The sequence below is a fragment of the Ursus americanus genome, chromosome 3, assembly GCF_024610735.1.
Source record: "Ursus americanus isolate L20-20 chromosome 3, mUrsAme1.1.p, whole genome shotgun sequence".
Taxonomy (NCBI): domain Eukaryota; kingdom Metazoa; phylum Chordata; class Mammalia; order Carnivora; family Ursidae; genus Ursus; species Ursus americanus.
In genome coordinates this window covers 64,768,283-64,840,371 of record NC_142129.1, presented here as the reverse complement: position 1 = coordinate 64,840,371, position 72,089 = coordinate 64,768,283, and the positions used below count along the sequence as shown (strand labels likewise).

General features: G+C 39.6%; 1 long non-coding RNA gene across 2 annotated transcripts; it reads right to left on the bottom strand.

The window, feature by feature from the left end:
- Window positions 1–52,526: 52,526 nt before the first annotated feature.
- On the bottom strand, window positions 52,527–66,374 carry LOC123789252 (uncharacterized). 2 transcript variants are annotated; one of them, XR_015724006.1, is made up of 5 exons: window positions 66,099–66,374; window positions 59,587–59,792; window positions 57,657–59,483; window positions 57,001–57,174; window positions 52,527–56,651 (listed from the first exon to the last, which is right to left on the bottom strand). It is a non-coding gene; the product is annotated as an uncharacterized LOC123789252 (long non-coding RNA). The 2 variants fall into 2 exon arrangements; XR_015724005.1 differs by having other exon boundaries at window positions 57,657–59,792.
- Between the last annotated feature and the right edge of the window lie 5,715 nt (window positions 66,375–72,089).

Here is a 72,089-nt window from a genome sequence, read left to right as displayed (position 1 = left end):
CTCCGTAGCATGGTTCCTTTAACAAAAATAAGTTTTCTTCACCTTCATTCTTTCTTAAATATTTTATTCTGTTATGAAACAGCAAAAAAGATGAATCTATATAATTAAGTTACCTAAATATATTGCTTTGGCTTTTTGTCTGTTTTCTTGTTTTGCTTTGTTTGGGCCATGGATGAGGGCAAAAACAAATGCCACTCCAGCTGAATAATTTGAGAATTTAATAAAGGACTAATTAGAAAGATGTAGGCAGGTTGTACAGAAGCCAGCAATGGAATGTGGGTCCCCAGCCTGGCACCCCTGGAAGCCACTGCTACCCCGGGCCTGAAGGACCAAGATGAGAAGGTGAGGGTCTCTGTGTGTGGAGGACCACCTGGCAGCTGTTGTCTTCAGCAGGAGGACGTAACCAACACAGGGTAGTCAGATATGCCAGGGAGAGGGGTGGCTGGAAAGGCCAGGAGATAAATATCTCAATCTCACTCACCTCCTACTGGGCAAACCCAACTGGAAACAGAGGGCTTGGAGCCCTTGATGCTATCTATACCAGTAAGCAGCACAGACAGGACACCAGAGCAGGTGGGAAAAGCTGATGGATGCATCTGGAGGTAGAAAAGGAAGATGTCTGGGGCGCCTAGGTGGCTTAGTTGGTTAAGTGTCTGTCTTCAGCCCAGGTCATGATCCTGGGGTCCTGGGATGGAGCCCATGTCGGGCTCCCTGCTCAGCAAGGAGCCTGCTTCTCCCTCTTCCTTTGCCCCTCCACCTTCCACTCTTGCTCTCTCTTTTGCTCTGCTCTCTCTCTCAAATAAGTATTTTTTTAAAAAAAGGAAGGGAAGATGTCCAATGGATTATGTATGCCATTATTCTGAATCCAAAAACAAGACTAATACACTGAAATTCAGATAGAGAATATTATAAAGTAAAAATGAGTCTTCCTTGGACACTCCATTCTATTCCCTTAGAATACAGTTTCATATGTACCCACCCAAACAAACAAACAAAAATAACATTTTAATTTGAGCACATATTGAAATCTCCTGTTTTAACACCAAGCCATTATGATTTTTTAAGTTATAGTTTAAAAGAAATTAAGAAGGACATTGGGATTTGTGAAAAACAGAGTACGGACTTTTGGTGGACCAGAAATTGTCCAGATCCTTAAGAAAGAAAGCACACAGAGAGCCACAGTGGTAAGCCAGGGCGCCAAGGAATCATGGAGGCTGCAGGAAAAAGGTGCTAAGCACAGAATAGGGAATTGACGGCTGCGGAACACAGACTTCTCATCAGCAACCCTGGGTGCCTTGAGGTAAGGGAACAAAATCTAAAAATTCTTAAGGAAAAAAATATTTAGCCAAACTATCCTTTAACAATAAGAATGAATTTGTCAAAGAAGAAAAAGCAACCAAATCCTGTTAATACAAACCTTTATGAAAATCAGCACAACAGAACCATCACAAGATAGCTATTCTACTGGAAAGCAGACAGCCGAAAGAGTTGCTATGTTAAATTGCTGTGTTCTGAGAAGTAGTCACTGTTCCAGTTCTCAGAAGGTATGGGGAGCTTAGGCAGCATTAGTCAGGGGACAGGATTTAGGGCCTGTTAAGAGTGGAGCTAAAGCTTTGGCAGCTCTTGACTAATCCAAACTGACTAGTTTGGATTTCGTAGGAGTGGTGAGGAGGAAGAGGCGAGGACCAGATCTTGCTAGAGTCAGTGGAATAAATTCAGCCATTCAAGCTTCTTTCGCGAATTAAGGACATTTTCAAACATATAGGACCTCAGAAAGTTTACCATCCACATTCTTTGAAAGAATTCTATAGGATATTATTTCAGCAAAAAGAAAAATAAATCTGAGAAAGAGTTATGAGTAAGAAATACAGCAACAAAGTAATCATTTGAAACAACATTGCTGAGAATTGAAATCAGTGTGTGTGTTAAACCATCTGGAAATAAAACTTCATAAGATGTCAACATGAGAGTTACTTGGGGGAGAAAGAAAGAGTGTAAAAGGGAGTAAATGCATGCTAAATTTCTTGTCTTGTTGAAATGAGGGGAGAACATAGATCTATTTGGTTCTAGACTTTTGAAAAAGAAAATGTAAGTTTCTTATATGAACTAAAAATGTGCATAAGCTAAACAAAAAAGATTAGATGAATGTACAACTATCAAAACAGAAAAGGGGAAATGGTGCAAAACAAAATCTAACCAAAAGAAGCAAGAAAGCCTTAAATCTTTTTTTAGCGGAGAGCCTGGATGGCTCAGTCTGTTAAGTGACCAACTCTTGGTTTCAGCTCAGGTCATGGTCTCAAGGTCCTGGGATCAAGATCCCCATTGAGTTTGGTGCTCAGCCAGGAGTCTGCTTGAGGATTCTCCATCTCCCTCTGTCCCTCCCCCCACTTGTGCACACGTGTGCACTTGCTCTCTCTCTTTCTCTCAAATGGGTGAATAAATCTTTAAAAAAATGTTTAAAACATTTTAGCAAATAAAAAACAGAAAAAACTATGGTAAGAATAAATCAAAACCTATTCATATTTATGATAAATGTGAACAGTTTAATCAGAGCTATAAAAGACAGAGACCATCAAGTTGGTAAAAAAGAAAATCCAGGGGCGCCTGGGTGGCTCAGTTGTTAAGCGTCTGCCTTCGGCTCAGGTCATGATCCCAGGGTCCTGAGACTGAGCCCTGCATCGGGCTCCCTGCTCAATGGGAAGCCTGCTTCTCCCTCTTCCACTCCCTCTCTTGCTGTGTCTCTCTCTGTCAAATAAATAAAATTTACAGAGAAAAAAAAGAAAAGAAAAGGAAAGGGAAGAAAATCCAGCTACTATTATTTACCAGAATCAAACCTGAAAAAAATAATGTAGAATTGTTGAAAGTAAAGAGACACTAAAAATTACCTGCCAAAGTACTAACACAATGATTTTAAAGTAATATTACCACCAGACAAAACAGAATTCAAGGTGAAAATTTCCAGGGGATCAAGAAGGATACTTAATATTGATAAAAGGAGTAATCCACTAAAAAGATATAACAGTAGCAAACCTTTATAAATATGAGCTATGTGCAAAATGCATAAAGCAAAAGCTAACAGAAATATTTAAAAGCATTAAACATGTACACATCTTTAATAATCATGACAGACATAATACTCTTCTGGTAAACAACAGATTAGTCAAAAAGTAAACAAGGGTACGAAGAATTAAAAAACATAGTTAGGAATCTTCCTCAAATAGGCATACAGACAATTAAGACAAGTAGACACACACAATTAAGAATCTTCATAAAATAGACATACTTTTTAAAAATATATGTGGAACATTCAGAAAATTGAGCAACATAACACAACTGAACTCAAAAAATTCTGAAATATCTATCTCATGTAAGCCATAATCATATACGACACTGTCATAATAATAAAAAACCAACATGTTGCCAGAAAACCCATATGGAAGAAAAGTTTGAGACAGACTCCAAATAATTCTTGGGATAAAGGAAAAAATAAAGAGATAGCTTACAAAATACTTTGAACTGAATAACCATGCGGGTCACAGGTTTCCAAGACTATCCCCACGTTTGGAGATTTGATAGAAGGACTCAGGAGATAGTTTCACCGCGGCTAAGATTTACTACAACAATCTAGTAAAGATCCACAGTGGGTCGTAAGGGAAAAAAGATATAGGAGGCGATCTGGAGGAATCTGTGTGTAGGTTTCCTTAAGCCCTCTCTCTCCCATGTGGGGTCAGAGTGTGCACTCTTCTCCCAGTAACAAAAATGCAGCAATAAGTATGAGATGTTTCTGCTCAGGGAGGTCCATTAAAGACTCAGCACCCAAGGTTTGATTGGGGTCTGATCACACAGGCACCCTCTACCTAGCACATTGCAAAATTCCAGACTCCAACAAAGAAAACAAATGTCTAGCATAAAACCCTTATTTGTACAGTTTAGACACAGTGAGCTACCCTTATCGTAGAGGGAAAGTTTTCATATCAGCGAAGAAATGAGTTTACCAGTCAAGTTGCCAGATGCCAGCCAAGGACCAAGCTTGCAAGCAGGCCTTTTCAAGCATAACAGTCTCAAGCCTGCTCTGTGAACTAGTTTTTGCAAAACATGTACGACCTCTGTATCAAAACCTGGGTATGGAACCAGAGAAATTCTCAGGAAGAAATTTATAACCATAAGTGAATTTCCCCCCAAATAAAAGGGGCTGAAATTTAATGAAAAAGACCTCACCAAAAGACAACGAAAAGAACAACAAAGTGAGTCCAATGAAAGCAGAATGAAGGAATTAAGATTAAGCCAGATATTAATAAAACAAAGACTATCAGAATAAACACAAAATAATATGCTTGATCAATAACATAAATCCTAGTTCTTAAAAAGAAAAAAAAATTGAAGATAAAACTTCAGAAATCTATAATTAAGAAAAAAGAAGAAGGTAAAACTTGACGTGGACAGGAAAATAGCTCTAGGTACACAGGAGTTTGAACATTTTTAAGATAATACTGTATAAAAATCTGTACCAATGAACGCAAAAATATCTGTGAAAGGATATGTTTGGATATTACAAATTATAAATATTGAAATTAGTTAAAATAAGCCAGTAACTGTGCGAGAATTTACAGCTGAACTCATTAACTACCCTCCACACACGGACACTCAAGACTGTCGTGTTATCAACTAAGTACCAACTAAGTAGAGTATCAACTAAAACTCCAGGAATAAAGGAGTGAAATTTTTCATCTTTTACACACTGTTTCAAAACTAGGAAAACGGGTCAGGTGAATGATCCAACACAATTAACAAGTTTGGTCTTACCCCGAAAGAAACGACACAACTCATTCAATAATACCAACCTAACTCTAAAGACTCCCCCCCAAAACTGTTAGAACCTAACAAATGAGTTCAGTGAGGTTGCAGGACACAAAATCAACATACACAAATCAGTTGTGTTTGTATACACTAACAATGAAGTATCTGAGAAAGAAATTAAAGAACAATCCCATTTATAACAGCATCAAAAAAAATAAAATATTAGGAAGAAATTTGACCAACTAGGTGAACAATCTATACATGAAAAACTAATAAGACACCAATGAAAAAAAACTGAAGAAGACACAAATAAATGGAAAGATATTCCATGCTCATGGATTGGAAAAATTAATATTGTTAAAATGTCCATATTACCCAAGGTGATCCACAGATTCAAGGCAATCCCTATCCAAATTCTAATAGTATTTTTTACAGAAACAGAAAAATAATCCTAAAATTTGTTTAAAACCACAAAGACTTCAGAAGAGACAAAACAATCTGGAGAAAGAAAAACAAAGCTGGGGGCGCCTGGGTGGCACAGCGGTTGGGCGTCTGCCTTCGGCTCAGGGCGTGATCCTGGCGTTATGGGATCGAGCCCCACATCAGGCTCCTCCGCTAGGAGCCTGCTTCTTCCTCTCCCACTCCCCCTGCTTGTGTTCCCTGTCTCGCCGGCTGTCTCTATCTCCGTCAAATAAAATAAAATCTTTAAAAAAATTTTAAAAAAAAGAAAAACAAAGCTGGAGGCATCATGCTTCCTGATTCCTGTAACTATATTACAAAGTTATAGTCATCAAAACAGTATGATAGTGGGACAAAAACAGACACATAGACCAACAGAACTGAATACAGAGCCCAGAAATAAATCCATACATATACAGTCAACTAATATTTGACAAGGAAACTAAGAATACTCAATAAGGAAACAATAGTTCCTTCAACAAACTGTGCTGGGAAAATTGGATGTTCACATGCAAAAGAATAAAACTGGATCCCTATCTTACACAGCTCACAAAAATTACTTGTAAAGATTTAAATACAATACCCAAAATTGGAAAACTCCTAGAAGAAAACATAGGGAAAAATCTCCTTGACATTGGTCTTGGCAATGATTTTCTTTCTTCCTTTTTTTTTTTTGGATATGACACCAAAAGCACAAGCAACAAAAGCAAAAATCAACAAGTGGGACTACGTCAAACCAAAACTTGTCTGCATTGCAAAGGAAACCATCAATAAAATGAAAAAGCAACTTACAGAATGGGAGAAAATATTTGCAAGTCATACGTCTGATAAGGGGTTAATATTCAAAATATATAAGGAATTCATAGAGATACACAGGAAAAAAACTGATTTAAAAATGGGCAGAGGACCTAAATAGACGTTTTATGAAACAAGGCATACACATGGCCAACAGACACATGAAAAGATGTTCCACATCACTAACCATCAGGGAAATGCAAATCAAAACCACAATGAGATATCACCGCTCACCTATCAGAATGGCTATCATCAAAAAGACAAGAGACAACAAGTATTGGCAAAGATGTAAAGAAAAGGGAACCCTTGTGTACTGTTGGTAGAAATGTAAATTGGTGCAGCCACTATGGAAAACAGCTTAAAGTTCCTCAAAAAATTAAAAAGTGAACTATCATATGATCCAAAAATCCCATTTCCCAAAGGAAATGAAATCAGGATCTCAAAGAGATATTAGCACTCCCATGTTCATTGCAGCATTATTCACAGTAGCTAAGATATGGAAACAACCTAAGTGTTCCTTTACAGAAGAATGGATGAAGAAAATGTGCGAGATGGAAATAATGGACTATTATTCATCCATCAGACACCAGACACCAAATCAGCTGGCACTGTGATCTTGGACACTCTCAGCCTCCAGAACTGTGAGAAATAAAATTTTGTTGTTTAAGCCAATCTGTGGAATTCTGTTATAACAGCCTGAACAGACCATTGCAATGGGAATACAATCACAAATATCCCAACTGTTGGCGTCTCTAAAGGACAACACTCAGCTCCTCAACAGACACATTTAAAAATTAAAGAAAACAGAAAGGTAGTTATAGGTGAAAAGAGACATAAGAGAGACGTCAACCAGTTCAGTCTTATATAAACAAATAAACTTTAAAAAAATTATGAAACAATCACAGAAGTTTGAACAATGGACATTTGATGACAATAAAGAATTATTGTTAATATTTAGATGTGATCATTGTATTTAGTTATGGTTAAACAATATATGAACCACAGTCCTCAACCTCAAGAGGGTCACAGCTCATAGGGGGGGATACACTGTTGGAAAAAATGACTGAAATGCAAGAAGGCAATGCCAGTGAGAAGTGAAAAGTATCCTAGGAATACAGAAAGGGTAGCACTTGGGAGGTATAAGAGAGGTGAGTCTTGAAAAACAACAAGTTTGCCAGGGGAATCAGGAAGGAAGAGCGCTTGGAAGCAAGGAATAAATGTGAACAGAGACAAGTGATGTGGGAAACAAAGGCAAAAGAAAAAATTAAATTTCCTTACAACTTACAGTCCATTGACAAGTCCTTGAAACAGGCAGGGTGACTTTCCTCTAGGAACTCAGCTGCTTCGATGTTAAGACTTTGCTAAGGGCGAAAGGCATCTTAGCTTAAACCCCCAGGATCCTATGAGCCTACTTTAACATGTAAAAATTCCTTTGGAAACTTCCTTTATCTCTATCCCCCAAGATGCATGTTGGCAATCATCCCCGAAGCATATGGCCCACCGATATACCTCTGAAGGGTCTCATGACTAAGGTTTTACTAGACAGTAATAAATGACCTTTTCTTGACAATAGCTAGTCCCCGTCAAGGTCCTGGAAACCTTGCTTCCAAAATTCCTTAGAGAATTCTGCTATTCCCAACACACTCCCAACTTGAAAGTATATAAAGTCACCTGTCACAACCCCAGAGCAGCTCTTTCTGCCCACGGGTCCCGTCCCTGTGCTTTAATAAAACCACCTTTTGCACCAACGATGTCTCAAGAATTCTTCCCTGGCCGTCCGTTCCAAGTCCCACCACTCCAAACCACATCACAAGTAGGTGTAAAAGAGCAGGATGTGCTCTAAGAAGTGCAAATATTTGAGTCTGATCACAGCACAGAACAAGTAAGAAGAGACAAGTCTGGAGAGAGGCTCGCATGAGATCACAGAGGATCTTTCTTGCTTCCATACTAGCACTATTGGAATAGCTGGTTGATTTTTAATTATTTTCAGATGTGGAGAAATGTCACTGAAGAGTTACAAGTAGATTCCTCTTCCTAGAGATGAAGAGTTCAGTGTAGCTTGGGGAAAAAATTGCTTTGTTTTAGAAATAAAACCAAAATGGGGCGCCTGGGTGGCTCAGTCGTTAAGTGTCTGCCTTCAGCTCAGGGCGTGATCCTGCGGTCCTGGGATCGAGTCCCGCATCGGGCTCCTCTGCTGGGAGCCTGCTTCTTCCTCTCCCACTCCCCCTGCTTGAGTTCCCTCTCTCACTGGCTGTCTCTATCTCTGTCGAATAAATAAATAAAATCTTAAAAAAAAAAAAAAGAAAGAAAAAAGAAATAAAACCAAAATGGGTCTTTGATCATAGAAATATTAAGGAATCACCAAACTGGACAAAGTCATGTGAAAGAATAGTGTTATGAAAGAAAAAGCTTCTTAGACTGAGTTTTACAGGGGAAGTCAGGAACCAGCCACCACATGAAGAAAAACGACCGCCGCGGCTTAGCTCTCCACACCACGGAGATACAACACGATGTGAGGTTTTTGTGGACTTTGGATATGGTGCATCTTTGAGAAAACTTCACAAGCTGGCCATTGAATATTTACATCTGCTCTTGCAATATTTGAGCCACTAAGAATTTTCACAATAACCATTGTTTTAATAATTTTGGCAATCTAAGTGATCTTTTGAAACACTTGAAATAAATACATAAAGTGACTCTATGGGTATAGTATAATAAGATTGTGCTTTACCTTTTTCTTGGTACTCGAAGGCATGAGAACAGTTAAGTTTGGTAAAAAAAAACATATATATGTATATATATATGTCTGAATATATATATTCATATATATATAGTCTTCAGACATTTTCTTAACCTTTAGATACAGCTGCTAACACTTTAATAATAAGAAATTGACTTCCTTTCCTTCCTTTCCTCTCTCCCTCGTCCCTCCCTTTTTTCTTCCCCTGTTTCTTAAGTAGAGTGTATATGCTTATATACCATGGCTATGAAGTCACCATTAACCCGCATTTAGAGGTTGCAAACTAAGAAGTTGTGTTCTAACAAAGCAAATTAAATACACCTTTAGCAGAACTATGTCATTTCAGGAGGGAGTTAAGATGGCGGAGGAGTAGGGGACCCCTTTTTCAGCCGGTCCCCTGAGTCAAGCTGGATAGGTACCAGACCAGCCTATATAACCACGGAATCAGCCTGAGACGCAGGATGATGCATCTGGATCTCTACAAATGAACACCTCCAGCGCTGAGTATTGAGGTATGAAGAGGGGAGCTGTAAACCGTGCACGGATATCGGAAGATAAACGGAAGGGGGAGGGAGCCGCCGCGTTTGGGCTCCGGGAAGCGGCAGCCACCTGCACGGGGGAGCAGGCGGACTCACAGAGGGCACCCGCGAGAGAGCGGACTGAGACCGGTGAGCCGTGAACGCGCGCCACCAGGCATCTCCCGGAACACCGGAATCCCGGTGTGCTCACGGGATCCAGACTGAGACCGGGAACTCCCGGAGCGCGCGCGGGGCGGCTGGCGGCTGGCGGGCCACCTGCACGGGGGAGCGGGCGGACTCGTGGTCGGCACCCGCGAAACAGCAGACTGAGACCCTGAACCGGGTGCGCGCGCCACCAGGCTTCTCACGGAACTCCGGAATCCCGGTGTGCTCACCGGAACTAGACTGAGACCGGGAGATCCAGGAGCGCGCGGGGCGGCCGGTGGCTGGCGGCATTAGAAACACAAAGGACAGAGACGCGCCGGCCCTGGAAGTGAGGGCAGGGACGCCGGGTGTGGGGCGCACATCCTGGGACGCTGCAGGGTTGAGCAGCACCAACAGTAACAGAGTTAAAGTGGCCAGAACATCAGTGGAGAATGGGCCGCAATCCCTCTGTTCTGCGACAATGCAGCCTCTGCTGCTCTGACCCTCAGAAGAGGCATAGCCGGCCGCCAGGGAAAACCGCCAGAGAACAAAAGCCTGGAAATACCGGCTCAGAGAGTGCCCATCCCCATCCTCCCTTACAGGGGACACGGAGACTCTAACCAAACAGGGTTGCCTGAGTATCGGCGCGGCAGGCCCCTCCCCCAGAACACGGAAGGCAGGCTGAAAAATCAAGAAGCCCACAACCCGAGGCGCCTGGGTGGCGCAGTCATTGAGCGCCTGTCTCCGGCTTAGGGCGTGATCCCAGCGATCCGGAAAGGAGTCCCTCATCGGGCTCCTCCGCTGGGAGCCTGCTTCTTCCTCTCTCACTCCCCTGCTTCTGTTCCGTTCTTGCTGACTGTCTGTCTCCCTCTCTCAGATAAGTAAATAAATAAAATCTTTAAAGAAGAAGCCCACATCTCTAAGATCCCTATAAAACAAGGGGCACGGCCTGGGACCCAGTCAATAATTTTGGGCTCTGGAAACCCCGCAACCTCCCCTCATTAAAATGACAAGAAGGAGAAGCCCCCCCCCAGCAAAGAAAAGACAGTGAGTCTGTGGCCTCTGCCACAGAAGTAACGGATATGGATGTAACCAAATTATCAGAAATGGAATTCAGAGTAACAATGGTCAAGATAATGAGTAGACTTGAAAAAAGTATTCAGGAAAATATTACTGAGAATATAGAATCCCTAAGGGCGGAAATGAGAGCGAATTTGACAGAAATTAAAAATTCTATGAGCCAAATGCAGGCAAAACTAGAGGCTCTGACGGCCAGGGTCACGGAAGCGGAGGAAAGGGTTAGTGAATTGGAGGATGGGTTAATAGAGGAAAAAATAAAAATAGAAGATGGTCTTAAAAAAATCCACGCCGACGAATGTTGGCTACGGGAGATTACTGACTCAACGAAACGATCCAATGTTAGAATCATCGGCATCCCCGAGGGGGTGGAGAAAAACAGAGGTCTAGAAGAGATATTTGAACAAATTGTAGCTGAAAACTTCCCTAATCTAGCAAGGGAAACAAAAATTCGTGTCCAAGAGGCAGAGAGGACCCCTCCCAAGCTCAACCATGACAGACCTACACCACGTCACGTCATAGTGCAATTCGCAAATATGAGATCCAAGGATACAGTATTGAAAGCGGCCAGGGCAAAGAAATTTCTCATGTACCAAGGCAAAGGCATCAGAATTACGTCAGACCTGTCTACACAAACCTGGAATGAGAGAAAGCGTTGGGGGAGCATTTTTAAAGCTCTTTCAGAGAAAAACATGCAGCAAAGGATCCTTTATCCAGCAAGGCTGTCATTCAGAATTGATGGAGAAATAAAGACATTTCAGAATCGACAGTCACTAGCCAATTTCGTAACCACGAAACCAGCCCTACAGGAGGTATTACGGGGGGTTCTATAAAAGTAAAAAGGCCCCAAGAGTGATACAAAACAGAAAGTCACAGCCAATACAAACAAAGACTTTACTGACAACATGGCAGAATTAAAAGCATATCTCTCAGTACTCAGCCTTAACATTAATGGTTTAAATTCTTGCTTTAAACGCCACAGGGTTGCAGATTGGATAAAAAGAAATGACCCATCCATTTGCTGTCTACAAGAGACTCATTTCGAGCCCAAAGATGCATTCAGACTGAGAGTAAGGGGATGGAGTACCATCTTTCACGCAAATGGACCTCAAAAGAAAGCTGGGGTAGCAATTCTCATATCAGATAAACTGGATTTTAAACTACAGACTATAGTTAGAGATGCAGAAGGGCACTATATTATTCTTAAAGGAAGTATTCAACAAGTGGATATGACAATTATAAATATATATGCCCCCAACAGGGGAGCAGCAAGATACACAAGCCAACTCTTAACCAGAATAAAGAGACATATAGATAAAAATACATTAATAGTAGGGGACCTCAACACTCCACTCTCAGAAATAGACAGAACACCCTGGCAAAAACTAAGCAAAGAATCAAAGGCTTTGAATGCCATACTCGACGAGTTGGACCTCTTAGATATATATAGAACACTACACCCCAGAACGAAAGAATACTCATTCTATTCTAATGCCCATGGAACATTTTCAAGAATAGACCATGTTCTGGGACACAAAACAGGTCTCAGCCGATACCAAAAGATTGAAATTATCCCCTGCATATTCTCAGACCACAACGCTCTGAAATTGGAACTCAACCACAAGGAAAAATTTGGAAGAAACTCAAACACTTGGAGACTAAGAACCATCCTGCTCAGGAATGACTCGATAAACCAGGAAATCAAAAATCAATTTAAACAATTTATGGAGACCAATGAGAATGAAAATACAACAGTCCAAAACCTATGGGATACTGCAAAGGCAGTCCTAAGGGGGAAATACATAGCCATCCAAGCCTCACTCAAAAGAATAGAAAAATCTAAAATGCAGTTTTTATATTCTCACCTCAAGAAGCTGGAACAGCAACAGAGGGACAGGCCTAATCCACGCACAAGGAAGCAGTTGACCAAAATTAAAGCTGAAATCAATCAAGCAGAAACCAGAAGTACAGTAGAGCAGATCAACAGGACTAGAAGCTGGTTCTTGGAGAGAATCAATAAAATTGACAGACCACTGGCAAGACTTATCCAAAAGAAAAGAGAAAGGACCCAGATTATTAAAATTATGAATGAAAAAGGAGAGGTCACGACGAACACCATTGAAATTGGAAGGATTATTAGAAATTTTTATCAACAGCTATATGCCAATAAACTAAGCAATCTGGAAGAGATGGAATCCTTCCTGGAAACCTATAAACTACCAAGATTGAAAAAGGAAGAAATTGATTTCTTAAACAGGCCAATTAATTATGAAGAAATTGAGTCAGTGATAAACAACCTTCCAAATAACAAAACTCCAGGCCCGGACGGTTTTCCTGGGGAATTCTACCAAACATTCAAAGAAGAAATAATACCTATTCTCCTAAAGCTATTTCAAAAAATAGAAACAGAAGGAAAGCTACCAAACTCATTCTATGAGGCCAATATTACCTTGATCCCCAAACCAGGCAAAGACCCCCTCAAAAAGGAGAATTACAGACCGATTTCCCTAATGAATATGGACGCCAAAATCCTCAACAAGATACTTGCTAATAGAATCCAACAGTTCATTAAAAGGATTATCCACCACGATCAAGTGGGATTCATACCTGGGATGCAAGCGTGGTTCAATATTCGCAAATCAATCAGCATGATACATCATATCAACAAGAAAAGACTCAAGAACCATATGATCCTCTCAATCGATGCCGAAAAAGCATTTGACAAAATACAGCATCCTTTCCTGATTAAAACCCTTCAGAGTGTAGGAATAGAAGGTACATTTCTCAATCTCATAAAAGCCATCTATGAAAAGCCTACTGCAAATATTATTCTCAATGGGGAAAAGCTGGAAGCCTTTCCCTTAAGATCAGGAACACGACAAGGATGCCCACTCTCGCCACTATTATTCAACATAGTACTAGAAGTCCTTGCAACAGCAATCAGACAACAAAAAGGGATCAAAGGTATTCAAATCGGCAAAGAAGAAGTCAAAATGTCTCTCTTCGCAGACGACATGATACTCTATATGGAAAACCCAAAAGAAGCCACTCCCAAACTATTAGAAGTTATAGAGCAATTCAGTAACGTGGCGGGATACAAAATCAATGCTCAGAAATCAGTGGCATTTCTGTACACGAATAACGAGAACGAAGAAAGAGAAATCAGGGAATCCATCCCATTTACAATAGCACCAAAAACCATACGTTACCTTGGAATTAACTTAACCAGAGACGTAAAGGACCTTTATTCTAGAAACTATAAATCACTCTTAAAAGACATTGAGGAAGACATAAAAAGATGGAAAGATATTCCATGCTCATGGATCGGAAGAATTAACATAGTTAAAATGTCCATGCTACCCAGAGCAATCTACACTTTCAATGCTATCCCGATCAAAATACCGAGAACGTTTTTCAAAGAACTGGAACAAATAGTCCTTAAATTTGTATGGAACCAGAAAAGACCCCGAATCTCCAAGGAACTGTTGAAAAGGAAAAACAAAGCTGGGGGCATCACAATGCCGGATTTCGAGCTGTACTACAAAGCTGTGATCACAAAGACAGCATGGTACTGGCACAAAAACAGACACACAGACCAATGGAACAGAATAGAGAGCCCAGAAATGGACCCTCAGCTCTTTGGGCAACTAATATTTGATAAAGCAGGAAAAAACATCCGGTGGGAAAAAGACAGTCTCTTCAATAAATGGTGCTGGGAAAATTGGACAGCTACATGCAAAAGAATGAAACTTGACCACTATCTCACACCATACACAAAAATAAACTCCAAATGGATGAAAGACCTCGATGTGAGACAGGAATCCATCAAAATTCTAGAGGAGAACATAGGCAGCAACCTCTACGACATCGGCCAAAGCAACCTTTTTCATGACACATCCCCAAAGGCAAGAGAAACAAAAGACAAAATGAATTTATGGGACTTCATCAAGATTAAAAGTTTCTGCACAGCCAAGGAAACAGTCAGAAAAACTAAGAGGCAGCCCACGGAATGGGAGAAGATATTTGCAAATAACACTACAGAGAAAGGACTGGTATCCAAGATCTACAAAGAACTTCTCAAACTCAATACACGAGAAACAAATAAATCAAAAAATGGGCAGAAGATATGAACAGACACTTTTCCAATGAAGACATACAAATGGCTAACAGACACATGAAAAAATGTTCAAAATCATTAGCCATCAAGGAAATTCAAATCAAAACCACACTGAGATACCACCTTACGCCAGTTAGAATGGCAAAAATAGACAAGGCAAGAAACAACAATTGTTGGAGAGGATGTGGAGAAAGGGGATCCCTCCTACATTGTTGGTGGGAATGCAAGTTGGTACAGCCACTCTGGAAAACCGTGTGGAGGTCCCTTAAAAAGTTAAAAATTGAGCTACCCTATGATCCAGCCATTGCACTACTGGGTGTTTACCCCAAAGATACAGACGTAGTGAAGAGAAGGGCCATATGCACCCCAATGTTCATAGCAGCAATGTCCACAATAGCTAAATCGTGGAAGGAGCCGAGATGCCCTGCAACAGATGACTGGATTAAGAAGTTGTGGTCCATATATACAATGGAATATTACTCAGCAATCAGAAAGAATGAGTTCTCAACATTTGCTACAACATGGACGGCACTGGAGGAGATAATGCTTAGTGAAATAAGTCAAACAGAGAAAGACAACTATCATATGATTTCTCTCATCTATGGAACATAAGAACTAGAATGATCAGTAGGGGAAGAAAGGGATAAAGAAAGGGGGGGTAATCAGAAGGGGGAATGAAACATGAGAGACTATGGACTATGAGAAACAAACTGAGGGCTACAGAGGGGAGGGGGGTGGGGGAATGGGATAGACCGGTGATGGGTAGTAAGGAGGGCACATATTGCATGGTGCACTGGGTGTTATACACAACTAATGAATCATCGAGCCTTACATCGAAAACCGGGGATGTACTGTATGGTGACTAACATAATATAATAAAAAATCATTATAAAAAAAAAAAAAAAAGAACTATGTCATTTCAAAGTCGGCATTGTTTTCCCTAGAATTTCTCCACAATTCTGGCAACCCTATGCCTGGAAAGTACTATTTGTTCTTGAAATCTGCATGTATCCTCTGCTCATGGGAAGATCCTAATATTTGTGTCTTCACCTTGAGGAACTGGCCTGTTTTGGGCATAATGCAAACTGGATTGTTCTCCCACACGTTGTATTATTTACAAAACAAGCCAGAACAGATGGTTGCCTGTTGTGCTTTTCTGAGCCATGAAACCTCTGGGTTGGAATAGAAGATTTCCCCCCCATCTCCCTCTCCTGAATTTCTCTCTAAAGAATGGGTATTTCACGGACAATCTTTGTAGGATAAGCAGGAGGAGTAAACCATAGAAAGAGGAAGAAAGAATTTTCTGCTAATGAAGCAGAAAAGCCAAAGCACCCTGGAGATGCCCCTCAGGAGGAGCTGGTTTGCATTTCACCATGGGACCAGGCGGAAACTCGGCATCTGGTTTGGGACCTAACAGTAGCCAGTTCTACAGCTTTTTAAAGTGACTGTCTGATTGAACGTGACCACCACAATGTCAGCAGCTCTGCACACATTAGTACCTGGTCTGACTGTACTCGGAAGAGTTTGTACCCTTGGAGCAAACCTCTGGTGGCATCATACTGTGTTTTCTGTTTGCAAGAGAACCCAGACTGAAACACTAGGCATACTATCCTTCACATTTAATGGTAGACTAAAGATATTTTCAAACATTCCAAGTAAAAAAAAAAAAAATTAATCTTGCACAACCGTTTTTCAAGTATCTTAACGGTTATGTTTGATTAAAAAAAAAAAAGTTAACAAAGAAGGAGTGCCTGGGTGGCTCAGTTGGTTAAGCCTCCAACTCTTGATTTTGGCTCAGGTCATAATCTTAGGGTCCTGAGATCGAGCCCCACATCAGGCTCCAGGCTAAGTTTGGAGTCTGCTTGTCCCTCTCCCTCTGCTCCTTCCCCTGCTGTCTCTCTCTTTCTTTCTCCCTCTCTCTCAAATAAATAAATAAATAAAATTTTAAAAATCTTTTTAAAAAAAGAGAGAGAGAGTTAACAAAAAAACCAGTAAGAAATATGAAAAACAAGCTTAGGGCACAGGAAAGAAACGAAAGGAATTTCCCAGCAAATTGCAAAGGTAGGTCTCAAGGTGGCAGCCATGACTACAAAGAAAGAGCTTCTCTCTAGGTTGGAGAAGTGTTAGTCAACATGCCGACTGTGATCCAAGTTGTCATCCCTAAGACCCCTGCTACCAACGTAAACACAAGGACTTCCTTTAAACGTCTTTTAAACGCAAGGACAGAACCTTCAGAAGAACTGGCCCATGTACTTTCTCTTCCAAGTCTTGATGTCTCGTTGGGCCAAGGACAAGGTTCTGCTTGGATATATTCCTGAGTCATGGGGTTAGGCCTCAGGGAGCTGCAGAGCAGAAGCAGAGATCAGCCCCTCCCTCTGACCATATTTCTTCCTAGTTTCTGGGTCTATCCCAACTTTCTGCCACATTTCTTTATGTTTCCAGGATTAATTCACAGATTTGCCTACGGGTTTCCTAGAAATAGCAATATAAACTCCAAAGGAAGCTGAGGCCAGCCCCTGGTCCAAAAATTCTGTTTGGCTTAACTTCTCGTGGAGCCTTCGTCTAACCTGAGCAATGTTCCCCTTTCCTTGCACACTTATGTTCATGCTTGCTACTGAGTTAAAAAGAGAGAGAGAGAGAGAAACTAAAAGAAGCAACATATTAGAGATACATAAGTAAGTGGCAAAACCATAATGAAGAACAAGGAAATGATTCACACAAAGACAGGATAAGACTTCTTTTGCTGGGGGAGGGGGTGGAGGGAGAGCATTTCTAAAGTACTGAGTATATTCTGTTTTGTAATGGGTGGGGGTAAATTGCTTTTTGTTTTATAATTATTCTTCAAACCATATGTATATGCATTATGTATGTGTTTGTATGTATGCTACATTTCATCATTTCATACACACACACACACACACACACACACACACAAAGTTGTTAAAAAGTTACTGAATTCAATACAAATCGCTTATGGCTCCATGATCGGAAACTCTTCCTCCAGACACCAGTCTTACAAACTAACAGCAGAGTGATGTGACCAACACTTATCTTCCCCTCCTAATGAGCAACATGTCCCTCAAAAGGAGGAATGAAGTAGATGTGTGCGAGTACGTGAGGAGCTGTAAGTCCATTTTACGAGTATTGGCTAACTGCTCCCAAATTCCTGGACAAACCCATAAAGTTGAAATAAAATCTCCTCCCTTTGCCCCATGCCCTTGAAACAGAAAAAAACATTTTACATTAAGAGTTAAACAAAACACTGGGGAGCCTGCATGGCTTAATCAGTTAAGCACCCCGCTCTTGATTTTGGCTCAGGTCATGATGAAGCCCCAAATGTACAAATAGATCATTCAGTAATGTGATTCTTGAATATCTTAAAGAGAAACCACAATTACAGAATGTTTGTTCTGCATGACGACAAAGCTTGTAAAGTGAAGAGGACACTGGTTACCTGGTTACACTACTATCTAATGTAAGCAAATCTTCAGCTACCCACTATAATGGGTATTGGTGTATTTTTTTTCAGCAACAGAACATTGATTTTTACTTTAATAATTTGGTTTTTAAATTTTATTTTATTATCATAAGAACACTTAACATAGGGGTGCCTGGGTGGCGCCGTCGTTAAGCGTCTGCCTTCAGCTCAGGGCGTGATCCCGGCGTTAAGGGATCAAGCCCCACATCAGGCTCTTCCGCTATGAGCCTGCTTCTTTCTCTCCCACTCCCCCTGCTTGTGTTCCCTCTCTCGCTGGCTGTCTCTCTCTCTGTCAAATAAATAAATAAATAAAATCTTAAAAAAAAAAAAAAGAACACAACATAAGATCTACCCTCTTATCAAAACTCTAAGTGTACAATTATTGTTGATTGTAAGTATGATGTTGTGCAACAGATCTCTACGGCTTATTCTTCTTGTTTAACTAAAACTTTACAACCATTGATTAGTAACTCCCCATTTCTCCCTCCGTCCAGCTCCTGACAACCACCACCATTCCACCCTTTGATTCTATAAATTTGACTAATTTTTAAAAAGATTTTATTTATTTATCTTGAGAGAGAGAGTGGGGGGAGGGGCAGAGGCAGAGGTTGAGAGAGAATCCCAAGTAGACTCCATGCAGAGTGGGGCTCGATCTCACGACCCTGAGATCATGACCTGAGTGGAAATTGAGAGTCAGGTGCCTAACTGACTGAACCACCCAGGTACCCCTACGTTTTGACTATTTTAAATACCTCCTATAAGTGAAATCACGCAGTATTTGTCTATCTGTGATTGGCTTATTTCACTTACTGTACTTATCCTCAAGGTTCATCCATGTTGTAGCATATTACAGAATTTTCTTCTTTTGTGAAGCTTGCTAGTAATCCATTCTGTGACTATACCACATTTTCTTTATCCATTCATCTGTTGACGCATCCACATCTTAGCTCCTGAGAACGGTTCTGTAATGAACCTAAGATTGCTAGTATCTCTTTGAGATTCCAATTTCAATTCTTTTGGATAAATACCCAGCAATGGGATTGCTGAACCATATGGCAGTTCTGTTTTTAATTTTTTGAGGAATCTCCATATTTTTTTCAATAGTGCTACACCATTTTGCATTCTGACCAACAGTGTGCAAGGATTGGTAATGTTGTGTTTATAAAAAGCTCAGTAGAATGAAGTGCTAACAATCCATCCATTAGAACTTCTGAGTTGCGAGCAATTCAATTAAGAACTTGAGGTAAGATCAGACTAACAACTTGAAAATCTTGTATTATTATTTTAAAGCAAAAAAGCACATCAGGAGGACTAGAATTTTTTATTAATAGAAAACATGCGGGTGCTTTTGAACAATAGAAAATATCCTTGCAGAGCACCTGGGTGGCTTAGTTGGTTAAGGATCCAGCCCTTGGTTTCTGCTCAGGTCATAACCTCGGGATCATGGGATTGAGCTCTGTGTTGGGCTCCATGCACACTGCAGAATCTGCTTGAGATTCTCTCTCCCTCTCCCTCTCCCCGCTCTCTCTCTCTAAAATAAAAAATAATAAATAAATAAATAAATAAATAAATAAATAAATAAACAAACAAATAAAATCTTTTTTAAAAAAAGAAAACATCCTTGCAAAAACCTCAAAGAGTGGATGATCCCCTCCGGCATAATACCCACCAGTAACATATACCATGGAAAAAACAAAGGAACGCTATTTTTAAAAATTGTAAGATGGCTCAGAAAGGGATTTATCTGCACTTCTGGATCGTTAGTATACTTTCTCTTGTATCATCAATGTGATATGTTATTAATGCTGTGTCTTCAGTGTCATGGATTAGGGAAGATATGCCAGCGTCTTTCCCTTAATGTCCAGGATAAACTATATTTTATGCATGCCATCTTTCTATGTTAACTATAGATTTTTTTCCATTATTTAGGAATAGTCAAGGGAACTCTGTGCTCTTTACCATTAACCCAGAAAATAAATCGACCTGTGGAACATCTCAAATCCTGGTAGTTAAAAAAAAATACTTTCAGAAAGTTGTATTAACTACCAATAGTGTAAAGAATATTTAAAAGCCCTTGTGGTCTATTTTAAAATGTGTCTACCTCATTTTTCTTTTACTTTGTATCTTAGATTGCCAAAGTTTTCCTCAAAATTACAGTAATAATGTATGAGATAATGTCGTGTCCCTTCATTCTTCCAGAATGTTACAAGAATTTCTTCCAGGCTTGTGGATATCATTCTCTTGATCTTAATAGAAAAACTGAGGAAGAAACATTTCCAGTCAAATATTTGTCCAAATATTTTAAAAACTAGTGAAACTTAAAAAAATGATCTTTTGAGAGATGGGCAAACCAAGAAACAGACTGCTAAGTATAGAGAACAAAGGCATGGTTACCAGAGGGGAGGTGGGTAGGGAATGGGGAAAACAGGTGATGGGGATGAAGGGGGGGCACCTGTGATGAGAGCGAGGTCATGTATGGAAATGTTGAATCACAATATTGTACAACTAAACTAATATTACACTGTATGTTAACTATACTGGAATTTAAATAAAAACTTCTTAAAAGAAAAATTTTAAATGTTCTTTCAATTAGTAAGTCATTTATGTAATATATGATAATTACCACTCATTTTTAAATAAACTGGAGTTATTCTTTTGTGTGATTTATACCATAAGTCATGAAGCCAAGTGGAATGATATATTTTAGTGCTTCTCAAAAAAAAAAAAAAAAAACTTCACCATGGGACCGTGATGCACGGCATTCATAAAACATCCCAGTGGACAGGATCCCAGAGAGAGGGCCACTACACAGGGCATGCTGAAGATTATAAACAATTCCCAATAATGCTACCCTCGTGCTCAAAGACGCACGCAGGAATGTAAGTGAATAAAAGTGGTGCTATTCTTTTTACCTTAACTTTTCTCCTTTTTAAGTCTCAAGAGCCAGAATTGTAACTATTATTAATAACAGTTTGTTGTGACTTGCTCACGTCTGCTCCAGACTCACCAATATTTTACTGTAGTTGCTAATACTGCTGTCATTCGTCAGTTCGCTCAGCTGAGCGCCTTTCTTGTGCCACATGGACACTGAACACCCACTAGGCTTCAGGCTCTGTGATGGGCACCGTCCTTTTACAGAGACAAACGAGGAGTCCCTGAACCCAGTCTGATTCTTATGATCATCTATGGAATGCCTGTGAATGGTGAATTGCTGTTTTATGTTAGACTTCTATACATGATAAATTATTAAGTGTTCTTTATCTTAACTCAAGATTCACTGCAATTTTGAAAATTACTAAACACCTTCCCTATTTTACTTAATATGCATTTACTGAATACTGTATGATAAGGAGGATGAATAGAAAATCTTAGGTTTTAAGAAAACTGATCAGAAATGAAGCCATAAGCTTTTGGTAAAGACAGTAATTTGCATGTACGGTATGTTCCTCCCCTCCCCAAAACCTACTGAAATTAAGGGAAGGGAGAATATTCTATGTATAACTACAATATTCTAACTTAGCTTCCTAAACAAGAAAAATTAAAAATGAACACTGCAGTTCCTCAATAAAATGAACTGAGTTGAGACAAACACTGAACCATCAAGTGAAAGAAATAACAGTTTTGTTTGATTTCTAGCAATTTGAGTATCAGAAAGCCCCAAATCATCTAGCCTCAAACCATCTTAAAATATTTTTAAGGGGAAAAATTGTTAAATATGCTTTTACATTAATGAAAGATGCTGCGAGAAATTAAGATAAATCTTGTGAGGCTGGTAAGAAAATAAGAACTCCAGCCTGGGAAATAAGTTTGCAGCCCAACGGCCCAGAGCACTCTAGTGGTTCTCAAAGTGTGGTTTCTGGACCAGCAGCAGCCCCATCACCTGGGCACATGTTAGAAATGCAAATTCCTAAGCCCCTTCCTAAACCTACTAAGTCAGTAACTCTGGAGTTGAGGCCAGCATCAGTGTTCAAACAGAACTACAGTGATTCTGAAATTACAGCATACATCGCAATCCTTTAAAGGGCCTGTTAATTTCCTCTGTACTCTGAGAATCAGCCGCATTGTTAGAAATACAGAATCTAAGGCTCATCTCAGAACTATTGGATTGAAACCTGTTGTTTAACAAGATACACAGTTGCCTCATGCATATTAAAAATGAGTGATCTACAGCACTGTTTTGCAAACCTTTTTGACCCACCGAAAATTTTTCTTTGTGACTCAGTATACACACACCGCAGCAGGGTCAGGCCCAAGACAGGTGAGTGAGGTGCGCAGGGTGGAAAATTTAAGGGGTTACTATCAGAGTCAACTGCACTTCAATGACTGTGTGAATTGGACTACGGAATATATGTATTTTTGTTTGTCTACATTATCATTTTTTAATTTTTTATTTAAATTCAATTTAGTGAACATACACGTATTATTAGTTTCAGGGGTAGAATTTAGTGATTCATCAGTTGCATATAACACCCAGTGCTCATTACTTCAGATGCCCTCCTTAATGTCCATCACCCAGTTACCCCATCCCCCCACCCACCCCTCTCCAACAACCCTCAGTGTGTTCCTTATAGTTAAGAGTGTTCTATGGTTTGCCTTCCTCTCTGTTTTCATCTTATTTTATTTTTCCTTCCCTTCCCCTAAATTCATCTGTTTTGTTTCTTAAATTCCACATGAGTGAAATCAGATGGTATTTGTCTTTCTCTGACTGACTTATTTCACTTAGCATAATACCCTCTAGTTCCATGTTTGTCTGCATTATTAATAAATCCACAGTAAACCCAAATTGTTTCTAAAATTTATAAAAGAAAAAAATTTCCTCTCAGTCTCCAAAAATAAGAAGGGGAATATGTGAAACAAATACTAAGACTCTTCTTAAGAATGTTATGTTAATAGAAGCCCCAAATCACAGTGTGATAGGCATAGGAATATTATAATTTAGGATTCTATTCAGGAAGTTTTATTCATTTATAGGAAAACTGGAATCACTGAGTGCAATGAATGATTAGTATCCATTAAGTTGTAGCACAAAACCAGTTTATTGAAAGTCAGGAAGCCTGGCTTCCACAGCAATACAATAACCATGGCGTCATTATTCTTTCTTGGCACTGAGCTGGTATGAGTAGCATGTCACATGTTTTTGTGCCTATAGCAGTGGCGGAAGAGTCTTACACTGAAAATAAATTGTATATTCAGTCGGCTATGCAGCAGAGACAATGTATCCTGAATGGATCAACTGATCTGTTTTTGTTTTCTTGTTTTGTGTATGCTTTGTTTTAAGTAAAATAAGGTGAGGATGATTCTGCTGAAGACAACAGACCTAAAAATATGACACATTTAACTTTTAAAAGACTTATATTAATAAGTTCCTCAACGAGGGCCAAGGCACCTGTGAAGGTTTTCATGTTTGTTCAGAACGCAGAACCCAAAGGTTTCCACATGGGCCTCAGGAGTGTAGCACAGGTGAGTAAGCCCAGAAGTAGGAACAGAAAGCTAAAAACAGGGGCGCCTGGGTGGCACAGCGGTTAAGCGTCTGCCTTCGGCTCAGGGCGTGATCCCGGCGTTAAGGGATCGAGCCCCACGTCAGGCTCTTCCACTATGAGCCTGCTTCTTCCTCTCCCACTCCCCCTGCTTGTGTTCCCTCTCTCGCTGGCTGTCTCTATCTCTGTCAAATAAATAAATAAAATCTTTAAAAAAAAAAAAAAAGAAAGCTAAAAACATATTTTTAGCCACCACTACGGCATTACTTCCAGAAATTGCACTTCCTCCTTCCCCCACAATACTGCAAGCAGATAACGGAATTATTCTTTTAGCAATAACTTTCATTTTGTCAGTTTTAGGTAGAAGTGGCCAGAAGGGAATTATCAAAAGTTCAAACTAGAGAAACCCAGATAAGATCTCAACTAATGGCTTCATTTATGGCTAAGGAAGCTGACATCCAGAGAAGTCTCATCAGTCCTCAGTGACAGCAATGCAGTGACGAGAAAGCCTTCTTCCCCTTAGTCTTCAAGATAGTTATTCAGTTATAGCTGGGGGAACATGATTTATTGGCTTTTCTTTTTTTTTTTTTATTAAAGATTTTATTTATTTATTCGACAGAGATAGAGACAGCCGGCGAGAGAGGGAACACAAGCAGGGGGAGTGGGAGAGGAAGAAGCAGGCTCCTAGCAGAGGAGCCTGATGTGGGGCTCGATCCCATAACACCGGGATCACGCCCTGAGCCGAAGGCAGACGCTCAACCGCTGTGCCACCCAGGTGCCCCGATTTATTGGCTTTTCTTAAAGCCAGGTTAGAATCTGCTTCAGTTTCTATTGCCATATCACAACCAACCACAAACTTGGTGGCTTAAAACAACTCCTGAGTGTACTGAGCGCTCAGGGCGCTGTGGGTCAGGAGTACGTGCACAGCATGGGGGAGGGGTCCTTGCTCGGGCTCTCGCAAGGCTGAAATAAAGGTCTGGAACAGCTGCACTCTCATCTGGAGTTCACGTGATTGTAGCAGAATTCAGAGCCGTGAGGTTCTAGCATTGAGGTCCCATTTCCTTGCCGGTCATCAGCTGAGAGACGCTCTCAGCATCTACGAGCTGCCTGTGCTCCTTGCCGTCTGGTCACCACATGGTCAAAATCAACAGTGAAGAACCTTTCTCCTGTTCAATCCCTCTCACATTTCAGCTCTCCCAGACTTTGAAGCCCTCTCTCTAGGAAAAGCCCCATTCCTTTTTTGAAAAAGATTTTATTTATTTTTTGAGAGAGATGGAGAGTATGCACACGCATGAGTGGGGACGGGGCAGAGAGGGAGGGGGAAAGGGAATCTCATGCAGACTTCCCACTGAGCACGGAGCCCAAGGTGGGGCTCCATCCCAAGGCCCTGAGATCATGACCTGAGTTGAAACCAAGAGTCGGATGCCTAACTGACGGAGCCACCCGGTGCCCTGGAAGAGCACCATTCCTTTTAAGGGCTCACCTGATTGAGTCAGGTCACCCAGAACCATCTCCCTTTTTAAAAGCCCACTGCGCCATGCAGCATCACCTAATCATGAGAGTGATAACCCACCATATTTACAGGCCCCCCCACACTCAAGGGTTGGAGAGCATGTTAGAATTCTGCCTACCATAGAACCCTTGCAATTCAGAAGCCTGCCACAGCACTGGCCCCGCTGCGAGCTCCACTGAGCCGAATGCCTCAAAGACAAAAGGGGGCAGTTCATGCCTCCTGCCACCTTTCTGAGGGGCAATGCAACTGAGATTGTGGTCATGGAGATTAGCAAGCTACAAAAGTTCTTGCTCACTCACCAAATCTAAAAAAATAAATAAATAAAAATTCTAGAGGCTTACAGTCTTATGTAAAGAGTGGTATCCAATCTAAACATGAGATTCTCAGGGGAAACAGGAACACTTTAAATTTGTTTGAGATGCTAGATAGCAACTATTCAGAATGATGCTCTTCCTGTAAGAGAGCTGTGTTCTGATTCTCCTCTTCACCATGAAAATAAAAGTAATAACAAATGATGGCTTTGCATATTGTAAAGACAATGCTCCATCTACGATGATCTTAAGCCTCTTTTTTGAGCTAACTCAGTAAAAGATGAACTCATTGTAAAGACCAAAATATATCGCACACTGCTGGCAGAAGTCCCATCCGACCATTTCCATGGCTACCGCCATTTCAGATCTTCTCCATCTTTCTCCTGGACCCTGCCTTAGCCCCTCAGCAGCGCCCCAAGGTCCATTTGCTATGTCTTGTAATCTTTTCTTGATAACCAGACATGAGGTACGGGTTAAAGGAAAGTGCTGGAAAGAAACCGTTTTAGCAATGTGCTGGTGAGGTGCCGGGGAAGGGAAGCATTCTACGGTCCTATGGTTAGGTCTCAAACTTTCAATAAGCCTGTGCTTCTGGACTATGAACTTCACAAGACATCCTGCACTTTTTTTCTCCCCATGTAGATGGTAGAGGATGGCTAAAGTGGGCTGGAGCTGCCTATTTCCCTTTCCCCAGGTCAGTCAGGCTTTGGTAATATTCCAGTAAACTAGGTTGTGGTTAACTAGTTTCCCCTGAGGGCAGGCTTTGTTAAAAAGATCAGAGTGCGTTGGCATATTTCAAAACTGCACCTTTCCCCCTCTTCCAGCTAGAAGCACTAGGAGATGTTCCTGTTATTTACTTTAAGAACCTGGTCAAACTCCTGGAGATAAATCTCACAATATTGTGGAGGCCCCCTGTGACTAGATCCCCTTGGAATGTTTACCTCTCGGACCTGTCTACACCGAACCTCCAGCAATTCCTCAGTTTCAGCTCTGGTTTTCCTTCCCCAGCACTGATTCCAGCTCTGGTTTCCACTCAGGACTCTGCTCAGGTAAGATGTGACTCCCTGTATTTGTGTTTCCAATCTTGGAGATGTAGCCAGTATCAGGAAAAAAGTTGCTTTTCCTAAATACTTTAGGTATGGCATACTACACTACACACAGACACAGAGACACACACACACACGCACACACTAAAATTTTTACTTAGGGCACTGACATTTTATTTTTTTTAAGATTTTGTTTATTTGAGAGTGTGTGTGTGCATGAGCGAGAGAGGAAGACAGAGAGAGAGCGTGCGCGAGAAACTGCCCCCCCCTCAGCCTCAGGGAGAAGCAGGCTCCCAGCTCAGCAGGGAGCCCAAGGTGGGGCTTGATCCCAGGACTCCCGGATCATGACCTGAGCCAAAGGCAAATGCTTAACTGACTGAGCCACCCAGGCACCCCAGCATTGACATTTTAAAGGAGAGGTTGCTTCCATTCGCATTTTATTAAAAATAAAAATCATGATATACGACTACATATTCGGTTTGGATTTCTAAGCCAGAGGTGATCTTTCCTACACTCTCTACCCTCGTCCATCTACCAAACTCTGTTCCAATTAAGGATCTGGTACCACTAACAGAGGCTTTAGTTTGAATTTAAATCATGTGTCATATTCTCCCAGGACAACTTCACTTTAAACCTTAAACCCAAAAGTACAATGAAAGGATTGTCCACTGTTGTAGACACTTACCGTATCAACCAACAGGTGGGGAAAGGTTTTAGAAAGCATGAGAACAATCCAGATAGACCTGAAACCATAGAACATACGCACCATATGAGATCAGCCCTTCATAAACTTGGCTTTTTGTACTCAACTTATTTTTAAAACGCAGGAAAAAAAAAACTCATACTTTGGTTAAAGTTTACAGTAGATCACATTTCTAAATACATTGCTTTATTTACAGGTTGTCATTTCCTCTTTGATTCCTAAATGCAGGGCTTTCCCAACATCTTAATCTTCCATCAAATATCAGAAACATTGCCTGATACAATTAAACATATATTGAAGAAAATGATTATGTTAAACTGAAATGCTTTCTCTACGGCTGGTTCTTATTATCACCTGTTTACATAGTTTCATCCAAAAGAACATGTTATTGAAACAGAAGAAGGATATTATTACGGTGTTTGGTTTACAGCACACAAACACCTAACAGCTTCTCCAACAAAATGCAGGATAGATACTTAAGATGACAGCCTGTATTTGGAATACGCTATAAAACACTTCTCTTAAATTATACTATGTAGGCGGGGTGTTATAAAAAGAATGTTTTCGTTTTTGTACAATGGGCATTGCACAATGTACAATGTTACATTATTTTGAATTTTTAAAAAGGCTTTTTTTTTAAAGAAGAAGCAATTCAGATACTATTTCTTGTCTCACCCATGTGATTAAGTTTATCCTTAATTATAAATTGCAATCTCAAAATCTGAGGATGTTTCATTTAAAAAAAAAAATAGAAGCCACTCCCCTTAGAAAAACAAACTATCAAGGTAAATTTGGATCACTATGAGTGGCTTTATTTAAATAGTACTAAATATCTGGTTCAGTCCTGGGGCCAAAACCATGTTGGACAAATCAGTCAATAAATACTTATTTAGCTATCTAAGATGCAAGATTATCTGTTCATTTCCATGCAGGATGTAGATGCCAGTTCTCTGTTCCTTACAGAGCTAATACTTGAGTTGAAGAGACAAATAAAGACCTTAAAGACAAAAGGGGGCAGTTCAGGCTTAATGCCAAATAAGTAGGACCCGGCCCCACAGAAGCTTACAGGAGAAAGATCCCATAGAAAGGGTTTATTGAGCGAACTTTCTCTTTTCTATGTGGTGTTAAAGTGTCTGTTTTCTTTTTAACATACTGCGTATGTTGATATATTCAGACAGCATCTGTAGAAGAGATACTTGTCATTTTCACCTTTCTAGTACAGCGATTCTACCTCCCCCCCCTACCGCAGGCATAGAAATCCCTCCACACCTAACCCTGCCAGCAACACCTATTATCAATTGATCAGCACTGGGAAGACAGGGCAAACCTGCTGGCCAGACCGCACTGGGCGGCAGGCTCCCTGCTATCCCCAAAACTTAGCAGGCAGCTTGGCATAAGGCATGGTTTCAATAAAGATGAGCTTAGCTAATTCATTAATGTATAATTCCATTCTTGCCTAGGTATGCACCATTTCTTTGCTTATACACTATAGCATTTTGCTGCTTTCCAGGTCCAAGGAGGGACATTACTGGGAAAGGTTCTCTGTCTGGGGGCTTTGAAAGCGAAGTAGTAAGGAGTCAAGGAGACAGTGGAATACAGAAAATTAAAAAGGCATAAAGCTGGAGCCCGCAGAGTGGAAACGGAAGGTCTGAAATATGAAGAGCAAATTAATGGCATCAAGATCAAGTTAAGCTGACTTAAAATCTGAGGGAAGTGTCTGCTCTACCGAATAGGTGCCTTTGGTTAAAATTATGAAGTATATCTTATATACAAGTATGTATAGAAAACCTTTGTACAATTTAAAGACCAGTAATAAAATAAACACTCATATGCCCACTACCCAGGCCAAGAAATAGAATAGTACCATCCCAAAAAGCCACTCCGTGCCCTCCCTGACCCCCCCTCACCCTTCTCAGTGGTAACCGTTATCCTGAAATTGCAATTATTCTGTTTTTCTTCCAGTCTTTACAACGTACACGTCCCTCGGTTTGAACATTTGTAATGGAATGATAACACGGCTCCTCAATAGCTGGCTCCTTTCATTCCCGTTTATGTCGACATATGTGCTAGAGTGGACTCATTTTCGCTGCAGGGTAGTATTTTACTAGAGAACTACCACACACACGTTTATCCATCTTACTGTTTATGGACACTTGGATTCTTTTCAGATGTTTTTTTTCCTATTACAGACAGTGTTGCTATAAACATTCAGGTGCCCGTCTCCTAGTACAAGTGTGCCGAAGTCTCCCGAGAGTATACTTAGTAGCAGAATGGCTTGGTCCTATGGTATGGACATGTTCAGTTTTACTAAGTAACGCACACTGGTTTTCAAAAGCAGTCATACCAAGTTGTGTTCTCACCAACAGCAGGTGACAGTTCCCACAGCTCTACGGCTTTCGGCTGCATTTGGTATTCTCAGTCTTTCAAATTTCTGCCAATTTGATGGAATCTCTCTGCAGTATTAAATAGCATTTCCATTCTTTATTTTGCTCATTTTCTCTATTGAATTGGCTGCCTTTTTCTTCATGTGAGTTCTTTACATATTCTGGATCCTAACCCCTTGTTAGTTACCCATGATTTTGAAAATATTTTTTTCCAGTTAGTGGTTTGCTTGTCCCTCTTTTGATATCTCTAAGTGGGAGGTAATCCTGGTTGGGAGTGAGGAGTAGGGGTGGTTGTGATTCACTGGGGAATAAGGAAGGAAGGAAGGAAGGAAGGAAGGAAGGAAGGAAGGAAGGAAGGAAGGAGGAAAGAGAGAGAGAGAAAAGAAGTTAGAATAAGAAGTCATTGTAGAGAATTGAGTCAATTTCTACATAAGGTTAGAATAATCTGGGCCAGGCAGCATTTAAATATAAGCAAAGAAGGAACAAAATTATACTTAAATGCTTTCATCTAAAAGCCTAATCCACATTATTTAATTTCCATTAAATGCAATGCTTACTAACATTTTCAAGTTAGCTATTTCAGGGGAGGGATTTTTTTAAAAGGAAGAATTTTTTTTTTTTTTTTTTGGAGATTTTATTTAAGGGCACCTGCGTGGCTCAATCAGTTAAGATTTTATTTATTTATGTGAGAGAGAGAGCACAAGGGGAGGGGAGGGACAGAGAGAGAGGGAGGAGCAGACTCCTACTGAGCAGGGAGCCCAACTCAGCTTGATCCCAGGACCCAAGATCATGACCTGAGCTGAAGGCAGTTGCTTAACCAACTGAGCTACCCAGATGCCCCTTAAAGGAAGAATGTTTGCCTCTACCTCAGACACTTTCTGGAAAGCACTTTCAAAAACTCATGGCAGCATAAATAAATTGCTAATTTATTTTTGTGGGAGCAGAGGAACCTCATGAAAGCAAAACCCTCATGTCTAAACATATAATGTGACAGTGGCAAGTACCCTGTGATTTAAGGTTTGAGTTTTATTGTTTCATTTTTATCCCATTTCTTCATGGTAATGAGCATTAGCTTTCTATTTTTCATTTCTTAGCCTTCTCCCAGCTCCTTTAAAAATGTTTATTACATTGCATCATTAGAGTCACACATTAATTCACAAATATTCTGAGCAACTACCAAGTGTCAAGTTCTCCGCCATCACTTATAATAAAATAATAAATAAAGCTGGGCAACCTCCTCAAGAAACTTCCACCCTAATGGAGAGCAATACAATAAGATAAATCTCACATTCTGTGTGAGAACAGGTGCCATGAAAGCAAATAAAGGAGACATCCAACTCAATCTAGTTCAATCTCATTGCCTTATTCTGAAAGTTCTCCCACAATGCTTTTTTAATTCATCTATCCCCCAGAACTTCTGGCAACTGCTGATCTTTTTACTGTATCCAGTATTGCCTTTTGCAGAATGTCATATGGTTAGAATCACAAAGTGTGTAGCCTTCTCAGACTGGCTTCTTTCACTTGGCAAAATGGATTTAAGATTCCTCCGTGTCTTTTTTGTGGCTTGATAACCTATTTCTTTTCATTGCCGCATAATCTTCTGTTGCCTGGACATACTGCGGTTTACCCATTCACCTACTGAAGGACATCTTGGTTGTTTCCAGGTTTTGACAATCAGGAGTAAGCTGCTATAAATGTTTGTGTGCAGGTTTTTGTTTGGACATAAGTTTCTAACTCATTTGGATAAATTCCAAAGAGCACTACTGCTGGATCATGTGATCAGTGTATACTTAGTTTGGTAACCAACTGTCACCTGTCTTCCCAAGTGGCTGTATCATTTTGCATTCCCATCAGCAATGAAGGAAAGCTCCTGTCATGCTCCATCTTCACCAGCATTTGGTGTTGTCAGTATTTTGGATTTTTACCATTTTAATAGGTGTGTAGTGGTATCTCATTGTTGTTTTAAGTTCAATCACATTTCTGCTTCAGAAGTAGTAACTGCATTCTCTGACAACAACCTTTGCTTAACCCTTTGTCGTAGGATTTTCTAAAGAGTTTTAAAACTCTCTCATAGAACTTATATGGGAAAGCAAGAGGCAAATAACAATAATAAGCAAAATAATTTTATAGAATAAGAGCAAGCTTTTGGAGGAAAATACCTATATATAATTTGGTGCCTTCTTATGTTGAAGTACTATCCAAACTAACTGAATCTACTCATATATCAGAAATATCTCCAATATTAAGATTTACTATAAAGTCATAGTAATTAATCTATTGTGATGTTGACATTGGGATAAATATGTATACAGAAAGCACAGAATGCAGATACTGAGAATATACCTATTCATATATAAAAATAGGCTCTTTGCAGATTAATGGGGAAAGGATGCGGCTCTTAAAATTTGTTGGTACAACTTGTCGTTCATACAAAAAATGTTCATTGGTTCTTCATATTATACACAGCAATAAATTCCAAATGGATTAAGGACCAAATGTAACATTTGAAATTAAAACTTTAACACTTCAGAAGATAATTTAAAAGAATATCTTTATGATCCTGAGGAAGCAAAGCCGCACAATTCAAAAGGAAAGATAAATAAATTCAACTACAATAAAAATGTCTGTTTATTGACAGACATCATAATTAAAAGACAAACTACTGATCACTGTGCACATAACTGATAAAGGGTTAGTGTGTAGAATACATAAATAGCTCCTACAAGTTAACGAGAACCCCCACTCTCATCCGCAGCAATCATCTCCGAAAGTTTTAGATGCACAAATTCTATGGTCTAGAATTTCCATTCCTAGGCATTTACCTTAGGACACTCATGCGTATCCATCAGCAGAAGGATGAAGACAGAATTGTGGCATATTTAGTCAACAGAATACCATACAATAGTTAAAACGGCTTATTCTCAAAAACACGATGTTGAGAAATGTTGGAAATTTTTTAAAAGTTAAAAAAGTACATACCCTTTTATTAAACTTTCAAAATACGCAAAAGAACATTAAAAATATCTCTGTATGTCACAGCCCTAGAACAACATTACTCTCAATGATAAACGCGAAATTCGGGCCGGTACCTACCTCTGGAGATACGTCTCCACAGCCTGTACTGTGTTCTCTCTTAAGCTGAGGAAGGAGTAAATAGGTTAGCCTCTTAATCCCCTTTTGTACGCCCAAAATATTTCTAATTAATCTAATGAGACGTTAAGAATTTATGGGGGGGGGAGAAGGAGGAATACTTAAAATAGAACGCTGTGTGCAGGGCAGGCCTTCTGATGAAAGTTCTTTAAAAACCTAGATAAGGTGGGGCGCCCGGGTGGCTCAGTCAGTTAAGCGAGAGACTCCTGCTTTCAGCTCAGGTTGTGCTCTCGGGTGTGAGAGGGAGCTGGCGCGGCATGGAGCCCACGTAAGATTCTCTTTTCCCCTCCCCCGCTGCCCCTCCCCCCACAAACAAAACCAAACCAAACCCTAGCTAAGGTCGCTACCGTGAATACGGCACAGCCAGTCTGGAGCCCTTCGGCTGTGAGCGCGCTCCTGACTTCCGCCTCGGGGTTGACCCCCCTGACGTAGAGCCGGGCTCCTCCTTCCCGGAAGCTGCCCTCGGGTACCGCCCGCCCCCTGCCTCTGCTCGGCCCTGCCCCGCCACGGCCTCTCCGCATCCCACCTGGTCTCCGCCAAACGAGGTCCCAGGCAGCCCGCTCTGGCTATCCCCACTTTTCTCTGGTACATCCCAATTTCACAGGATGTGGCAGGAGCCATTTTTTAAAAGACATTTCTGAAACGATCAGTGACACGGCATTAATAAAACATTCCTCCCAGCACGGGCATTTACTGAATGTTCTCATTTCCCAGCCTCAGGTGGTATCCGCAGAGTGTCTGGTTTTCTTGAACGGTCCCTGTTGCTGTACACAGCTGGCTTTCCCACTTGATATTCTGCTTAAATACCTACAATTCTGTGTTTAATGGTTAAGTGCAAAAATGCTCTGAGTTTTATTGCCACCACTGGAACGATTTTCCCACCCTTTCTGTGCGCGATGCCCAAAGCTGAAACAGCATTTGGTAAAATGATACCACAATAAATCATCTTTAAGAAGTTTTTGCTGCCAAACACTCCTCCCCTACTGCCAAAGGATGTTTTAGTTTTTGAAAATATCTGAATTCCCTGAAAATTGGCAAGGATGTCTCACAGGGAAATTTTTGGTCCTAGTTACTCAAATAAGGGTTGTGCCACACCCAATGTGCACAGAGAAAGAGAAGGTAACCCAAAACCTCAAAAAAATTTAAAATACAACAAAAAACTGTTAATGGAGAAAATTTGAAAATAAAGCTCAATAAAGAACCTAATCAAAGGATTGGAGTCTTCAAACGCTAAGGTAACTAACAAGTCAGGTTTTGGTACATCGCCAACCCCAACCTCACACCCACCTTCCTTTTCTGCTCCTCTTCTCATTCCCAGTAACCGCCTGTCTTCCTATGTCCCTGTGTCCTGCTGGGTTCTGCCTCCTGCTGAAATGAGTTCCCACGGTTGTGCTCTCGCTGTTGCTGAGCATTTCTTAACGCCCAAAATCTGTCCTTCCCTTTCACCATCAAACCCACCTGTTCTGTGTTCCATCCACAAGGGTTCTCAATGGAAACTTGTCTTCTCTAAAGGTAGCATGAAAGACGATGGCTCCCGTCATGCACCCATGGACTTGTACCCGAGCTCTAGTCCAGACAAATGAATCTCTGAAGGTGAAATTTTACATTCTGTAAGAGGCACCTAGGGGAGACATTTGGGGGTCAAAGGTACTTTTTCACTTTCCCTATATCACAACCCCTGGGTAACTGATAACTCTGTCTGCCCCTGAGGCTATGTAGTGGGAACAGACAGAAGCCTACTTTGTCTTCTTTTTTTTGCGGTTGTCACCCCAAGAAAACCTGGATTGTGCCATGCCGCTGGACAAGATGGAACAAGCAGATAGAGTTGGTCTCCACACTTGGCTTTTAACTCAGTTGGGCCCCAGACTCTGAGCCCTCATCAGAGGCCACACCGTGCCTGTGGTCTACCAACTCTGGACTTCTTGCTTGGCTTTCTGTTTGAGAGTTTGCAACTTTGGGTCTGGTATTCCATGTTCCATCTCAAGCCTGGTTCAGGCTCCCTCTCCATCCCATATCATATGTAGGTGCTCCAGGTATTTATCCTGATTCCGGTCTGACCCTGAGACTTTCCTGGTGTGAACCTATCTAGTTGGTGCTTCCCACTGGCCCTCCCGAGCCCACCACCTCAAGCCCTGACAGTAGATCTCAGCTCCAACTTCAGTTCTTCCGTCTCTGATCTAGTGGTCAAGATGAGCAAGGCCAACCCGAGACATGAGTGCAAAAAATGGTTACCTGCACAGTGATTATGCATGTGATACCACTTGAGGGGCCATTGGATGGAAAGATGGTTAGGAACCCACACCCTAGAATTGGACCACTTGGGTTAGATTTCCACGTCCATTACCAATATATTAACTGTTAGACATTGACTTTCTTAACCTCTATGCTAATCCACCTCTAATCTAACCTCTTAGCTAATGCTGTCATTATCACACCAAATGTTATAGGGCCTGCGCTTCCACTATTAGAGGTTCAGTCCTTTATCAGCCCCTCCTCAGACCCATTATACTAATTCACAGATTTCTGGTGACAGCCAGAAAACTTTATTCTTGAGAGGGGGGCAGTGAGTACAAGGAAACCTGAGGATGCTAGTTGGTGGGAAAATTTGAAGGAAAATGTATAGACGGAGAAGAAAGCACAAAAGATGAATTTTGCTAATTTGCAGCTATGCCTGGGCTGACCCTTCTGAGCAGTCGGGGTGTGTGTCTGCTACTAGGGAGGAAAGGGGAGCTTGTGTGCTGCCTAGGTAACCATCATGGTACCTCTGTGTTGAATAACTCAAGGATCGCCCTTCACAGGGGAGATGTGCGAGGGGTGCTATTAAATAGAGCACACTGGAAAGAGGGCCCCCTGGAGTTGTGTGACCTGAGGGCGCTGAACTGACAGTGTTTGCCACACCCCTCAACATCCATTACACACCACCCCACTCCCCTCCCCACTGTGTAAAACCTTGCTCCGAAGGAAGAATGAGTGATGTAAGCCAATGGTTCTCACCAGGAGTGATTTGACACGCAGGGGACGTGTGGTTATCACAACTGGGCAGGGGAGGGGGCTGCTACTGGCATCTCCTGGGTAGAGGCCCAAGATGTCCCTGAACATCTGACAGTGCATAGGACAACCCCCATGGCAAAGAAATATCTGGCTTCAAATGTCAATAGGGTCAGGCTTGAGAAACCTTTCTCTTTTTTAATTTAAATTCAATTAATTAACATATAATGTATTATTGGTTTCAGAGGTAGAGGTCAGAGATTCCTCAGCTTTACATAATACCCAGTGCTCATTAGATCACGTGCCCTCCTCAATGGCCATCACCCAGTTACCCTATCCCCCCACCCTCTCCCCTCAAGCAACCCTCAGTTTGTTTCCTCTGATTAAGAGTCTCTTATGGTTTGCCTCCCTCTCTGGTTTCATCTTGTTTTATTTTTACCCTTTCCCTATGCTCCTCTGTTTTGGAGAAACCTTGCTCTAAGTTAATCATAGCATTGTTTGTCCTTGCCAGTGCTGAGTTCAGGGACCCAAACCTAATGTGAAAAATGCTTATTGGTATGCCGAGGTGGAAAGTAAACAGAGGGTAGTATTTCACGTGCTGGCTGATGTAGTGAGGATCCAAGACTCCACAAATGAAGTGACCTTAAGATTATTAATTAACTCCATCCTCATTCCTTCCTTTAGGAATTCACCAGAAACTAAGTTCTATATCCATTTCACCTAGGCCTAGAGGGAGTAGGAAAGCTGACATTTAAGTTGCCTTTCTATATTTTATGAAGTATATTTTATTTCTAGAAAAACATCCATACTCAGCTTCCCATAAAAAAGCACCCCCTCTTCCTAAAACCTACGTATACATAACCTTGGGATGTGTTTTGCTTTTCCTTTGTCTCCTGGCTTTCCTGGACTTGCCCCTCGTCAAGAACACATCCCTCCACTCTTCTAAGCACTGATGTAAGCCATAAGCTTCTGAAGGAAGATTCTCCATCTTCCCCACCTGTCTATTCTGCATACCTAAAACAGGTCCTGGTACATAGGAAGCACTCCATAAAGGTTCACTGAAGATTGAATGGGTGAATATATAGGTGAATATAATCTGGAATTTTATTCCCCATTTATTTTACTGTTTTGCTCCTGAGAATTACTAGGCGTCTTCATTTTTATACATCTACTGGTACCTGATATCAAATGCAACTTCAATGGATCAATTTCACATATTTTCCTAGAACATTTTCACCTATCCCCTCAGATTTTTATTTAATATGCTTGTCAGTGAGTCTCTTATCCATCATATTCTTTCTGAGCCTCATGAAATCCACAGAAGCCCTGGCCAGCCTTTCTTTCATCATCTTCATGCCGAAGCTTGTTCTTTCCCACCCCACAGTGTTGGGCAGCTCCCACTACCCCAGGAGGAAGAGCCTGTCCCAGGGCTGCTCCAGCCGCAGGCAGATCTTTCACCTACAGTGACTTCAAACATGTCTCCCTGTCCCTGGTGGCTGCACACTGACTTTCCACCCACTGTAGCCACTGGGCTGGATGTCCCCACAAATCCCAGGAATCCCTTCTGTCTGGATTACATCTTGACTGATTTCCTCCATCCTGTCTCAAAACCCTTCATCCTCTCTAATAAGAGGAGAGAAAGATGTTCTTCTCTGCACATGCAATTATTTTTCCTATTTCGGATTCTCTTACAAACCTACAGAAGAGAATAATGCCGTGTCTTAACACCATCCTCTATCTCCTCAAATAGTCTGTGAATAGTACTGTTGGGAACCAGGTTTATTGCTTAGCCTAAAATTGAGAGCTCATTTTAAAACTGCTTAATCAGATTGGATTAATAAATACATATTTTATTTTCACTTTACCTGACCACACTAGGTGCAAAGAAATTTGACCAATCAAAAATAATGTAAGTAAATGTCGAATTTAAGGAAGACTTAATACAATACATGATGTTATAAATAAGAGAAGGGGCATGTAGATGGCTCAGTCAGTTAAGGGTCTACCTTGCTCAGGTCATGATCCCGGGGTCCTGGAATGGAGCCTTGCATGGGGCTCCCTGCTCAGTGGGGAGTCAGGGAGTCTGCTTCTCCCTCTCCCTCTGCTTGCACTCCCCCTGCTTGTGCTCTCTCTCTCAAATAAATTATATATATAAAAAATAAGTAGAGAAAATGAGCCCAAGTCAAAGAAGTAATGACCTGTGCTCTGTACATCAGGGGTGACTGGGATTTCTAAGTGTCAGTGTCTTTGTAACATCAGTGACTTGTTCCTTATTTCCCCTCATCTAGGGAGTTAGAGATAGTTTTGCTCTGATAGAATTACAGGACACACATGGTATAATAAAGAGTCTGACTCCTTATTTTTATGTTTGCTGACAAGTTTTACACCTCTTTCCCGAGCGTTCCTCATCTGGGCATGCTCAGAAGAAACCCCTGATGCTCCTTCCTTTGGCTCCCCGAAAAGTTGAACCACGGGCAAGTTCCTGCATGGCCCCGCCCACTAACCACTATAAGAACCCCAAGCCGGTCTTTTTCCTTCACTTCCTCAAGTCCTGCTCTCCCCCAGAGACTTTCATTATAAAAGTAATAAACTTGTTACAGCCGCTGTGTGTGGCATCATCAGTCTTGACATCAAAACTAAATTTTACGTGGGGGCCCATTCTGCTTCTGCAGAGTACTAACAACACACAATACATTGGAATAAAACAGACATATTCTCAAGGAGCAGGCCCTCCTGCAGCGGTAGGGCAAAGGGAGGTGACGGTTGGTGGCAGACATTCCCCCAAAGTGTTCTAGTAAAACTCGAGGGGATGTAACATATTCAATGCCACCACCTCTCTGCCCTGCCCTGACGCTATGAAATTGACCAATGTTTTCTCTGGATGTTGATGACCATCCCGAGTCTGGCCAGTTTGAATGGAGGAAAATCAAAAAGAAGCAAAATGTGTCTACTCCTCAATGCTGCTACATAAAGGAGGAGAAATCCAGCCAGAAGTGCACAGTTGGGGCACGTATGCTACAGGCAGGGATCATTTTGTCAAAGCAGAAAATTTTTCATGCTGCCTGTAGTCTGAGGTGGTTTTTTTTCCCCCAAAAAAATTCACAAAAAAGTATCCATATCTAAATGAAAGTAGGACATGGCTTGACCGCAATGCCTCATCCAGTTGGCAGGTTTAATGAGATGAATACTACAGGCCCTGCAATCAAGCTTATCAGATTAAAATCCAATTTGCCAACTGAGACAGAACTGTTCATCAATTTGGTAAATATGTGGAAGAGAAAAATTAGTTTGTCATGCTGAAATATATAGGACACTGCATTTGACAACTAGGAAAAAATGTTGTCAATATCTTTCTCCGAATTAAAGAAAAAAACTTTAAAATAATACATTTCATTTTCCCACTGAAATACTTCAGGATCAGCATATTAGCTAACGTGCTAAGAAGACTGAAGGAATGTTTTCCCTTCTGTTCTTTCTTTATCATGTATTATTCTTATTTCCTCTACATCTTAGAAGTCAAGAATGGATAAATAGCTGTGAAGGATGGAACTTCAGGGAATTATTCCTGTCTGTGCTTTGTAATTTCGCAAGCCCTTCTGTGTCTGGTATTCATTTCCTGCTAGCGGCTGAATGGATGTCTTTAATGTCTCTTTACAGATGAAAGCCTGCAGATAGGTAGGCAAAACCTTTATCACTGATCACCATCAGCCAGCGATTACTAAGCATCATTTATGATCACAACAAGAGACAAACGACAGGAAGCTGGGGTGGGTTAATCCAGAAAATGTTACATTCCCTGCCAAGTTGCAACTTGCCTTCTGGGACAGAAAGGCTTATAAGAGCAGAGATGGGAGTGTGTGAGTAATTCTTTTAAACTTACATTAATAACCAGTAGCTATTATGTTTTATTCACCCCAAGACTAATATGCCACTTAGCACACAGTAAGGGCACCTGGGTGACTACGTTAGTTAAGCGTCTGCCTTTGACTCAGGTCATGATCTCAGGGTCCCTGGATGGAGCCCCACGTCAGGCTCTCTGCTCAGCGGGAGCCTGCTTCTCCCCTTCCCTCTCCCTCCGCCGCTCCCCCTGCTCATGCTCTCTCTCTTTCTCTCCCTCCCTCAAATAAATAAATAAAATCTTTAAAAAAAATAAAAGAAAATGAATGAATAGCATTAGAACCCCTGGGTATTTTTGCTGACAGTCAAAGTTTATCTTATCTTATTTCATCTTAACATACACTGATGAATTAAATATTGAGATAGCTAAGTCATTCTAATTGAAAAATTAGTATGGCCATCATGATCTAAATTATGCTAATAGAACACTGCTCACTGAAAAACTGTAAAGAACATTTGTATACATTTCCCTGGATACTCAGGAAAGAGTTTCTCTAAGCTACATTCTCAGTCTGGGAGGTATTGACTCGGGGGTTTTCTTATCTTTAAGTTTACTACATAGTACCAATTTTCTCCCCAAAATGAAGGTATCAGTTCAAACTTCCTCAAGCTGGGTAAAAAGGTTTTCATCAATCCACATCTTTACTAGCACTGGGCTTATCACACTTCTTAAATTTCTGTAGTGCGTCCCGTATAGTTATTTTTTTGCATTTTTGTTGATTTGTAGTGAGGCGGAGTATCTTTTAATGTTTTATTGGTTACTCAGGTTTACTCTTCTGCTCCTCTGTAAATTATCTCATAACTTTTCCCATTTTTCAATTGAGGCTTTTAATCTTCTTCCTATTGATTTGTAAAGTTCTTATGCATCCTGAATACTAACCCTCTGTTGGTTGTATGCACTGGAAATATATTCAATGGTTGTCTTTTCCGCTTTCTTCAAATGCTTTTGATGCAGTGTTTATTTTAATATAATTCAATCCATTGATCCTCTCTTTCTTAATCACAGCAGCATTGTTTGCAGTAATGGGAAAAATCAAAACAACTTAATACATCACCAGGAAAATGGAAAAATGAACAAGTAAATTCCAGTTCAAACAATGAAATGTTATGCAATAGGGAAAGAATTGGAGGTACACACATCAGCATAGACAGATCTCACAGATAAAACATCGAGTGAGAAAAACAGGTTGAAGACAATAAGCAATAGAAATATATACAAGCTTTAAAAATTTTTAAACGAACATAAAGCAATCTCGAATCAGGTTTATCATATAGTTCTTGTATATTTTCATATTGTTATCTTTGAAATTCTAAGTTTATTGAATGCATAAGCAGCTCTGGCATCTATGTCTTTCCTCATCGAGCCAGGTCAATCATCCCCAGAAGCCACGTTGAAGAAACACACAGTGAGGGGCGCCTGGGTAGCGCAGTCGTTAAAGCGTCTGCCTTCGGCTCAGGGCGTGATCCCGGTGTACCGGGATCGAGTCCCACATCGGGCTCCTCCGCTGTGAGCCTGCTTCTTCCTCTCCCACTCCCCTGCTGTGTTCCCTCTCTCACTGGCTGTCTCTATCTCTGTCAAATAAATAAATAAAAATCTTTATAAAAAAAAAAAAAAAAAGAAACACACAGTGAGCACTGACCTCCATCACAGACTCCTAAGAGAGTGTCCTCCAAGAAGACATGGTTGAGTTCATTGCCAATGCTCAGGGAAAGAAGATCATCAAAGCAATGTCATTTTTACAGACATAAAATGATTGATCCCAGATACTACAGATAATCAAGTTAGAACCAACCCCACAACATGATTTTTGGTGTCAAGTGTACAATTGAACATAGATTTAATTACTCTACTCTCCAGTAAGACAAGCAGGCCAAAAATTTAGAGTATAAGGAGATTACAGACTATTTATTTATTTAAAGTTTGGTTTGAACCAAATTAACAGAATTGCAGGGGATTTGTTTGGCAAGCTGGCACATCATGTGGAGTTTTAATGACTCCCAGTGCCAGGGCACAAACACTTCTAGAAACATCACTGATCTTAGCATTGTCAGTGAGCCAAATGCCACTGCCACTGCTTATGGCTTAGAGAGGCTAGTTGTTGTCAGATGAAATGTGTTAATCTCTGACACAGGAGGTGGTGTTTTTGATGTATTAATCCTCCCTTTTGAAGAATAAATTCTTCATTTCTAGTCTTCAATTCAGGAGTAGGGACAACTGCTTAGGTGAAGAAAAGTTCCTTAACCAAAGGTCAATGTTTCAATATCAAGGTCAAGGGAAACATAAGGACATTAGTAGGAACAAGAAGGTATCTGATGCTTCTCTAATGCTTGTGGACACTTTAGACACATACTCTTTCAGCACCCTAGACAACATTTAGATTAATTTCATGTACATCTACCTTACATATATCCATTTTTTTAAGATTATTTATTTATTTATTTATTTATTTATTTATTTATTTATTTGACAGAGAGAGAGAGAGTACAAGCAGGGGGGACAGCAGAGGGAGAGGGAGAAGCAGGCTTCCCACTGAACAAGGAGCCTGACATGGGGCTCTATCCCAGGACCCCAGGATCATGACCTGAGCCAAAGGCAGATGCTTAATAGACTGAGCCACACAGGTGCCCCACAAATATCCATTTTGATAACTAAATGCCAGACTGTGTTGTAGCTTGCTGGACCATGTGGCAAAAACCCTTTATGAAATTGAATGAAAACAAGTCACAGGTTGATGACCATTTTGGACAGTGGGTCTGCCATATCCTCAAGACTCAGAAGCTCCTTCAGGACTTCCTTGGAAGTAAGAATTTAAGATGGACCTTAAACACTGATGAGGCCATTGCTTATGGTAGAAGTCCAGGCAACCATTGTAGTTGAAGAAAAATCTGACTGTGTGTCTAGGGTTTGGTGCTCATTGTAGCCTTCGCTGTTCCTGGGTATCATAACTGCTGATCCCATCATTCTATGAAGTAGGCACAAACTGCCATTATTTTTAATGATCATGGTATTCTCATTCAGGTCTATGAAGCTGAGTGGGCAATAACCAGGAATAATCATATGCTAGGCAAGTTTGAGCTTACAGATGCTTCTCAGACTGAAGACACATCTGATATGGGTCTCTCCAGCATCTTCAATATGTCTGCTGCACACAAGAATACATAAAAAGAGGCCAGGATTATGACAAAGGCCATTGGAGCAAGGAAGATATTGAGCACATAGTCCAGGAAGATGAATGAAGAGACAAGTTGTTCCCCCAAGAACTTCTTCAAATCCTTGCATTCATCATGAAGACCAACATGGAAGTTCATCAAGGCAAGATCAATAATGATGACAAATAGACAATTCTCGAATAGTGTAACAAAAACAGTTAGTTAGCTAGGCAAGAACCACAGTGCTGAGAAGGAAGAATATGTGCATTAAAAAAAAAGAGAGATGATCTTAAACCCCATCATTCTCAACTGTATCAGAATGTCAGCAGCTTACCAGGAGGAGTGTCTAGAAGCATCCTTAGTGCAGAACTCCTCATCTACATGATGATTATAGATTCCAGTCTGTCCTGGACATTCTTAGTTTATGCCTGTTATTCTGAGCTAAATATTAATATCAATAGTGCTACCTTCACTTTAAGGGAGTCCCAGTTTGAAGGATAATTTACATGGTCACTCCTCCTCATGACCCACCATTGAAGTGGCTAATCAGACCAGAGAGCAAAAAACATATTCTACATAATCACAAAATCTGTAGGACTCATATTTGTAATGAGAAATCCCATGAAAGATTTAAAAAAATCCTAGATATACTTGGGTATAAATACCTTAATGGGCATTCTGAATACTTGAATGTGGGGAAACAGAAAAAGTGAATACATTGCACTTGGTGGTTCTGAAAACAAGTGGAAAACGCAGTTCATACACTGAAGAGTGATGCTATTTTTAAAATAAGCAACATATAAAATAGAAATATCATATAACAAATGTTCTATAAGGAACCAAAAAACAACTAAATGAAATATAGCACAATGCTAAAAGCAGCTGTCCTTGGAGTAGAGGATTAGAAGTGCTTGCTTGTTTTCTTCCTTATATTGTTGTCTGTAGCTCCCAGCTGTTTTACAGTAAGCACATATTGCATTTATAATCAGAAAAAGACTTGTTTAAATGTTCAGGGTAACTCACAAAAAAGCAAAACATAACTGCAGAATACAAAACAAACTTAGAGTGATGCCTAAAGGCTGACAGAAAAAAAGATGAGCGAAGGGACATTAGGAGAGTGCAGACCACAGCTTGAGATCGAGACAACTGACGTTGTAGAATCTGAGGCCACAATGCATTACACAAGACAAAGGAGGGCAAGTTTTCATGCTGAAGGCCAACTCTACGAAAAGCTGTAATATATCTATGTACGCAAATAACAGAACAGCAACCTTCAAAACTCAGAATCCACAAGGAGAAGCAAGAATAAACAAAAACTTAATATCATGTTGTTTCCCTAGTAAACAGGGAACACTCATAAAAATTGATCATATGTTAACTCCCAAAGAAAATTTCATCAAGTGTCATCCAGCAAAAATAATCAAAAATATTATTTAATCACCATGCAATAAACCAGAAGTTCATAATAAAGTTTTTAAAGATCCTTCTACATGGAAATTAAAAAATTCAACATGACACAATTCTTGGCTCAAGGTATAAGTACTGAACCGAAATGGCAGAATTCTTTAAGACTGATAAAAAGATCACATATCAAAATCTATGGGGTGCAATTAAAGCGGTGAAGAGAAGGAAATGGATAACATTAAATATCAACAAAATGAGATAACGAAAATTAATGTAACATCCAACTCAAAAAATTAGAAAAAAAGGAACATCCCACAAATAATCAGAAAGAATAAATTAATAAAAGCATGAATTAATCTCAGTGAAAAGGACACTTAAAATGAAGAAAAGGTTATTTGAAAAGATCAAATAAATTGACAAACCACTAGCTAACCTCATTAGAAAAAGGGGAGATTTCAAGCACATATACCCAAAATAAGAAATTACAAGGAGGAAATAACCATCAAAACAGGGGAAATTAAAAATCTGAGGTTACTTCACAGTTGTATGCCAACAAATGCCAGGAATGGCCAGCAATCCCTGTACCTATGGATGTACCTCCAGACTTTGCTGTGAAAGAGAGGAGAAGGCAAGGGGGTCAATGCTCAGAGACGAAGACCCTTTGCTCTTCTTTGCTCTCATCTTTATGGGTGCTTAAGGTTAATCATAAATCTTTTTTATTCTGTCTCTCAAGCAAGTGATGTGTGGCAAGGGGTCTTACAGAAACAGAAGAGAGTGATTATGGGAGGGATACAATGTGCTGATCGGAGTGTTCTACGGGTTCTGCTAAACATAACCTAGGGGACAATGATCTCTTAGATCACAGGGCGGCTGTTTGGGCTAGGAAAGCTTCGGGAAGTCAACTCCCCGCGGCATTAATAGGGCAGAGTGGTCACGCAGGCCTCGGCATTCCAAAGGCCTACGCCCTCCTCCAAAACCTTCCATCGCCCCCAGCAGCCTCCGTGTTACACTTCTGAGATTCGCTATACAAACATAAGAGAAAGAGGTGGGAGGTGGAAGACAAAGAATGAACAAAATGTTGAGCCTCCCTCCGCCCTCTTTTTGGCCATTTTTCAGTTACCACCAAGCGGTCTTTTGGTGTTACTTGGTTCAGAATCCCTGCATAAGTATAACTGACTACCAAGCCGCTAGCCACTGTCCGGGGCCTATGGTTTCCCTATCTTTGGGTTTACTCTCCACTCAGCCTGTTTCCAAAGAGCTGGGAAAAGTGGGTTATAAGGCTTAAAAGCCTGATCACCGGGGCCTAGCCTTCAGCAGGGGGTTGAAGATGGGGGGGGGGGGGACATTTCTTTAGAGCGGAAGCAGCTGGAAGGGGAGAAGCAGACCCACTAATTAGCATCTTCCTGAAGGTGAGAGAAATTGATCTTTGAATAGGATCAGGTTTGCATGCTCCAATTCAATTTCAAAAACAAAGTAACTTGTTTTTAACTCACTAACTTGGCAGGAACCCCACGTCTATTTGGCTACCATCTCCTTGGACTGCTCACTGCTCACAAGGAGTGAATGGGGTTCAGGAGTTACTCTCATACCTTTATAGCTGAGGCAAGCGGCAGAGTTATTGACCCGAGGCGCAGAGCAGTCAGTTCTAGGGGAAATAGACGAACTGTATTTTTGTAAATCAACTAGACTGCGTCTTCAGAGGATAGCGTTGCATTTAAAGCAATTTTCAAGATAACTCATAATTACTAAAGTACCACCCACCACCACCACCCTTTTAGAATTTCTTTTGAGACTATTCTGTGGAAGATCTGCATTGCCAACACCGATGGGTGCCGGAATAGTAGGAATGGGTTGGAGAGTCAGAGAATATCCTGTTTATGAAAGGCCTGAAGAAACAGGAGCTTAGAATTCATGGCTTTGCTGAACGTGGTGACCAAGACGGTAAAGTTCATAGAAGAACAGGGCAAATTGGAATGAGAAAGGCTGATGAAAGCTGCGGTACCAGCTAGGAAGTTCAATAATAAAGACCTCATCTACAAAAAGCAGCAGTGGAAAGGTAGAGAATGCAAAATATCTGAAAGCCATTCCAAAGTGAGAAATTATTTATTTTGGTGACCCTGGAGTTAGGGGATAGAGGAGAATAAAAAGTCAAAGATGACCTGAAAAGCGTCATACAGTCCCTCTCTGTGCAGGACTCTCGGCGCCTACCCTGAGAAGCTTCTTGCGCTGTGAACCTCGTTCTAAGATTCAGAAACTCCGGAAAGGAACGTAATGACATATGCTTTGAGTTTACTCCAGGAAGAGATACGGCAGATGGCCTATCTCAGGAGCTCTTCTCTGCTGGCTTGGTTGATGGTTATGATGTAGTTATAGTGGCTGCTAATTTACGGAAGTTGGTAGATGATCCCAAAGCTTTGAAAACCTTGACATTTAAGTTGGTTTCAGGCTGTGATGGGTCGGAGATTCCTGATGAAGTGAAGCTGATCGGGTTTGCTCAGTTGAGTGTCAGCTGATGCACATCCCTTGACATCTCCCTGACCTGTCATGCTCCCTACTTCACAATACTCCCCTCAATCTCCCTGCCCCCACCCTATATCCCCCCCGCCCCGCCCCAGTTCCCACAAAATCAGAAGATTGTGAAGAGTCTGGCTTCAATGAAATGGGATAAAAAAAAAAAAAAGAATTTTTTTTTTAAACTTAAAAAAAAGTGCTTAATGCTACCCCAGACAGTTACAGAATAAGAATAGGAACCTCTGATGGAGTAAAGTCAGCCATGCAACCAATCTCTAATTAGTAAGAGTTGCGTAAAAATATATCTTGAAGGCAATAACTCTGTACCTATTGCGTATGTGTACAAAATTCTCCAATTCCTTTATAAACATCTATTGTATTGTGACAAAGGTAGAATTCAGAAAATTCAAGCATCTTCCACTATTTTGAGAAGCTAACTCTGGGCCCAGAAAATTAATTTATTTTTACCACAGTTATATACCTGGTGGGCTGGGAGTTTAGGATATCTGGAAAGTTATTTAATCATTCTTGGGTTTTCTTCATACCTCTGATTCTAAAAGTTTTACCAACAGTCTAATAATCTTGGCTATGGGAAATTAAGCAAAATTTCCTTTACTGTAAATTATGTTTATTGTGAAATGTTTTAATTAGCCACAGATAAAATTAAACTGGCAATGAGACTCATTCCCAGGTTTGAATGTACAAATCTGACAGTCGAGTGATTACCTCGGTTGATGCTATTGCTTGCAGAGAAAACAGCAACCTAATTTCATCTGGAAGCCAATGTATTATATCCCAGTGTCAGGATCTTCAAACAGTGATAATCCGAGCGAATTGTAGGCTATTTCCCAAGAGAAATGACTCTAAAGGTACACCTAGCTCTCTAATTCTGTAAACACATATATCTTGTTCCAATTTGACCATCATCTAAAAGTTAACTCCTTGAAACTGAGAATGGATCTGTTATCCAGTAGCTTTCAATCTTGGCTACACATTGAAATCACAGGCAGAACTGGAAAAAAAAAAAAAAAAGGCACTGATATTAAACCCCCCTCCCCCCCCCCCATTCTAATCTAACTGTTCTGGAGGATGGTTGGAGGAGTAAGAGTTTTAGATGCCCCCCCACCGTGATTCTTATGTGCAGACAAGGTTGAGAATGTCTACTCTTAATGATTCTTTGAAAGATCAGATTTCTTTTCATTTTTTTCACAATTTCCTAAAGTTATGAGAACCTTATTAGAATATACCACTGGTATAATGCAGAAAAAATGGTGGAGGGAATCAAATAAACAAACAACAACAAAAAAACCCTGCAAAGACCAAAAAAAGTTTTTTTTCCCTAGGAAGTAGGGGATCTTGATAGGGAGAAAAATTATTTATTTTTAAATGGACAAAGCCAATACCAAAGACTACTCTGTATCAGAAACGTTGAGTCTAAAGGAAGTTGAAATTGTTCAGCATAATAGGTAAAAAGGTATTTCCCTTTGCCGAGAAACTTATTTCCTATTGTCTTTCTTATTATTTGATTGGTTGGCCAATAGTTTTGATTTTCTTAAAGTGAGTATTTTGCTGATTCTTCTGGCAGCCAAGTATTTTGCTGGTTGGTTGGTTGGTTGGTTGTTTGGTTGGTTGGCTGGTTGGTTGGTTTGTTGGTTTAGGGGAGGACTTTAGGAGGAGAGAGAGAAGAAACTGGGAAATGGACTTAGAATAGCCTCCATATGCAGGCCAAAAGGCCAGATCCTAAGACCTGGAGAGAAATTGCCAGTGACAGGCTTCTGTGGCAGGGTTTGGCTGGAGGTTTGAAACAGCAATGTCAAGTACCTTTCTTTTCCGTGTTGGAATTCCTTCTTGATTGTCTACCCAGGTCTTCAATAATGCCTTGCTAATAATCAGTACTATTCATCATCTATCTTGTGTTGGTGTGGTCTTAAAGAATGAAGAAAGCAAGCTCTGCTCATGTTTATCATAAAGTGGGACAACCTGCAGTAGCAAAAATGAAACATCAAAAGCAAGGAAAAAACTCTTGGATTATGGGTGACAAACTGAAATCTTATCAGGAATTCAATGCAATTTTCTGCAGTTATACAGGAACGTATCCTGAGATGAGCTATTTAGACATGACTGGAATAGAAAACTTCAGAAAGTTTAAGAAATTGAGGAATATATGCCTTTTATGGAAGGGAGCCTCATTCCAGTCATTCTAAATGTACCACACTAGAGAATGCTAGCACTTCTCAATACCCATGTTTTCTCTCCTCCTCCTGAGAACACCTCTAAACAACATTTCCTTCCCCTCTTACTATGAAGTTAGGCCATGGGATTGGGTTCCAGATAATGGAAAGAGGGCAGAAGAAATTTAAAGCATACCAGGCTTGACTTCTAGAACTTCTACTATGATCTTCCATGTTCTTTCTCTTTACTCATTAGGCAACAGAATGCAGAGGTTTGTTCCAGTATGGCAATTTGAGACTACCCTGGAGGATGACAGAACCACTAAATAAAGGAGCTTGGGTACCTAAATCATCACAGGAAAAGCTGCCGACCAAACACACTTTGGACAACGAAAAAGATAAAAATACGTATTACGTTAAGCAACTGAGATTTGGGGGTTGTTACAACAGCTAGTTTTACTTAACTTGACAATATACAAAATGACTATCCAAATCCAAAGAGTCTCATTCTGTAGTTATTTGCCAAAAAAAATTTTTTTTAATTTAAAAACAGACCAAAAACAAGCAAACAAACAAAAAAACCCTCAATATATTTAAAAGGGTTCAAAACATGCAAAATGATTTCTGACCAGAATTGAATTAAATTAGGAAAAATCCCCAAATATTTTAAAACTGAAACACATCTAAGAAACTCATGGGTTGAAGAAGAAGTCAAAAGGGAAATATGTACTTTGAACAGAATGAAAATAAAACCACATTTCAAAATTTGTAGAATGATGTTGAATCAGGACTTAAGGAAATGTACAGCACATTATATTATAGTTATTTCTTTAGTAAATCAGTATCCCGTCTTTTCCATTCTGTTCCTCTCTTGCTCATTATTTCCTTTCTGCCCCTGTGAGGATGGAAACTATGATTTGATCTTTGTCTTACCACCAACTATCATAATTTACCCACTAAATAAACATGTATTGAGAGACTACTGTTGGCGTATAATGCCGGTTTAGAGCAGGGATTGATAGTTACTGAATGAATAATAAGAAAAGTTTGGCTTGGAGAGAGAGAAACAAAGGAAATGAAGAAAGTCAGCAGCTCCACTGTCCAGATAACTTTGCCAAATAAGAACATTTCATATTTGGGTTCATCCCATTTATAATCCTTTTGTTTTCCATTCATCATCTTGAATCTCATTTTCCTCTCTTTTAAAAGAAGTCATAGAATGACAAATCTAATGTCATTGCATTTAATGCACAGATCTCTCCTATCTATAAAAGGATCTTATCCAGCCTCCTTTAAGTACCTCCAATAAGACTATCCAATATGTCTATGCATTTTCATGATAGTATAATGCTTCGGATTTCTCTTTCTAAACTGATCTGTAATTCTGATGAAAATAGGAATGTATTGTTACTGAGTTTGACGTGAAGTTCTTCCTGCTCAAGCGGTCTGTCACATAACCAAGAGTAGTTTGTAGAAAAGTAGAGCTATCTTCACTCAGTTCCTTCAGCCTAAAAGAGCAAGGATGTATTCCCAAAACTTCCATTTTCATCCCTTTGTAATGTGTTAGAAAATAACATGTCTGGGTACCTCACCTTAAACATGTTTGCGTTTCCATTTTCTACAAACTCTCCGTAGGCAGACTCCACGAATGTGCAGTGGAAAGCAACACTTCTCTTTAAATGCCCTAGGTTAACCCCTTCAAAGGTGAAGCAGTGCCCGATGACCCTGAAAAAATGATTCTTATCACAGTCTCACTTCTTTATGGTGAACTCCACCTTTTGAGTCGACAGGCACATGACTCCTACTCATTTCCCTTGACTATTTTAGCAGACTCTTCCCAGATTTCTGCAGCTCCATTATATCTTCCTTATGACTTTAAAATTGCACATATTATCCAAGAGCTTATATAAGAGGAAGATGGTGTTTGAAGTCTGATTCCCATTGCCTTTCTCATGATTCCTTTCATTTGGATGACATTGTTGTCTGCATTCCAGAATGTACCTTGCCAATGTCTTCGAGGAACAATCACCCATTACTGCCACATCCTGCTCTGGAGCTAAAACTTAAAGCACAAAATTTATCCTAATTTATATTTTGGGATCTCATTTTCCAAGATGCATTACTTAAGTGTGGCCGCAATAACAAATCCTGCTCTTAAACTTTTTTGTCACTATTTAATGTTTCTCATATGTCGATTTAATAAGCCTTTTGTGTTCCATGTCTGGTTGCCTAATATTTTAAATGATATCATGTTAAGCATATAAATTCAGCTCCCTCCTTCCAAGGTAGTGTGTAACTCTTACTAATTTTTATTAGAACACAATAAACTTTGCTATTAAGATAGCACTTTAGATAGAGGCTGGTAAAACCAACACTTTGTATTCAAAATGCCAAGTTAATAATCACTGACATCTGCAGGCAACAACAACAGCAAAAAAACTCTGGCTTCTACCAACTTGCTTGATCAAAGGCGATTTCAAATGAGCAAAATAGTTCTATTTCCAGGGAACAATGCACTCATAGATAAAAACAGACTTGGTTATTTCCTGCCCTCCACATTGACATTGGAACGAACAGCACGCAGAGCAAACAGAAGAATAATATTGAGCAAAAACAGTACCATTGGCAGCCCTGAGGTCACAATCTTTACTAGAGAATGTAGAATAGAAAGTAGGATGAGGATGGGAATAGGTGTGGCCCCCAGTAGAATTCTTTTGGAACTTTACTACTCTCAGTTGACAAATCCATTTCATGTATTTCAGCTCCCTCTGCTGAATCTGTCTGGTGCCCATACTCAGCTCAAGCCTATGTTACCTCTTATTAGGGCAGGAAATCGATGTGTTCCAAATCATTGTTGGCATATAGAAATACAGTATGGAGAAAATATTCCCGTGTCAACGAGAAACATGTTTTGGTATAATGTTTTCAAGAAAATACATTTTTTAAGTGATATCCCTGGATGATAGTTTAACTCAGTGTTTCCAGATGAGAGCTTCTGTTGGCGTTCGGGAAGAATACTTTCTCATTATTCTTTGCATCACAGGATGTTTAGCTTTCCTGGACTCCACCCACTGAGGGTCAGTTAGGATCTCTCGGTCATGTGACAATCAAAAATGCTCCCCATATATTTCAAAATGATCCCTGAGGCAACTGTCCTGCTCTCTTTCTCGATAAACAATAAATAATAAATAATTTCCCTATTGTATGGTCAATGCTTAGAGACATTCTAAACCAAAGATACAAGGGAGAGCTGAATCTAGAGAATAATTTATAAAGAACCATAAAAATATTTGTCTCTACTTCTATTTCTTGCTAACTAATGCCTAATGGAGGGGCTAAACTTAGAAACTTTAAAAAGTTAAGGGTGCCTGGGTGGCTCAGTCAGTTAAGCGTCTGCTTTCGGCTCAGGTCATGATCCCAGGGTCCTGGGATTGAGCCCTGCATCGGGCTTCTTGTGGGGAACCTGCTTCTTTCTCTCTCTCCCTCCGCCTCTGTCCCTCCCCCACCTCATGTGCGTGCTCTCTCTCTCCCAAAATAAATAAATAAAATCTTAAAAAAAAAAAAAAAGAGACTTTACAAAGTTAAATTCTATTGCTAAAACATAATAATAACAAAAGAAAAATGACAAACTAGAAACATATTTTCAGGGATTAATAAATTTAATGTATAAGGAATCCCTGCATATCAATAAGAAAAAAAACTATTAGAAAATTGGACAGAGGAAATCAGCAAGCAATCCAAAAATAAGAAAAATGGTTAATAACAGAAAAGAATATATTCTACCTCATTAATAATCCAGTGAGCATAAATCATATAAATCAAAACAACAAAGAAGTAGTACTTGTAGCTATAGAATTGAAAACTTTATTTAAGTGCAAATATTCAGTATTGGTGAGGATTCAAAAACATGAGTGAATAGAGACAAAAATTGATGTTGCCCTTATGGAGGAAATTTAACCATAGCCATCAAAGCCTTCAGATTTCGCAATTCATTTAATCCATCAACCCTACCTTTGGGAATTTAGACTGGGAATATAATTATGGTTGAGAACAAAAATTAGCTACAAGGTTGTTCATTGAATCATTATTTTTTGTAGTAACAACGTAGACATAACTCACATTTTTAAGAACAGGAAAATTAGATTTAAATACTATTAATAGAAGATAAAATATTGTGAACTAAAAATAATGCCCTTGAAAAATATTAATGGCCTGGAAAATATTCTAAGTATATTATTAAGGGGGAAAAAAGCGGGTATGTCACAAAACACTATGTTTAATATAATACCTTTTCTGTAAAATGTATATGTTTATATACTCATATATATATTACAGAAAGATACAGAGAAAGAGAGGTACTATATATGTCTTGTAGAGACAGCCTGTCTCTCTTGTTTTTCTTTGCAAACTCATAGCTAGCACGTTGTCTGGCACATAGCGTATATATCAAGTGTGGACCAAGTCAATCATACATGTAAGTGAATGATTAATAAAGGACCATGAAAACATTCACTAAAATATTTATTGCTTATTGGAGCCAAAATTAATGATTTTTCGTCTTTTTTCTCTTTGCTTATCTTTATTTTCTGGGTTTTATTCAATGAATACGTTGTACTTTAAAAAAAATGTAGGAAGTCCTAGGGAAAGCCTTAATTTAGTTAGAAATTTTTAGATCTTAAAGGGAAGCATTTTTTACACATGCTGTAACAATTTTACCTTTATTATCATGATCAGGGTTTCTTGGCCATAATTTGAACTAATCTAAGGGCCTCCCCACCTGCTGGGGAAAAAGTGCTTGCCCTACCCCCCTCTGTTGCCTCAGAAAACAATAAGGCTCTGAATCCTACCCCCTTCATAGGAAGCAAGAACAGGGAAACTGGGGAGAAGAGCCCCTGGGAACACTTACGTGAACAAGATTCTAGCGCGGCTGTATGGTAACTCTGAAATGATGAAGGTGCTAGAGAACGATGTTAGGCTCTTGGATTTTTGTTTGCAGTGGTTCTTGTTTGAAGTAGTGTGTATATCATGTCAACTGACGTTAATTTTATAGTTATAATTTGAGGGACAGTTTAATTGCTTTCATGAAGTTGTAACATTTCTGCCTCCATCATCGTCAATTCCCTGTCTGGAAACAATCGATGACCCTACTACGACAAACAGGCAAGAGTGCCACCTAGTGGTGGCTCCTTAATATGCACAAAGTTCTTGGCACCAGAAAGAACTGAAGAGTCCTGCAGACGTCATTTGTGCACTTTGGGCTCTCTGACCTACCGTGCTTTACCAGCTCCAGTACCCTGGCTGTGAAGACTCCCTCCTATCTAGGATTTTAGATTTCAGAAATGTGACCGTTCCTGCCACCTTCGGAAACATATAATCCTGAATTGCTACTATCGCTACCATAGGTTACCAAATATAAAGTTCTTCTGGGAGATGTGCTATATATACACAATTGAATATTACTCAGCCAGAAAAAAGAATGAAATCCTGCCACGTGAGACAACATGGATCAATCTAGAGGGTATTATACTTAGTGAAATAAGCCTGAGAAATACAAACACCTTATGAATCACATGTGGAATCTAAGAAACAAAGCAAATGAACAAACAAAATCAAGGAGAAGTGGATCCATAAATATGGAGAACAACTTAGTGGTTGCCAGAGGGGAGGGGGTACAGGGATAGGTGAAATAGGTGAAGGGGAACAAGAGGTACAAACTACCAGTCATAAAATAAATAAGTCACAGGGATGAGAAGCACAGCATAAGAAATACAGTCAACAATATTATAACTTTGTATGGTAACAAATGGTAACTAAGTGTGGTGAGCATTTCATACCATATATAATTATGGAATCACTGCTGTACACTTGAAACTAATATAATATTGTATGTCATACTTCAATTAAAAATTTAAAAAACAATTAAATTAAATGTTCTTATAAGTCAAGCAGAGAAAGACAATTATATGATTTCTCTCATCTATGGAACATAAGAACTAGGATGATTGGTAGGGGAAGAAAGGGATAAAGAAAGGGGGGGGTAATCAGAAGGGGGAATGAAACATGAGAGACTATGGACTATGAGAAACAAACTGAGGGCCTCAGAGGGGAAGAGGGTGGGGGAATGGGATAGGCTGGTGATGGGTAGTAAGGAGGGCACGTATTGCATGGTGCACTGGGTGTTATACGCAACTAATGAATCATCGAACTTTACATCGGAAACCGGGGATGTACTGTATGGTGACTAACATAATAAAAAATCATAAAAAAAATTAAATGTTCTTTGGAGGTGACCATTGATCTTTCATAGCATCTTTTTTTTTTTCTTAGAGAGAATGTGGGAGAGGAGCAGAGGGAGAGGGAGAGAGAAAATCTTTAAGCAGCCTCCACGCCAGCCCTGAGCCCAAGCAGGTTTCCATCTCACAATCTCTAAAATCATGACCTGAGCCAAAATCAAGAGTCTGCTGCTTAACTGACTGAGCCACCCAGGCTCCCCCATAGCACCTTTTTTAATACAACCCAAATCATGGATTCCAGGGAGCCATTGTCCTCTCGTTCACTTAATCGCTTCATGAACATTTCGGAGCACCTCTAATTCCCAGGAACTGAAATTAAGCGCAAAATGTAAAGATGATTGAGGTACATTCTGGAGCTTGGAGGGAGTTCATAATCTACCATGTGACCCTGTGCTGGATAATCTGTTGTCAGCTCCACATCACCACCATCTCCTTTAAGGTTTGCTCTCAAAAACCCCCTTCCCTGGGATTGGAGCGTCCGCTAAAAGGAAGTTGCTGGAGATCTGGAAGTGGAAGAGGAAGAGGAGCTGTGTACTCAAAAGGCAGCCATAGCCAGTCTCAGGGGCAGATGAGGGATTCAGAGTGGCTCCCTGGTGAGCTCTTGGGGGACCACCGGCTCACTGCGGTGCCCCGAGGACAGGAGAGTGCTTCTCGGAGCAGCATCATCTGGGTGAGTTGCTGAGACCCACCTGCACTGTGCCTTGCCGCCAGTTCTTCTCCAGTGTGGGCGTCTCTACCCCGGGCTCACGGCCTTCATGACTTCCTCAGCTCTGCCAGAGGTCGAGTAAGCCCCTCTTTCCCCCCAGCAAATCCTGTATGCCCAGAAAACATGGCCTGGTGTCTGTTTTCCTGACCGAGGCCTGACAGATTCAGTCACACAGTGGGGTAATCCTACGACGTAATGATGCAGGAATATACGAAGTGTTGATGAGAACCGAGTAGTAGAAAAAGCTTTAGAAGGATCAGGGAAGGCTTCCCAGAGACATTGGCATCTGAGATAAACCTTAAAGGTGAAAAGAAATTATCCAGGTACAAAGGAAGACGTAGAGACTAAAGTATTTAGGGGGGGAAAAAGCCAGGTTTTGGAAAGACTAGCTAACCAAAATAGAACCCTGTTTAAAGGAAAGAGAACACAAGACTGTAAGTTGCTAAGTTTACAATTAGTGTGTTGACGGAGAATAAAATGGCAGTGTTCTCACATGAGTATCATTTCTGTAAAGCTCGTTACAGATTTGTAGATACCGATGTGGCAAAATACAGCAGTGCTGTTGGTACTTCATCCGCCCCATCCCCTTAAATCCGATGGGCCACACCAAATTCCCAGCTGCCATGAAAGCCAGATGCTAACAGCTCAGAGCTGCAGCCTCTCCAGAGAATTACCTTCAGCTGATGGAGCTCCCTCACCTGGAAGTGCCTGGAAGGTTTTGCCTTCCGTGAAGGGCCTCGGGGGCCCTGAAACAGGCAGTCAAAAAGCTTGGCCCCCTTGCCGAAAGGTGGGATCACTTTGTGGTGCATTCCCCGTTGGAAAAAGCTGAAAATAGACATTAGGAGAAAGGTCTTTGCTTAGCTTTCTTCTTGTCCTGCCCTCTGCTTTCCTCACTTCTTGGTATGTGCCAGAACTGTAGAAGTTTGGAACCGCTCAGCATGAAAGGCAGGCATGTGTTAGCCTAATCATGCCAGGGCTACTTGAGGGAGCTTGAACTTTACTAGAACCACGGTCTTAAAATGTTTGATTGTTTAGACCATCAGTAAAGAAATTTAGAGCATGCTCTCCGGATGTGTTTAGTAGTGTACCAGTATGTCATACATTTTGTAAATGATGAAAAGAACAGAAATTTTAAAGAGAAAATTTTTAAATAGAAATTCTGATTTTTTTGTACCTTGATAGATGGTCTTGCACGTCGTTCTAGATGGCAATGCACCACTTCGGGGACCATGGAGGCAGAGAGGAAGGTTGGTCAACTTTGCATTTCAGACCTGTGATCCCAGTAGGCTTCTCCTCTCTGGGCCAGTGATGTGCAGGTCTTCACCAGAATGGGTCTCTCATGCCTGGTCTTGAGGAAGGAGGAAGCAGCGATTACGGGACTACTCTGTTTCACCTTCTAATGGGCATCCTGCCTAAGAAAAACACACACACACACACACACACACACACACACACACACAGAGTCAAGCAGCTCTTTACCAGAATTTCCGGCGAGAAAATCTAAACAGTAGGGATAGAGGAGATGGGGATGGAAAATCAGTGTCTCTGCCTCCCACCTGCCAAACACATACATATACACACATGTTCTCCAGGTTTTTCATCCCTTCTACCTTAAGAAAGCACTGACCACACTGCCTAAATCTTCTGGATGTGACCATGGGGGCATCCCCTGGGCCCCGGGAAAGCACCCTGCTTGCATGTACTTTCTGTGCCTCATGTTCCTCTTTTCTCCCCACCACCTCCAGGTCTTCCTCCCAATGCTTCCATTTTGCTAGACTGCTCTTTTCTCAAAAAGCAAGCAAGTCTCAAAACATCTCTTGGGTCATATACCTTTTTACAGTCTCCTGTTCTCTGTGTGACTCTATCCCAGCCATCCTCGCTCTTCTGCTCAATGTTGCCACTAAGCAGAGGATTATGGGAAGCTTTTGAACCTAAGATGGAGCAGAGAGGAAGATCGTTTGGGCAGTCCTACTCCCACTATTGTCTGCTTTTGTTTTTCTCTAGTTATCCCCTAGAGTCTGGAAAAGAAAGCCTCAGACACCTCTCACAAGCAAGAGTCTCCTCTCCCTAGTGCCACAGGGTTCAAGGAGGAAATTGTCACTTCCACAAGTAGCATCACTTTGACCTTACTAAAATTTATGGGAACTGGGGTGAGAGTCCGAATGGAATCCTTCATATATCTAAATGATCAAAAGTTATAAATCAAATAAATACAACTCAGGAATATAATATGTTCTATCTGCCTACCTTGACACATACACCATCATAAGGTCAAAATTGAAAAACGGAGTGACTTGTTTGTGCCTGGAAGTTGTTATGGTCTTCAGGGGTGCTGTGTCTTTCTCACACATTAGATTATACTGGAAAGCCAGCTTTTTTCCATCAGCCTGACATTGATATATGTCACGCTCGTTGTTGCTTCCTAATTCTGTGACTCACCTGGGCCAGTAGTGAGGGAAGGAGCTCTCCCCATCTCAGACCCACAGCTGAGATGGGGAATGAAGAGAGAAAGTGGGCAAGTGGAACGTGAGTTCTGTTTTGGGCAGCAAAGTTTGTGAAGACAGCAAAAAACACGGAGATTCCCCAGAGTTAGATGGAAATCTGAAGGGTGACATTTTCAGCATCGTCACGTTTAAAGTTATACCATCTGCTGAGGCTTTAATTCTAGTAGAATGGATGCGAGAATGAGACTGACCCTTTCTTTTACTCTAGCCAGTTATTCCACAGAATGAAAAAGTTTTCATGTCTCTCCAAGAGACAGAGCACAAAAGATAAGTAAATCAATCAATAGTGTATGAAGAGCCTGCAATTTCCACAATCCTAAATCAGGCTCTATACCATGTTTAAAACTAAAGAGCTATGGTGTCTGACGACTGGGAATCGAAAATTTATAAGGTGGAGGCAACAGAAATAAGACACCTACATATGACAGGTCATATAGTCACACAACCTTCATTCTCTACTGCATAGAGTAGGGGAGGAAAAACTTCTTTCTGCCCTTCTAGGTTCTGTGGCTGGCCTAGGAATTAAACTGATAGAAGACAGATGAATGGAGAAAAACATACAGATTTGACTCTACACGTACAAGGGAGTCTCCACAGGAAAATGAAGACCTGAAGAGCAGAAAGACCCAAGTGCTCATGTGCTAGCTTGGACAAAGAGTAGTACTTGTGAAAAAGGAACAAAGATGTCGCGGGGATACTAAAGGAAGATAAGAGTTATTTTAGCAAAATCTGCATAGATTTCTCTTGACCTCAACTCTCTGTCTCTGGTGTAAGAACGACTCTTTCCTCCTGGCATAGAGAGGGTATCTTTCACTTGGGAGTTTTATCTCCTGCTTTCAGAAAGAAAAAGGGAAGGTCAGTGTTTTTGCACCTACTGTTTCTTTCAAGGGCATTTAGCTCAAAATAACCCTTATGTTAAAATGGCATATTTTGGGGTGGCATGTTCTGATACCCTTCATGCTCTCCCTTTGAAACTTCCCCAAGGAGTCTCCCAGCCCAGAAGCCGAGTTGGTAGATTGTTTCATATCTCACTGAACTGGTCTCTCCATCCTGAGAAGAGGTCCGTGCAGTCGAACAGCTGTGTCTTCAGAAGGCCCATCTAAATTAGGCCTCCACATGGTGTGCGTAATCAGGCATTTTATGAGGAGCATTTCTATGGAAACGAAAGAAAAGCAAAGGTTAGTGATGAGAAGAAAGGACAAGCTCAGTTTTGATTTCAGAGGGCAGTCAAGATGTCTAGATCTTGGGCTCAAAACCTCTTTAGATGGTAGGATGAGGACAGGTAGTGGCAGTCTGATGAATTTTCTTTGGTTTGCAGTTTGAATGTTTCTGGTGATGGCATCAGGTGCTCTGATGAACTTCCTGAGTGGCCTCAAGCAGCAGGGATGAACGTCACTTGTAGATAATCTGCTGTGGGGGTTTCTTTGAAGTTCATGTCCCGTCACTCAGCCTGTTTGTCCGGCTTCAGAAAAAAGGCAGTTACACTTCTCAGTGATGTCAAGTCAGGAGGATAAGAGGAAAAGGGGAATGTTACCTACTGACAAAACGCACAAAGTGGCAGGAGGCAGTTTACAAAGAGGAAGAAAAGCTCCAAGTCCGTGACCACGGCACTATTCAACCACCCACAAGGCTATGCTATGGTTTTTATTGAAACGTAGAATTTTTGCCCTACGATCACTCCCATTTTTATCAAAGATGATCTAAATAAGACTAATTTGTTTGCAAAATAAGTCTAGTTTCCTTAAAGTTGGTCCGATGATTTACAAATGTGCAGCAACAATAGTGATTTATCAATCATATAGGCTCTTTTTTTTTTTTTTAAGATTTTATTTATTTATTTGACAGAGATAGAGACAGCCAGCGAGAGAGGGAACACAAGCAGGGGGAGTGGGAGAGGAAGAAGCAGGCTCATAGCAGAGGAGCCTGATGTGGGGCTCGATCCCATAACGCTGGGATCACGCCCTGAGCCGAAGGCAGACGCCTAACTGCTGTGCCACCGAGGCGCCCCCATATAGGCTCTTTTTAAGTCTGCTTTCCTGGAACTTTTCATGAGGAATCTCAGACTGGACTTTTAAAAGCCTTTTGAGGCTAAGAAGCTACATTAGAAACATGCCACCTGACTTCACTTTCATTACCTACAGATTGGGGTGAATTCTTCTTTAGGTTTGCAAGATACCTTGAGGTTCCTGGACCTGCCAGGCAGTGACCTTCTTTACAAACCCTTAAGCCCGAGAACCAGGTAAGCCAGGTACCAGGCCAGTTTTCTAAGACAGTTTTGTAAGCATTGGCTCCATATCATCAAAACTAGTTTCTTAAATCTGGTCATATCTGATTCTATGCACATTGTTTTCAAACATGACATTCCTGTCAAAGATTTGGTAATATAACGGATGTTTCCAATTGTGTCCTATTAGAAGGAGAACAGACTCTTATTGAACTTATGTAAATTATTATATTTCCATGAAAATAAGAATATTCAATAAGAGTTTCTGAATTCAAGAGGGATCAGCTAGGGAGAAAAAGAAATGTTTCATTTTGTTTACAAATGTATAGTCTACTAAATTGTTGCAAGTTACAGTTAGCTTAAGTGAAAAGGAAAAAAAAAAACATTTCCTCAAATCTGGAACACAAAAGACTAAAGAACCAGTAGAAGTTTGGATCATCCTCATCAGTTCACTTAGTCCCATATAATCAACTCTTACTCTTCTTGATCTTGGGTTAGCAGTTTTCTGAATTCATTAGTTTCTTTTTTAGAATTCTGGAAATTCTTATCCAGTTCCCTGGTATGATTTTGAAGTTACCAGAAACCTGGACACTACAGTAATTGTCCGAGTCCTTTCTATGAATCTCTTTCAAGGTGGAGCACTTTGTGCCTGTAGTTGATTGGAAAAGCTCTCAGAAAAGCATCAGAGGAAAATAAAAGCTTTGAATGTCAAGATGCAAAAATAGACATGGCTAAAGATCTGGTGAGAGTACATTGCAATGCAATTGACAAAGAAATTTGGTTATTTCTTTGGCATACAACATTCTCGGATTATAACTGGAATTATAAACCTGATTACACAGTATAAAGACTTTGACATATTTCTATGAATTTGGATATAATTCAATTTACATACAATATAATTTCTGAAAACTTTATGTTGGTAACATATGCCCATACAAATATAATCTGAAGATTTTACATTACTTCTTATGTGATAGTGTTTCTCATGTATGTTAACATATTAAATAAACCTAGTTAGTTCACATCTCTCTTTTTTACAAGGTCAGAGAACACATTCTTTTGAGATTTTCCAGGGACCTCTGGGCAGTCTCGAAGTCAGTTTGAAGTAAAAAGGAGTTTACTTACAATTTGATTTGGGAAGTTTGTCAAAAATGTCAAAAGCCTTGAACACTTGATCAAATAAGATCACAGATCACTGTAAAACAATTCTTAGCTATCTGTGTAACAAAGTGATAATAAAGGATTTCAAAGTTAAGTATTGAAGATTTCATGATTGTAAAGAAAACCTTAGCTCTTTTAATATTGAGAAGACTCTGTTTTCTCAAATTATCAAGGACCCAATAAAGACTAGATGAAGCACAGGAAATTATTGTGATAAAACACAGACTCTGTGTTTTCTAGGCAGATTATTCGACAGGCAAAGAAAGTCTTTTACAACAATCTGGGAAAACTTTGTTCTTTCAACTGAGAAAGGAAATTAAATTCTAGTGTGGCACAGACACAGTATTGATACTGAAGCTCATTTTTTAAAAACCCTTTTAATAAATTCATTAAATTTTAGCCAGCTTGACCACACAAGACTCTCTCTTCTCTCTCTCTTTTTATATCCAGTTAAGTTTTTTAGCCTTTATTTTCCGCTTTTTAAATTTTAAACCACATTTAAATATCCTTAACTAGGACAAAATTACTCTACTCTTCCTTAACAAAACACACTGTTTACAGCTCATAAATTCCCTTACCACAAACACATCATATTTTTCTTGAAACTTTGCATATGGTTTTTTCCCCTCTACCTTCATTATTCTTAGTAGTTTTATTTACATATATTTATTAGAATTCCCTAATTTCCAGTGAAAACCAGGAATTAAGTAGTTATGAACTGTTTCTCACCTACCAACATTCTGTAGATTATCAAATTTATGACTAAGCAATTCATAATTTCCAGAGGCATATGATTCCTCATAGTATAAATGTGGTGAAAAACCTGTTTAGTGACCAAAATATCTTTCCTTTCTCAAATAAGAAGCCAAAGGTAAGTAAACTATACATTTAGCAATTAATATTTCAGTATTTTATCCTACTTGGAAATGATCTAGATATTCAGTGAATATCCATTATTTAATTTAATTTAGTATAACTGTAAGATTTCAAGTTACTAAAAATATTTTAGAAAATATTTTTAGGTAGACACATTGTAAAACATAATTATTGTTGGAAAGTTCATTTATAAACCTTAGCCTACTTACATTTATTTAATTTATTTGTTTTTAACCATTTTGCTTGAATTACTCATGAAAATTTCATGAGACCTTAAGCAATGCTGGTCATGATCATATTTTTCTTGTTGACAAATGAGACAAGTATCAGAAAAAATTTTGAGAAGCAAAGAACCTAGAAGTTAAAATACACAGCTATCCCCAACCTTTTTTTTTTTTTACTGCTGTGTTTGACATATATCAAACAATTTATTTTTGTTGTACATTTTGTTCTTAAGTTGAAAATTTAAACTCCTGTAACTTAAACACCTAGTAGAGATAACATAAGCTTATCTGACTAGTAAACCTTGGTAGAAAAAGTTCTAAGTCTGCATTATATTTAATGCTAACAACTCTAAAGACATCTGTTTTTATTAAACCAACAAATTTAAACTAGCTTTTATTTACTGAAGATTATCCCAGACCACATGACCTTGGAAACCATCTGGGTTAGTTTCTATATTTCTGAGAGTTTTTAAAATATTTACTTCATATAAGCATTTATTATTTTTAAAACCAGTTAAAGCAGAGCTCCTTTATGAATTAATTTTGGCAATAACATCCAGAGATAGTAAATACATATACACACATGCATATATGCGTACGTACATAGAGACATCCGTAAACATATAGGCAGATGGAAACAGAGAGCTTACAGAACTTACAGTTTTCATTTTAAATCTCAGCCATGAGTTAGTAAATTCTGTTTCTGTATTTATACCTGACTTCTATGAGTTGATGTCATCTTTGCGTAATTACTGTTATGATGATTACTTCATCTAAATTCCATTTTTTAGGCAGATGGAACAAGCTAAATTTACCTGCTCAGTAACAGCTGAAGCTTCTTACCAGTATTTATGGGAAAGGCTTTTAAGATTTTTATTTGCCTTTGATAGGTAATTTTATGGAGGCTGTGGACTAAATTTGGGGTGGGGAGACCCTGTGGAAATACCAAATTGCAGTTTTGTTTTTTTATAAGACTCTTTTTCCTTTTTTTTTTCTTTTTGTCTCAGAGGTTATATTAGCCAAGAATTACCTTCTAGAATATTTACAGTTACATCTCCAAGCGTTTGAGAAAGGATGTAGGATCTCTCTAAGAAGGAATTCAGAGGTACATTTGCCTATTATCAGATATCTAGGGTTATTGCCTTTTAATTGTTTTCTTTAAGTGTAGGATATCCAAGGACTTGTGTGTGTCATGCGGCACGGGCAAAATATGCACAGGCCTGGAATCAGTGGGGTTTGGTTAGAGTAAGGAACATAAATTGAGCTCTCCTGCATGTTTTCAGTGACGTTGTCAAAACTTTTTGGGGGGGGGCGTGCTGGGGAGCTCTCAGTGTTTATGTAGGTTTCAAGCTTGCTTGAGTATCTTTTGCATTTCTTAATTTTTGCTCTAAGTCTGATCTCTGCCACCTAATCTTGTCAAAGAAATCTTAAACCATCCAAGGCATTCTCTTATATCTTTTTCTTTTTCTCCACCTTTTTCAATCAGATCTTCCCATAGGTATTAATAGGATATTCGTTTAGGATGAGAGCTCTCTAAAATTCCTTTTAGATAGAAAAGCAAAAGTCTTCAAAGGTATACCTATTTCTTTTTTTTTTTTAAGATTTATTTATTTTAGAGAGAGAAAGGGAGAGAGAGAGGGAGGGAGCAGGGCAGAGGGAGAGGGAGAGAAAATCTTAAGCAAACTCCATGCTGAGCATGAAGCCAGACGCGGGGCTTGATCTCACAACACTGAGATCACAACCCTGATATCCTGACCTGAGCTGAAAGCAAGAGTTGGATGCTCAACAGACCTCGCCACCCAGGCGCCCTGAAGGTGCATCTGTTTCCATATGACTCCGAAGCAGTAAGCCTCTCCATGATTTACCTATGGACACAAGAGGCTTCCTTAAAGAAGAGGCTAAAGACGCAGCCCCATCCAAGATCCAGAGTTACTCCTAACAAATAGCTTACGAAAGTAAAGACCTTCATTGTCACGGTTAGTAAGAATAGTTGGTGTTTGTGAGAAAACTTCTCTCTGGATCTCCCATGAACGGGATGGTCGGGTCACAGACCTGCTCATCTGTGATACTGGGTAGGCAATAGTAGGATGAGACTTTGTATGACCTCGCAAGGCAACTGAGGTAGAGATGACAAAGGGCCCTTATGGACCGAGACCCCTTTCTTAAGACAAACTCCCCTGTGAACTGGCATGGTCCGGCAAAGAGAATCCTGCTTGTCATTTTGTGTTCAGGGTGCCTAGCCAGCTAACTAACCACCTGATACAAGTCCAATAACCTGTGCCCCCAGCTGCGGAAACCAGAGAGAATATTCTCATTAGTCACAGAGCCACGCTCCGACGACATTTCAATTCTGACATCAATTCCAGTGTGAGGGTTTTCTCTCCATACAACCAAACAATTCTCTAATTCTTGGTAGACACTGACCAAGAGTCGCACAAATGTAACTCAGTTCTGACACTTTCCACCTGAAGATGGTATCTGACCCCACAGATTAAGGGCTCAGTCCCACAAGACTGCCCCCCACTTGTTCACCTGCACTCTGACTGCTTGGCTGTAAATCAGACCCCATGACCCCCTCCTTGGGTTTGATGAACTTGCTCGAACAGCTCACAGAACCAAGGAAACCAGTTTATTTTCTAGATTACCGGTTTATTACAGAGGCTATTAAAGGCTATGAATCAAGAGCTAGATGCACATGTGGCAAGTCCCAAACTCCGAAGCCTCTGGCCCCGCAGAGTTTTGGGCATAACACATGGACGCATTCTGGTTCACCAACCCGGAAACTGTCTGAACTCTGTCTTTTTGGATTTGTATAGAGGCATCATTACATAAGCACAATTGATTAAATCATTGCCCTTTGGCAATTGGTTCAACCTCCAGGCCTGTTCCCCTCCCTTGGTGTGGGGGGAGGGTGGGACTGAAAGGTCTAATCCTCTAATCACCTGGTTGGTTCCCCTGGTAACCAGCCCCCATTCTTAGGTGTTTTCTGAAAATCACCTCATTAACATAAATTCAGGTGTGCTTGAAAGGAGTTTGTTATAAATATCAAGACCCATTTATTACTTTTCCTAGGAAATTTCAAGAGGAAAAAATACAAATTTTATCTTAGATGTACGTAGCAGTTTCCACAAGAAAATGAACACCCAAAAAGCAGAAAGGGGCAGGCAAGTGCTTGTATGCACTGGGTTGAACAAAGAGTAGTAATTGCGAAAAAGGAACAAAGACTAGAGGAAGATAAGAGATATTTTGACAAAGTCTGTTTGTATCGATTTCTCTTTACCTCAGCTCTCTGTCTCTCGTGATTAGGGTATTTTTCTTCTCCTAATACAAGGCGGGCAGTTTCACCCTGGAGTATCATCTCCTGCTTTCAGGAAGAAAAAGGAAAGGTTAGTGTGACCTTCTTGCTCCTGCTGTTTTTCAAGAACCTTTAGCTCAAAATAATCCTTATGCCAAAGTGACCTATTTTGAGGGGTTCTGTGTTCTGGCACCTTCAGCAGCCCCGCATCTGTCACAAGATCTTTCATGTAGACTGTTGAAGGCATAACTGAATGAATGAGTAAAATAAAACTACAAAAAAAAAAAAAAATTCCCTCTTGTAGTTAACAATGTGCTGGACCTCACATTATGAAAAGTAGTCAGAAGGCCACTGATTTTTGTGTTGGGCTATTTTATATAGATTAATGTGTAGATTAATTTATACTGATTAATATAGTCCATGGGACATGTTTTATTTGGCTTGAAATAATTAAACATTTTAATCAACATTTAAAAATCAAGGGATTTGTCTCCCATTTTATTGAGATATAAATGACATGTGATGTTATATTTACATTGTACAATTGTAATTGTATAATATACAATTAAGTACAACTGTGTGGTGTATTTACAGTGTACAACATAATGGCTTGATGTACGTATATATTGTGAAATGGTTACCACAGTAAGATTAGGCAATATCCATCACGTCACATAGGTAAAGATTTTTGTTGTTGTGATTAAAATGTTTAAGATTTACTCTCTTAGCAACTTTCAAAAATACACTATGCTATTTATTATTAATTATATTCACCATGCTACACATTACATCCCTGACAATCATCTTAGAACTGCAGGTTTGTATCTTTTGACCATCTTTATTCATTCCCCCCCCCACACCCCCATCTTCTGCCTTTGGCAACCACCAATCTGTTCTCTGTTTCTATGAATTCCATTTTTATTAGATTCTACATATAAATGAAATCAGACAGCATTTGTTATTTCTGTCTTGTTTCAACTAGCATAATGCCTTCAGGTCCTTTATGTTGTCAAAAATGATAGGATTTCCTTCTCTGTTGTGGGTAATATTCCACTGTGTGTGTGTATGTGTGTGTGTGTGTGTGTGTGTGTATATATTGATATCTATATATCTATATCTATCTGTATATATATATGTGTCTGTATATATATCTGTATATATATATGTCTGTATATATATCTGTATATATATATGTGTATATATATGTCTGTACATATATCTGTATATATATGTGTATATATATATGTATATATCTATCAGTATATATATATATATATATATATATACACATATATATATATGTGTATATATATATATGGCCTTGTAAAATGAGTTTGGGAGTGTTTCTTTTTCTTCAAATTTTTGGAATAGTTTGAAATGGATTGGTATTAATTGTTCTTTAAATATATAGATATATATAGATATATAGATATACATATATAGATATATATCACAGTTTCTTTTGCATCTATCCCTTGATAGACACTTAGGTTGTTTCCATGTCTTGGCTCTTGCAAATAATGCTGCAATGACCATGGCAGTTCAGATAACTTTCCAGACAGTGCTTTTGTTTCTATTATACACATAACCAGAAGTAGAATTGCTGGATCATGGTAGTTCTATTTTTAAGTTTTTGATAAACCTCCACCCTTTTCCCACAGTGGTTGGAACAATTTACATTCCCACCAACAGAGCACGTAACAGTTTCTTTTTCTCCGTATCCTCATCAGCACTTATTATCTCATCTTTTGATGATAGCCATGCTAACAGGTGTGAGGTGATAACTCATTACAATCTTGATTTGCATTTCGTTGATGATCAGTGATGTTCAACACTTTTTCAAGTACCTGTTGGCCATTTGTATATCTTCTTTGGAACACTGTCTGTTCAGATCCTCTGCCCAATTTTTAACCAGATTGTTTACTATTGAGTTGTATGAATTCTTTATATATTTTAGATATTAACCCCTTTTCAGGCAAATGATTTGCAAATACTTTCTCCATTACATAGATTGTCTTTTCATTTTGCTGATAGTTTCTTTTGCTATGCAGAAACTTTTTAGTTTGATGTTGTCCCACTTGTTTGTTTTTGCTTTTTTTGCCTGTGCTTTGGGTGTCTTATCCAAGAAATCATTGCCAAGATCAATGTCAAGAATTTTCTCTATGTTTCTTCCTAGGAGGTTTATGGTTTCAGGTCTTATATTTAAGTCTTTGATTCATTTCAAATTGATTTGTAGGAGTTGGATAAAACAATGTTCCAGTTTCATTTTCATTCTTTTGTATGTGGATATCCAGTTTTCTCGGCGCCATTTATTGAAGACACTATCCTTTACTCATTTTGTGTTTTGACTTCCTCGTCAAAACTTAGTTTATATATGCATGAGTTTCTGTATAGTCTATTTTTTCTACTGGTCTACATGCCTGTTCTTATGCCACTACCTTACTGTTTTGGTTACTTTCCCTTATAATATAGTTTGAAATCATGAAGTGTGATGCGTCCAGCCTTATTCTTCTTTCTCAAGATCACAGTATCTATCCAGGGTATTTTGTAAGTTCAAAAACATTTAGGAAAGTTTTCCCTATTTCTGTGAAAAATACCATTGAGGTTTTGGTTGGGATTGCATTGAATATGTAGATCACTTTGGGTAGTGTGCATATTTTTACAATATTAATTTGTCCAATTTAAGAACATGGGATATGTTTTCATTTCTGTGTCTTCTTCAGTCTCTCTTGTCAGTGTCTTATACTGTTCCATGTACAGGTCTTTCACCTCCTTATTTAAATTTATTCCTAAGTACTTTATTGTTTTTAATGTAATTGTAAATGAGGTTGCTTTCTTAATTATTCTTTTGGATTGTTTGTTTTTACCATATGGAAATGCAACTGATTTCTGTATGTTGATTTTGTATACTGCAAATTTATTAAATTTATTTAACAGATTTTTCTTGAAGTCTTTAGGGTTATATATATATATAAACATGTTATCTGCAGAGATTTTTTTTTTCTTTCTGATATAGATGTTTTTATTTCTTTTTCTTGCCTAATCACCATGGCTATGATTTTCAGTATCATGTTGAATAGAAATGGTGAGAGTGAGCATCCTGGTCTTATTCCTAATCTGGGGGAAAGGGTTTTCACGTTTCACTATTGAGCATGATGTTAGCTGTGTGCTTATTGTATATGGCCTTTATTATGCTGAGGAGCATTACTTACTCAATTTGCTGACTGTTTTTATCGTAAAATTGTATTTTGTCAAAATTTTTTTGCATTTATTGAGATGTTCATATGGCTTCTATCCTTCAGTTTCTAAAGTGGGCTCAACCACATCGATCGATGTGAGGATGTTGAATTTTCCTTGCATACCAGGGATAATTCCCACTTAATCATGGTGAATGATCATCTTAAAGTGTTGTTGAATGCAATCCGCTAATATTTTTTGAGAACTTTTGCATCTGTATTCATCAGGGATATTGGCCAGTAATTATCTTTTCTTGTAGCATCCTTATCTGGCTTTAGTATCAGGGTAATGCTGGCCTTGTAAAATGAGTTTGGGAGTGTTTCTTTTTCTTCAAATTTTTGGAATAGTTTGAAATGGATTGGTATTAATTGTTCTTTAAATGTTTGGTAGAATTTACTGCTAAAACCATCTAGGCCTGGGCTTTTCTTTATTGGGAAGTTTTGATTGCTAATTCAGTCTCCTTACTAGTTATTTGTTCAGGCTTTATATTTCTTCGTGATACACTCTTGATAGTTTGTATGTTTCTAAGAAGTTATCCACTTATTGTAGGGTATCCAGGTTGATAGTGTATAATTATTCACAGTAGTTTCTCATAATCCTTTGTATTTTTGTGGTATCAGTTGTAATGTCTCCTCTTTCATTTCTGATTTTATTTGAGTCTTCTCTTTGTCTTAGTTAATCTAGCTGAAGGTTTGTTGATTTGGCAGGGGGGTGTCTTTCAAAAAACCAGCTCATAGTTTCATTGCCATTTTCTGGTCTCCAATTCTTTATGCTCTGATCTTTGTTATTTTCTTCATTTTGCTTACAACAAGCTTAATTTGTTCTTCTTTTTTAGTTTCTTGAGATGTAAGTTTGTTTATTTGAGATCTTTCTTGTTTCTTAATATAGGTGTTCATTACTATAAACTTCCCTCTTAGAAGTACTTTTGCAGTATCCTATAGGTTTTGATATATTGTGCTTCCGTTTTCATTTGTTTTTAGATTTCTGTTGATTTCCCTTTTGATCTCTTCTTTGACTCATTAGTTTTTCAGTAACTTGTTGTTTAGTCTCACACATTTGTGAACTTTCCAGCTTTCATGCTATGATTGACTTCTACTTTTATACCATTGTCATAGGAGAAGACACTTGGTATGGTTTCAGTCCTCTTAATTTTAGTAAGACTTGTTTTTTGGCCTATCATGTAACATATCCTGGAAAATGTTCTGTGTGCACTTGAGAAGAACGTTGTGGTATACGTCTGATAGGTCCATTTGGTCTAAAGTGTCATTTGAATCCATTATTTCTTTATTGATTTTCTGTTTGGATGATCTACCTATTGTTGAAAATAGGGTATTGAAGTGCCCTATTATTATTGCATTGCTGTCTGTTTTACACTTCAGCTCTATTAATAGTTTTATATAATTTAGTGCTCTAATATTGGGTGCCTATATGTTTACAATTGCTATATCTTCCTGATGAATTGACCTCTTTTTCATTTAAATAATGATTTTTTTTAACTCCTGTTACAGTTTTTGACCTACTGTCTTTTTAAACTATATTATCAGTATGTTTACCCTTGCTCTCATTTGGTTTCCATTTGCATGGAGTATCATTTTCATTCCTTTCATTTTCAGCCAATGAAGGTCCATAAAGCTTACGAGAGTCTCTTATAGACACCATATAATTCATTCAGTCACTGTGTCTTTTAACTGGAGAATTCAAGCCATTTATATTTAGAATAATTTTTTGTGATAGGTAAGGACTTACTATTGCCATTTTGTTAATTGCTTTCTGATCATTTTGTAGTTCCTTTGTTCTTTTCTTCCTATCTTGCTTTGTGAGTTGATGATGATTTGTACTAGTGGGCTTTCATTCTTTATCATTTGTCTCTAGTAGGTTTTTGCTCTGTGGTTACCAGGAAGCTTTTATAATACATCTTATAGTCACGAACTTCTATTGTAAGCTAATAACAACTTCAATTGCATTAAAAATTTCTACTCATTTACATGCCCCCCACAATTTATGTTGATGTACCAATTAATATCTTTTTACATAGTGTGTCCATTAATGTAATATTGTAGTAATTATTTTAACACTTTTGTGTCTTAACCTATATGTTAGAGTTTGAAGTGATTTACACACCACCGTTGGGGTATTAGAGTTAAATTTGACTATATATGTACCTTTGCCAGTGAATTTTATATTTTCATATGTTTTCATGTTGCTATTTGGTGTCCTTTAATTTCAGCTTTAATTCCCTTTAGCATTTTCTTTGTATGGCAGGCCTATTGGTGAGAAATTCCCCAAGCTTTTATTTGTTTGGAAACGTCTTTATCTGAATGACAATTTTTCTGGGCTTTCGATAAGTTTTTTCTCTTTGAGCGTTTTGAATATGTCCTTCCACTCTTTCCTGGCCAGTAAGCTTTCTGCAGACAAATCTACTGATTGCCTTATCAGGACCCCTTTGTATTTGATACTTCTTTTATCTCTTGCTGTCTTAAAAACTCTGTCCTTGATATTTGAGAGCCTAATTATAACGTGTCTTGGTGAAGATATCTTTGTGTTTAGTGTGTTTGGGGAATCTTTGACCTTCACGTACCTAAATGGCCATATTGTTTTCTATATTTGGGAAATTCAGCTATTTTTTCTTTAAATAAGATTTCTGTCTCTTTCTCCCCCTCTCCTCTTCCTAAGAGTCCCATAATATGAATATTATTTTGCTTGTTGGTTTCCCATAATACAGGTAGGCTTTCTTCACTC